Below are 57,854 nucleotides of genomic sequence, written 5' to 3' on the forward strand. Positions count from 1 at the left end.
TGAGAGCCACTGGTCTAGCGTTTTGCTGTATCTTCAGTTTTTCTGTGGAAACCTCTTGTGACTTTCAAGGACAGGGGCAGTGGTGAGGTTCACTTCCCTTAGTAGGTTTTATTTCCTGTCTAATTAATTGTGTGCACTTACGGGCCACTGAGCTCATGCCCTAAGACTTGCTGCATTAAGTACCCGAGGAGCAGTGAGAGGCAGTGTATATCAGTGCCTAGGCACATGGTTGGTTAGGGCCTTGTCATGGCTACTGTGCAACAACACTTGTGTGTCAGCCCTGGGTCCAGTTGGCCCAATCCAGGCTGGTATCAGCCGGGGACAGTTTAGCTAGTGCATCTGTGTCACATTACTCTTCTGGGACCCATAGTGATGGTAAAGTCAGGAATGCAATCTCAGTTGTACCTTTTCCAGCCTTCCCATCATGCCCACTGGCATTCCTGGGGCTGAGGTAAAAGGCATGAGGTGAGGAGCATTTGTTCTGTGGAGGGGATGTGCCTGTGAGGCTGTGAGTAAATGCGCTGACCAGCACTCCAGTGTAGGTGCCCCTCCCCCCATTCCACACCGCTGGACCTTCCATTCATTAACCCACTTTTTCCACTGTCACGTTCCTCACACCTGTCTTCCCTTTTATTCTGCTGAGTTTTATTTTTAAATTTTATTTTGCCCATATGTACAAGTGGACATGCAACTGTGTGTGGGGTGTGTGTGTATATGGTGTGTGTGTGTAGGGGTGTGTGTGTGTGTGTGTGTGTGTGTGCACGCGCGCGCGCTTGTGTGTTCGTGTGGGCTGTGGTGCACATGTGGAGGAGGTCAGGGGACATTGCTCAGGACTTGGTCTTCTTCCCACCACATGGGATCCAGTGATTGAATTTGGGTTTTCAGGCTTGTGGCAAATGCCTGTACCTACAGAGCCACTACAAGTAAAATGAGTTTTAACTTTTTTTTTTTTTTTTTTTAAATCACAAACTGTTCGGCTGTTTCTTGGCTTCTTAGTTCATGAAATGATCAATGGGGAAGAGAGAAAATGGAAGGGTGAAAAATCCTTCCAGAGCCTTGAAAGATATGAAGGAATAAAAATGAATAAATTCTTCGGACAGACTCAGGCCCCACATCTTGGCACACTGACAGTCTGCTGTGGGGGGCTGTATGGACATCCTTATTAGCAAGAGAGCTTTTTCTCTCTTAGCGAACTCATTATTGTCTGTTATTTTGACTTTATTTCTCCTTGGCATTATGTACTTAGAGTAGTGTTTCCCATGATCCTTTTCGTCTTCTGTTCCTGGATGACCTGTACTCTGGGGCTGTATCTTTACATAGGACCCCTGGCTTGAAGAGTATGATGGACTGAATGCTGGAACCCCCAGACGTATATCCTGGAAACTGCTATTGTGACCTTATTAGGCCAAAAGTCTTGCAGCCATCTTTATTGCAAGATAATCCAGGTAGGCACCCCAGGTGTACTGAAGAGCGCAGAGGGGAGGTGGAGCAGGCTCTGTGGAAGGGGCGGGGCCTAGGTCTCTGTAGCCTCTGGCCAAGGTACACAGGCAGTCACCAGGAGCTGCCAGAATGAAGGTAGCTCTGTTCCTAGAGCGGATGGATTCGATGTGGCTGTAGAGGCGCCCCAGCTTCTGGCCTCTAGCCCCCAGCATTGTCACGATGCACTGTGCACTGCTCTTGTTTTAAGCCTCCAACTTGGACAGTTTGTCACGGGCAGCCTGAGAACTGACAGCATGGCTGCTTGGATGGTTTTATAAAATGACAATTTCACAAGCAGCAGGGCGGGGGCGGGGGGTTACTTTGGCCTCTGGGTTGTCTGGTGGCTGCCTCGTGTTGGTGGCGAGGTGTCTCTTAGCCATGCGTTACTCACGTTGGCCTGCTCTGTCCACCTCAGGCCCTTACCCTCTTTCCCTTCTTGGCTCTGCCATGAGTTGTACGAAGTCTGAAAGTTCTCAGTTAGCATGTACACCTTGGGTAATCTCTCTCAGTAGGCTTTGTTTCCGGCCTATAACATGGTGGTTACCTCCAGCGCACAGGCTCCAAATTTCAAATATTGGAAGAGCCAAGAGCCAAAACCAAGGGCAAACATGGCTAATAGCTGACCACCTCATGTCCAGGAGGCAGGAGGAGGTGACCACGTGCTTGCCTCCAAGGTCCAGCTTCAGCTCAGTTTTTGGAAATCAATGCCAAAAGGACTGAGAAACTAGGGTTCAGGTCTTTTTGGCTTTATTTAAAGAATTTTTTTTTTGGTCTGATTTCTAAAGATATTTCTCACCAAGAAATAAAATACAATGTTAAAGAAGCAAAATACAACACAAACACCATGAACTGCAAGCAAAAACGTATTTTGGGGGGTTGGAGAGATGGCTCGATGGTTAAGAGCGCTGGTGTCCCCTTCTCAGTACCCACAAGGTAGCTCAAAACCACCCACAAGTAGGTCTAGGTGATCCACTGCCTGCTGGCCTCCGTGAGCAGCAAGCATGCACTCGGTACACATACATACATTCAGGCAAGACACTCATAGACATTAAATAACAACAAAAAAATAATGTCTTTGTTGGTCATACTGTCCCATGAGCCCAATTTGCTAGTAGAAACGTTTATAATATCAGAAGGTGATGGGCAGAATTTTCCATGTATTTCTTTTTAAAAAATATTTATTCACTTATTATTATTATTATTATTATTATTATTATTATTATTATTATTATTATTATTGTCTATACAGTGCTCTGCCTACATATACACCTACAGGCCAGAAGAGGGCATCAGGGACATTATAGATGGTTGTGAGGCACCATGTGGTTGCTGGGAATTGAACCTCAGGACCTTTGGAAGAGCAGGCAGTACGCTTAACCTTGGAGCCATCTCCTCTCCAGCCCTCCATCTATTTATCAAGGCCCTTTAAAAACCTCCGTTTCCAGCTTCTAGGAAATGAGCCGTCAAAGGTTCCCCGGTGGCCAAATTGAACAACACACAGACATTTGAACATGTTAAATATTTTATTCACATTGTTTATAAACTATATCCACCTGGAAAACACACGATTCCAAAAATAGATTATTTTACAGTAATTCACATTTTTTAAAAACAAGTTACTTTTGAGGTTAAATTCTAAACATGGAGGTCTTCAGCCTGCATTGGTTGCTATTCAGTACCTCATCCTCCACAGTCCCAGCTCTGGGAAAGTTGAGGTTCAGGGCATTCCACCATGTTGCAAGTCATTAACACCTTGCATGGCAATGGCAGATGAGGAAATGTCAGTGCAGACTTTAACCCACAAACATTTATTGATGTAAATTCACTGTTCTTATTTGGTCAAGAGAATATGTTGTAGTGTTTGAGAACTCATCAAGTAAGGAAAGGAGAGAGATGGATGATGTATTCAGCTATCATGGGTTCTTAGGTTTAACGTCTTAGCTCGAGAGAATCAACGAATTCTGATTTGATCACCTTGACAGTTTGAATCATAGAAACAGCAGTGATTTGGAAATTAATGCATATGTCTGTTGACCAGGCCTCTGTCGATCTGACGATAGCCACTGGTGAGGAGAGGGGGGCCGTAACCTCAGTGGCAGTTCCCGGTGTGACTAATGACAAGTATGGAAGCCCAGGAGGGTTGGCCGTGGACCAAGTGGCTGCGGCTAAGTGGTCAAAACTGATTAACTGGTTAAGAAACTTACTATTAACTTGGGCTGCATCCAATTAGGTCCCAGCTTAGCAGCTTGGCTTTTTTCATTTACGAATTCTTTTATGGGATGTGACTGGGATAATTTTAGACCTAAAGCGAGCAAGTCTTGCACCTCACTCACTCCCCAAAACTAATCAGAGGCAAACTGCCTCTGTTGACCACTTGGGACCTCTGGGATGGGAGGATCCTGTGTCCTTAGTGGTACAATGGGGGCCCTTTTTTGAATCAGCACCCACAACCCTGCCTACCTTGGCCCCAGACACCACTTCATTAGGGAAACAATGTCTCACCGAGTTGCCACAAAAGACCATCCCCCCCCCCCTTGGGATGAAGACGATTGCTTAAGGGTTTCTGCCATCACCCCAATAGACAACAACTGAATCCAAACGAAAGCTGAGACGTGCAGAAATTTTATCAGCGTGTTTGTAGGTTTTGAAGAGGAGAAGGGGGAGGAGGAAGAGGAGGAGGAAGAAGACTTTCAAATGTCTTGTTGGAGCTGATTGTTTGGGACGACAGAAATCCATCAAATGAGCTCGGCGTCCAGCATCCATCATAGTTTGTCTTCCTGCCACCCGTGTGCATTTTTTCCAAATTTGTACACTAACCTCCGGTCGACCCGCTCCAAAATTCCTGTTTTATAGTAGTATCTGTGAAAGCGAGCAGAGGACAAATAGCCAGGGAATGGTTTGTACCACAAGAAAACAACAGCACATAAACGCTCCTTGCTCCTCTCGGGTGACAAGGGCAAGCTTTACTTACCCTGGTATTTCCACACCCCGTTATCAGCTTACACTTAAACCCTTCCCAGACACTTTAAAGACTGGACCTCAGCACAGCCAGTTCAGCACGTGTTGGTGTGCATGTGTGCACCATGGCTTGGGTGCAGGGTGATCCCCCGCCAGGGAACGCTGCCAAGACCGAAAAGGATGGTGGGTTGCTTTACAAACTATAATCCCGCCTGAAACTAAGCCGGAGTTTAGCTCATGACCCTTTTATATGGGGGGGGGGGGAGGGAGGGCACCAGTGGAGAGCTGTGAAAACTGTGTAATCTTCTCTGGCAGGCTGTTTTATATAACTCGTCTTTGTAGGCTCATGGTATCTGATGCTGTTCCCTTACCTCAGGGCTCTGCTCAACTTTTCATATGTCATCCTGTCGTTTTTCTTCCGTTGTCCCCACATCTTTGCCAGGGCTTCCGATTTAACCACTCGGAAAATGCCCTGCTCCCTGTCTTCCCATTCCAGGATGCCACAGTTTTCTTCAGGAGATAGAAGCAAGTCTCTGACAAATTCCCACAGGTGAGAACTTTGGAGGCCTTTGGGAAGGAAGCAGAATAAAGTTAGTTTCCACTTAAGCCTTTTTTTTTTTTAAAAGAGAGATTGTGTCTCCTGGTAATGTCCGTTAGAAGGGATACCCATAAAGTCTCACCAGTGTGACCACCCAATCATGAGCTGCACAAGGAAGACACCAGTGAACATGCCAAACTGGACATGGAAAAGCCCTCAAGGCCTCAATCCTATACGGAGAACTACAGGCAACTGAGGAATGCTGGGAGGGGCAGAGGTGACCCTCCTCAGGGAAGAGCACACCTACTGCTTGTTCAGTGCCAAACAGTCAGCCCTGAAAGCATACATACAAATAACATATGGACTGAAGAGGTTATATTTAGGAATATATATGTATATATACATATTAATGCAATAACTATTAGTGAAAAAAAAAAGAGACCACGAATTTGAAGGAGTATATGAGAAGGTTTGGCGGGAGGGAAGGAGACAGAGAGAGAGAGAGAGAGAGAGAGAGAGAGAGAGAGAGAGAGAGAGAGAGAGAGAGAGAGAGAGAGAGAGAGAGAGCACTCTCATTAACCTGTGGGATGGGTTGTGGGCTGGACAGCTCTCAGTAGGTGTGTCCTCTGCTTGGAGCCGCACCAAGCTGGGAAGTGTCTGTTGTCTGATAAGCTATTAGCAAACCCCTATGCAGAGACACCAGATGTAGCCAAAGAGCACCATGACTTGCCATGAGCTCACTCTTCTGATGGGCAGGAGGAACCGACAGCCATCCTGCAGTTTCATTTACTAGGAGCTGGTGTTTCTCCTGTCACTTAGGTGATGGATAAGACTGATCTGGGCTATGACTGCCTGGGTTTGGGTCTGCACCGTGCTCTTTCCTGGCTCTGAAAGTGCAGTCTCTTTAGTTACGGTCGGTGTCAAAGGGGTAATGAGGTACCTGTGCTGTAGTGTGGGCTTGAGGATTTAATGGTTTGACACACACACCTAGCGGCTAGATGCAGGCCTGGCCCAGGATGAGTGCCTCCAGCCAGCGTCATGGGCCTGGAGCTTGACTCAGCCCTGGGCACTCCCCGGGAAGATCTCAGGGCTGGGAAAGGCTGCTGCACTGCCCGATCCCCCACACTGCCTTTATTCTCTTCCCCTGAGTACTTCAACGAGAAGGGCCACAGAGTGGACCAGGAGAAAGAACGCCCTCCAGGAATAGAACCCAGTCAGAACATTTCTTTAATTCCTCGAATGCCATTTCCAAGTGGAAAAAGAATGACTTTTGATCACATGTATAAACACAATCGTTCATTTCTCTACTCCCTCCTTGGGGAAGTGACTGGTCCCACCCACATGCTTAAAGGAAAATGGCGTCTCTGTTCTTACTTGTTCGACTGTGACAGTCTTGACTCTTGATGCCACTTGTTTTCAAGCAACTGGAATCAGCATCTGAAACAGAGGGATGCATGGCAGTGGAGGAGCCTCACACTATTCCCCCCCCCCCCAAAAAAGCGGACGTTAAGCCGCCATCCTTTGTGGTAGCAGACACTGTAGGGTGCTAAGTAGATGGAAGGACGGGCTGTGCTCAGTCCTGGCACCTGTTGTAAGGGCATGGCGGCCTCCGGCTGGAGTACATGAGAGAAGACACAGGCACAGTCCCAGCTTCTGTGACCAGGTGAACTCCAGGTGAACCAGATGCGTCACCTGTTGCTTCGAATGTGAGGACACCTGACACTGTGCGGAGAGTGAGCTGAGGTAGTGGCTGCTTCATGAGGGAGGATCTCACAAGGGGAGACAGCTACATTATGAACCAGTGAGAGGAAGTGGGGGAGGAAGAAAAAAGAAAGGAAGGAGAGGAGGAGAGGGGGAGAAGAGGAGGAAGAGGAAGAAGAAGAGGAGGAAGAGGAAGAAGAAGAGGAGGAGGATTCAGATGTGCACAAAGCCCTTTTCCATCACAAAGAGGACCTAGAAGGTTGCCTATCCTGTGGCTGGAGAGGATGCGAGGTGCTCCTGCACCCATGCAGGTTGCAGACAGTGGCAAGCCATGTTTCTGGAGGCTGGCTTATAGTTTGGAGTTTTATATTAAAGTGAAATCAGAGATTTCCCCCCTCCCCCTCACCACCACTGCCTTCTTTTGAGACAGACTCTGGAGGTGAACTCGCTGTAGTCTAGGATGACCCCCGAACTCCTGACTGTCCTGCCTCCTCTACCTCTGGAATAGGGCTGAAAAAACAAGCACATGCTGCTGTTTCCAGTTTTTGTCGTGCTGGGGGAGGGAGCCCAAGGCTTCGTGCACGCCACACAGACTACTGAACTGAACTACACCTCTAGCCCAAAGACCCACATTTTACAAAGATCCCTCTTGTGATTGTGTGGAGAGCAGACTGAAAGGGACGCAATAAAAAATGAAGACATTAGAATTCATGAAGGAAGCAAGATGTCGACTCAATATTGGATTGAATTACGTATATTGTGCTTTAATCTGAGATACCTACACATACATTATTCCGAAGTACAGGATATGAATTTTTAAAAGAATTTCAGAACCAGACCTATCTCTTTATTCTCCGAGCTCTGTGCTAGCTTTGCTTCAGCTATGCGGGCGGGCTCTTTCTCACCATGCGGGCACACTCACCTGGGGGTCTTTACGTCTCCTCTGCTTTTTCCTTGACTGTCTGGGTATGCACATCCTCATCACAGTCTAGGCTCAAAGTCACCTTCCAACTATGAAAACTGCAACCACACATATGTGCCTCTGGGGTCCCACATCTACTTCCCTTTATTTACTGCCTTTGAGCACCTACTTGACGCCATTTATTTGTGTGGTATGTGGTTTGTGTCCACTAGGGGGCAGGATTTGTCTTTGCCTGTATATTCCCGTAGCACCTAGTGCAGTGCCAGGCATACAGCAAGCATTAAATAAGCGTTATTCTCAGCCGCTACTGTACACAAATCACACTGACTATAGAGTCTAGTATGTGTATTAATTGGACAAAGGAATAGACATGCCGTCTTGGGAGGAAAGGGTGTCCTGTGTACACTGTTGCCCGGGCCCTGTGTTCTGTGCCCAAGTGAACATATTGTGGTACTCCCCTTTTGTCACCAGGACAAAGGCTATCACACTAAGCAAGCCTTTCATAAAGTGGATGCCCCCAGCCCTCAAACCTTATCTCTTTCTGCTCCCCAGCTTTCTCTCATGTCTGAGGTTACATGGTTTCAGTGGGGTGTGGCTTTCCTCTGCCTCAGGATGTTTGTACTTCCCTCACCACATCTACCCAGCTGACTCTCACTCCCACAGATCCTCTTCAGAAGCCTCCCCTGAGCCCACTTCCTGGGTTAGAGCCCCCTCTTGGGGGTCTAAGAGCACCCAGGCCTTTCTTGAATCAGAGCTCTCTGCAAACACCAGCCTTACAACATCTGTATCCATGTGGTGCCTGGTGTGGCATGAGAGGACACATGGCCCCTCTATTGTCTGTGAGGTTTGGGAAGGCCTGGTAGATCTTGAAACTGGAAACTTAAAATATAGCTAGCCAAGGAGCTTATTATCATGTGTTGACTGACATCATGGTCAGATGTCCTTTAGAAGCTAGGATGGAGGCCTGGGGACAGGGTTTCAAAATCTAGCTCATTGCAGCCCACGGCACTGTCAGTCCATCTGGAAAGCTTCACCCTACACTAGCATGCTACAGAGGTGCTCCAAGGTTCAAGAGAAGAAATTGCTAGCCATGCACGCATACACACGCCTTAAAAGTCCTAATAACTGTATAGCTAACCCTCAGTGTTTGTCCCTTTGGATTCATCTTTCAGAGGGGCCTTAGAAAACACCATGTGGTCTGCCTACTCCTTGCAGATGGGTAAGTCCATGGGAAAAGGGCCCTATTGGGGACTACAGTTCTCTTCAGTCTTTGGGCTAGGATCTTTGTATAAGACTTAATAATGAATAGATTTTTTTTTAAATGGAAATTCTCGCTATTAGTAGTTGATGGCTGCTGATGGGGAGAGTCACTTTCCAGGGTGGCCAGCTATGGCCACTGGTAGGTTGCCTGTATTCCAGTGGACGGCACCACACCCCTGCACATGTACTGGTACCACTAACTGGAATCATATATGATTTTTTAAATAAAAAGAAGGGCATGAAGTTAGGAGGGGAACATGTTGGGAAGATATTATGATCAAAACACATCACATATATATATATATATATATATATATATATATATATATATGGAATTCTCAAAGAAAAAATATTTAAAAAATAAAAGCTGCCCCTTCCTCTGACTCCATCTGTAGAAATGAAATGGGACTAGCCACTAGCCACTGGGACCATGGGCCATTTGGGACCCCCTCACCCGCCATTTTCTAACTATCAACAACCATAAGGCCGCTAACAGCTGGCTAGAAGTCATCAGTTTGTTGGGCACTGGCTTTGCATCATCCACACTGCACGCGCCTACAAGGCCCTTTAACAGGCACAAATGCCATTGCTTCTTAAACTCACCACAACCCAGAAGGGTCCTGATATTTTATAGACAGAGAAATGAGGTCTTGGGGAAGACAGGGACTCCATGGGCACCAGCTATCGCCCCCCTCCCAGACCCCTTCCCCCCATCACACTCTTTTAACCCCTTTGTCTCTACTCTCTCTCCAAGTTTGGCCTTGTTTTGGTTCATCAACCTTCTAGTGTGGTTGTTAAACCGGGATCAAATCCAAGTGGATAGCAGTAGCCTGGGCACATCTTTGGGCAGTTTGAGTGTTGTACTTACAATCCTTGATGGTGTTCTTGGTCTCTTCAGCATCATTGAAAAAGGAGTAACCTGGGAAAGGAAGGGAAAGAGAGATTCAAAAACTGTTCCATGCAATCCTGGAGTGTGGCCAGACCACGAGGAGAGGCTGTGGAGGAAGGGAAGTGACTCCCCTCTGAGCTTTTTTTTTCCCCCTGAGGGACAGTTGCAGACTATCTGGCCCTGAAAAAGCCACTATGAAGCCAATCATAATGACATACTTTTTAAGAGGTTACTTAAGGAGAATAACTGATGCTGGGGATTCCAGAAGGCTCCACGGATCTGCTGACTGAGCTCTAGAGAGGCTGTCCGGGCTCTGCACTGAGCTGGGCAGCTGTTGTCATCTGGCTTTGCCAGCCACTGGCTTTCCAGGCTCTCTGGTCAGTCTCAGTGGACTATGAGGTTAAATACTCACCCAACTCTCTTGTGGCCCTGACCTGTGACTTCTGACTTGGGACTATAATCCTCAGAGAGGAGGACGCCTTTGATGTGATTAGCCAAAGGGAAGAGAGGGATAGAAGCCCCAAGGAGCACATAGCTCTACTTGAATGCCCTTGAAGACCATGCTGGTCCCTTGCTCGTAGAGTGGTGAGCTGGGCTGGAGTTTAAGACCGTATTTCCAGGAAGCAGGGCAGGTCAACAGACACCTATTTCCTAACTTGATGTCCAACCTGAAGACTACTTTCTCTTTACTGACACAAGACCAAAGGCCAAAGGGCCAAGTAGAACAGGGTAGGGGAGCAATGAGAGATATTTCTTGTCCTACGCTGTGGAAGCCATTCTGTGACCCCAGGCTCTCCTGTGACCTCTCCTTCCAGGGACCAGTGCCCCCATGCACCTCGGCCTTTAAATCTTACTGCTATACCTACTGACCCAGGTGATGCTCTGGACTCTGGAGGCCCCTTAGCACCTCCCCTGGTTGAAGCATTTTCTTTGTTCTGTGTCCTGTTCTTACAGAGCCCTAGACTGCGGGGCACACAAGGCACAAGCTAGATAGTGTTCCCCAGAGCACAATCTTTGCTCGAATGGAGAAACATCAGAATGAGAGTGCTAATGGTGATTATTCCAGGGTGAGAGGTGAGCCTGTGTGTCCTGGGCAAATTGCTGGAGTGTAAACTCTGGTCACAATGCACATGTACACAGACTTGCCTGAGGGGCCTTAAGGGAGGACTGCAGAATGGGGTAGGTTGCTTGAGGCATACTTTTTAGATCCACTTAAAGTCCCACTGTTGGAGGTGGCGTGGCACCCAGGGAGTCCTTAGTGGTCAGGTTTTAGCTGGGCACAGTGGCGCACGCCTTTAAACCCAGCACTCCTAAGACAGAGGTGGGTGGATCTCTGTGAGTCCCAGGACAGCCAGAGCTACATAGTGAGACCCTGTCTCAAAAGTACCAAAGGAAAAGAAAAAAGAGGGTCAGATTTTATTTAATTTTTAACATGTATGTATATGTGAATGTGTGTAAGTTTGTGTTTATGTGTGTATGTGAGTGTGAATGTACGAGTGTATGTGTGTGTGTGTGTGTGTGTGTGTGTGTGTGTGTGTGTGTGTGTGTGTGTGTGTGTGTCTGTGTCTTTGTCTGTGTAGGTCAGAAGAGAATTTTGGCTGCCCTAGAGTTGGAGTTACAGGAGATTGTGATCAACCCCACGTGGATGCTGAGAATCAAACTCAGGTCCTCCAAAAGAGCAGCATGCACTCTTCGCTGCCATCTTTCCAGCCTCAACAGTCAGCTTCTAGAGACTACTCGTTGTTTCCAGATCCCTGAGTCAACCATGTGTATATAGTAAGTTATCAGGGGAAGGAGACCTTTCCTGATAAATATGTGACCACTAAGGAATCTCTCGGAGCCACTTGGGATCTGGAGACAAACTTGATTAATGTGACATTTGGCCAGTGTAGCAATGCAACAGTGCACCCTCAAACTCTTCCAAGATGGACTACGTCCTTCTCCATAGTCCTGGTATTTGGGAGCAAGATTGTCATCTTGGGAGCTTTTTATTTTTAAAGATAGCCTTACCATGTCACCTTGCTGGCCTGAAAATCACTATATAGATCAGGCTGGCCTTGAACTCACAGAAACCTGTCTGCCTTTGCCTCTGCCTCTGCCTAAGTATTGGGATTAAAGCTGTGTACAACCGCAAATGGGTCTTGGGAAGGTTTTGAATGGAGTTCCAGGCTCCTTCTCCCAGGGTGGCTGGGACACACTTGGACTTGTCCCCATTCCGGAGTACACACCCTGAGCACAGGCTTCTGCTTCTAGTGCAGGGTCATCACTCTCTGCTTTCCTGTCCTTCATGAAAGGAGGAGCAAATGGAAGCAGTAGACTCTAGTCTCCCAGAGCTGGAAGGTGCTCTGAGATTTCCCTGACCAAATGGGAATCTCTGCTTTGCACACAGTGTCACACCAGCAGGCTTCTTTGCACACCAGCAGAACGGCTTGGCGTTATGGTGGCAGGGAGCATCCTGCTTTCTGTGTCTCCTGAAGTCTTTCCAAGAGGATCTGACAACTTTTACAAAAGATTCCTTAAAAACCAAGCATGGATGCGTCTGCTTTGTTTGTTTGTTTCTGTCTCTTGGTTTTATTAATGACAGAAGCTACTGAGTGTATTTATATGCCGTGCCAGGTACATCCTTCACCAAATCGTTTGAAGACTCCCAAAGCGGGTCATCTGTCCTCCTAGCAGACAGAAAAAGCCACTGGGGATTTGGGCAGGGGGCACTTCTTGCAGAACCCTGTGGCTTCCATGTATATGAGCCGGGATATATCAATGACGCGTTGGGCCCTTCTGATTTCCTAACTCCCACTGTACCCTGACTGCCTGAGAAGCACGGCCTGTGTGCTGTCTGGCCAGAGTGAAGGCACACAGCTCTCAGGACACCAGCTGCTTTATCACTGGGACACAGAATTAGATAGTCTCTGAAGAGCTTGCTGCTTTTCAAAGCGGCGCATGTCATGGTGTTCCCATGCCACTGGTGCCACAGGGTCCTTGACCAAGGATGGCAGCTCTTTGGACTCCTCTGGAAATTGGAAGGGGAAAGGTCTATGCCAATGTCTTCCTTTCTACCTAGTCAGGGATGAAGCAGAAAGCTCCTTTGCTCTCCTTTCATGGTTGAATTATTTTTGAATTTTTTTTGAGGCTTTCAGTGTGATTTTGGAATTCCTTACATGTGCTTTGTGTTTTATCTGTCTTAAAACAACAACAACAACAACAACAACAACAACAACAACAACCCCCCCAAAACCTACCCATCTTGCTGTCTTGGCTCTTGCTTTCCTTTTGACTAAGCTCTCAATACTGGGGCAGTAGAATTTTCTGGGTACTAAGAGGTTTTGACTGAACACTGATACCATTTGGTTATGAGAGTCAAGGGGAAGGGAAGCACACATCGGGGCATCTGGTCCCAGTCCCGGGCGCCCACCCTCACCCCCACCCCCAGCCCCAGGCTTGCTGACACTGACCTTGTGAGCGAATGTTCTGGAGGATGAAGTACAGGTACTCCCCACAGATTCCAGCTGCCTCGACGAACTCCTCCTGTGTCATACTGCACAGTTGCAGGCCGCTGACATTGAAGTGGCAGAAAGAGATGCAGTTGGCGTCAAGCTTGTACTGATCACAGCAGAACTGGAGCCATTCCCAGACATGATGCTTGGTCCAGTATTCGGGGTGCACCGATGTCCAGTAGGAGTCACAGGCTGCACCAGAGCACAGAGAAGTAAGGGGTGGTAGTCTTCAGGGGGCCCCCAAAGAATACTCCAGTTATGTTAGCACCCTCTTTCCTTATCCAGTGAGCAGAAAGGGTCTGGCAAGCGCTTGCAAGGGTCCAGTCACTTTCTCTACAGAGACGACCAGAGAGATGGGGTTCTGTAGTGGTTGTCAGGGCCAGAGAGAGATGACAGGGCTATTTCATAAAGATAGAAACTGTTTCCCTCTAAAGCTCAGAAGCTTCCAGAAATCTCATTTCCCACTGAAGAATCTCTTGGTAAGCCCAAACCCTAGACTTTTTTTTTTAACTTTAAAATTTTAACCAGTTATTATTATTATTATTATTATTATTATTATTATTATTATTATTATTATTATTATTATTAGGCCTGGATATTGAGCTGAGGGCCTCATATGTGTGTTAACAAAGTATCTATTTTTATCACCAGCCCCTTAACCAGAATTTTACATTCACGTACTTGAAGGAGCCTGTATTTTGCCAGGCTGGTGAGTGTTGCTGTCAGAGCCTCTGCCGGGTAGTTGAAAACATGGAGGAAACGGTTTGAGCCAACTACCCTTTCCTTGATCCCCCATTGCTGGCTGGAGCTGGCTGATCGGACTTCTGGCTGGTTCCTGGGAGAGGGCAGGGTCTCCTGAGAAAACAGACCCTTCCTGAGTTCTCTCTGTGCTTTTTCATTTACTGATTTCGGGCTTGAGTAAACCCAAGAGGCTTTTAGCCGTCCCTGGTATTCTGATGAGAGGTGTTTATGACCCTTGACATTCTTTGGCTGCTGGTCCTGCACTGGGGCCTGACTGAGATGGTTATCAGTGCGCTGCTGTGTAGCACAGTTTCTCTCCATGGAAAGGTTTTGCCCTTTCCATTTCTACTGCGCGGTTATTTTGTTTGGCATTAGAAGGAAGAGCACACTGTTTCTGGAAGCCAAGAGAGCCTTAAGGATCTAAAGAAGCCGTAGGTGGAAGGTCCGTCCTGACACTGGGAAGTTGTTGCTGGCCTGGTGCCCCGCTCTCAGCTCCTTGGTGGAACTCACTCACAGAGTGGGCTTGGTAGGCAGCAGGGCCTAAGGCCCAGCTACACATGGGAGCCCGCTTTCCTGTCAGCAAAAGCCCTTTTCACAGTCTCCAGAGCTGAGAGGAAATGGCTGTTCTCAGTGATATGGAGGCAGGGCCAGGGGAGCCAGCATCCACAGAGACATTTTGGTGGGGAACTGTTTTCCTGGTCTCAGTCTTGAGGTGGGAGGTTTCAGTGGTAACCACTGTGGAAGGCAGGAGTCCTGCTCCAGGGCCTCTATTATCTGCTCCTGTGTCACTCCCTGCTCTCTGCCAGAAGGTGCTTCTTTTCCATTCTTCTGACTCTGGAGTAGTTCCTGCTCCCCCTGAACCACAGTGGCTTACTCACTCTCTCAAAGAATCTTCCCCCGAGGCACCCTTCTCAGAAATTTCCAGAAGGACTCACAGCACCTCCCTCTCCGTGAACCAGGAGTGCTAAGTGCTCTTTCCCACCCCACCCGTCTTAGCCTACAGGGCCTCAGTAAGTGTTACCAGATCACCAGAGGTTATGATCTTTACCTTAAGGTAAGGAAACAGGTTCTGGGAGGTTATATGGCTCCCTTTCCCGGGTCACAGTGGCCATTGGTAAGGTAGTTAGATACCATGTGGACATCTTGCATCATGCCACATTTTCTGGTACTGGGGGACCAAGTTGGGTACACATGTAAAAATAAGATTTGGATGAAGGCCGGCAGATGGATGCACCACACAATTATAAGCAGTAAGTAAGTAAGTAAGTAAGTAAGTAAGTAAGTAAGTAAGTCTGCCTGTCTATTTATCTATCCATCTCTTTCTCTATAACTTAGGTCTGAAAAAATCAGAAAGGAGATGGAGAGGAGGTGATGCCAGTGCCTCCACTCCCCGGAAACACATGAAAAAGAACCTTCTAGTATTTGGAAGAAATGAACATAGGGAAAATAAAAGAAGGGATTATTTATATAGGAGTATACTCTCTTACTGGGTCCTACTGTCTGGAAAGGTACACTGTTTTCCTTGATGAGTCTCTCATTTACAAAACACACTGACCTTTTGGGAGAAGCTTGCTATGAGGCCTCTTTGCCTAGGTTACTAATCAAGGCCAGCTAGCATCCTGTGCCCAGAAAGCTTGATGCAGAAGTCCCAAGGCCACTATTAAGCAGCAGGCTTGGCCAGCTCGTTTGAAGTCTGAAGTGGGTCAGGGCTCTTGAAGGCCAGCTGCCTTGGGAAGAAAAGCTGAGGAGCTAGAGAGAGCTGTCCTTGATTCTGGGGGAGTTCTCTCAAATGAAGCTACCAAGTTGGATATATTTAAGTTTACTGGGACTTCAGCTTTCAAAGTTAGAGTGATGTCTTCCAGGGTCCCCATGGCAGAGAGGTGACACCCATGCCTGAAGTAGACCCAAGCAGGGATATGGGGATTAGGAAGTTCTTACCACCGTGGACAGTAGCTGCCCAACTCTCATAGCAAAGTCTATATTCTTTCTCAGGGAAAGGAGCAACCAGAAGAAAGCAAATTCAGGGCTGGTGAAGGGGAGGCTGACAGCCTGCTTTAGGAGGAGGCCTGATTTGGACAACTTGGGACCATAATTAGCATAATTAGCACAGGGAGTTGGGAAAGTTTTTTTTTTTTTTTTTTTGCCCAGGGCGACACTGAAGAGTGGCAGTGAGTGAACCAGGCAGCGCAGGCCACCCTCATTTGCGGCTTTGTCACAGAAAGGAAAGGCTTCATGAGGGAAGTTCTGTGCTGATAAATCGCTTCCAGGTTCCCTCTCGGACCTGGGCGGGCCCCATCCTGTAACCTCTCTTGGCTTTTCATCCTAACGTTGAAATGACTTAGACCAAGAAACTGGATGGAGAAGAGAGGAGGGCTGGGGTGTCAGCAAAGAGCTACAGGGAGGCCAAGAAAGCCAGGCCCTGAGTCATGCTGGGCAAGGCTGCTCTGAAGACCTCAGTGGGGAGACAGGGCAGAGGTAGCCCGTAGTGGCTTCTCTAGGATGAGACTACTGCTCCTGGACTTGACTTAGGCTTTTGAATGATTTTGTGTTTGTCTTCTGGTTTTGATTTAGAAATTCTTAGGCCTGTAGCCATAGCTGTGCTCTTGAGTTTCTGGACGGAGCATGTGAATCTTATGTAGAAAAGCCCAGGTGTGACCGAAGTGCTTTCCTCCTTGATTTTAATACTTAACATGGTTTTGTACTATTCTTTTAAAAAGCTTTTCTTTTCTTTATTTTAAATGCTTTTCTTGAAGTAAAATCCCATATGGATAATCACAGCTATTATATTTCTTTTCTTTCTTTTTCCTTCCTTCCTTTTTTTTTTTTTTAAAGACAGAGTCTCACTATGTATCTCTGGCTTTCATGGTCACCCTGCTAAATACTGTGCGCTTTCCTGCTATCTTCAACACATTCTGTGAGGTCCTAGGTCATGATGCCCATTTTACATATAGAGAAAGGAAGGCCCCAGAAGACAACCCTTTTTAGAGCCACACAATGGGTAAGGGACAGAACGCGAATCAGGCGATATGGGTGTCACCTTACTCCTGCAGCCGAACCTTAATAGCAGCTATGCAGAATGAAAGTGGAGGCACCAGCCTGAGAGTGGGGACGCAGAGGGGAGAGCCTGAGAGTGGGGACGCAGAGGGGGAGAGCCTGAGAGTGGGGACACAGGGGGGAGAGCCTGAGAGTGGGGACGCAGAGGGGGAGAGCCTGAGAGTGGGGACACAGGGGGGAGAGCCTGAGAGTGGGGACGCAGGGGGGAGAGCCTGAGAGTGGGGACGCAGAGGGGGAGAGCCTGAGAGTGGGGACACAGGGGGGAGAGCCTGAGAGTGGGGACGCAGAGGGGAGAGCCTGAGAGTGGGGACGCAGGGGGGAGAGCCTGAGAGTGGGGACGCAGAGGGGGAGAGCCTGAGAGTGGGGACACAGGGGGGAGAGCCTGAGAGTGGGGACGCAGAGGGGGGGAGCCTGAGAGTGGGGACGCAGAGGGGAGAGCCTGAGAGTGGGGACGCAGAGGGGGAGAGCCTGAGAGTGGGGACACAGGGGGGAGAGCCTGAGAGTGGGGACGCAGAGGGGGAGAGCCTGAGAGTGGGGACACAGGGGGGAGAGCCTGAGAGTGGGGACGCAGGGGGGAGAGCCTGAGAGTGGGGACGCAGAGGGGGAGAGCCTGAGAGTGGGGACACAGGGGGGAGAGCCTGAGAGTGGGGACGCAGAGGGGAGAGCCTGAGAGTGGGGACGCAGGGGGGAGAGCCTGAGAGTGGGGACGCAGAGGGGGAGAGCCTGAGAGTGGGGACAGAGAGGGGAGAGCCTGAGAGTGGGGACGCAGGGGGGAGAGCCTGAGAGTGGGGACGCAGAGGGGGAGAGCCTGAGAGTGGGGACACAGGGGGGAGAGCCTGAGAGTGGGGACGCAGAGGGGAGAGCCTGAGAGTGGGGACGCAGGGGGGAGAGCCTGAGAGTGGGGACGCAGGGGGGAGAGCCTGAGAGTGGGGACGCAGGGGGGAGAGCCTGAGAGTGGGGACACAGGGGGGAGAGCCTGAGAGTGGGGACGCAGGGGGGAGAGCCTGAGAGTGGGGACGCAGAGGGGAGAGCCTGAGAGTGGGGACGCAGAGGGGAGAGCCTGAGAGTGGGGACACAGGGGGGAGAGCCTGAGAGTGGGGACGCAGGGGGGAGAGCCTGAGAGTGGGGACACAGAGGGGAGAGCCTGAGAGTGGGGACGCAGGGGGGAGAGCCTGAGAGTGGGGACACAGGGGGGAGAGCCTGAGAGTGGGGACGCAGGGGGGAGAGCCTGAGAGTGGGGACAGAGAGGGGAGAGCCTGAGAGTGGGGACACAGAGGGGAGAGCCTGAGAGTGGGAACACAGAGGGGAGAGCCTGAGAGTGGGGACAGAGAGGGGAGAGCCTGAGAGTGGGGACGCAGGGGGGAGAGCCTGAGAGTGGGGACACAGGGGGGAGAGCCTGAGAGTGGGGACAGAGAGGGGAGAGCCTGAGAGTGGGGACGCAGGGGGGAGAGCCTGAGAGTGGGGACGCAGAGGGGAGAGCCTGAGAGTGGGGACACAGGGGGGAGAGCCTGAGAGTGGGGACACAGGGGGGAGAGCCTGAGAGTGGGGACGCAGGGGGGAGAGCCTGAGAGTGGGGACGCAGGGGGGAGAGCCTGAGAGTGGGGACAGAGAGGGGAGAGCCTGAGAGTGGGGACACAGAGGGGAGAGCCTGAGAGTGGGAACACAGAGGGGAGAGCCTGAGAGTGGGGACGCAGGGGGGAGAGCCTGAGAGTGGGGACACAGAGGGGAGAGCCTGAGAGTGGGGACACAGGGGGGAGAGCCTGAGAGTGGGGACACAGAGGGGAGAGCCTGAGAGTGGGGACACAGGGGGGAGAGCCTGAGAGTGGGGACGCAGGGGGGAGAGCCTGAGAGTGGGAACACAGAGGGGAGAGCCTGAGAGTGGGGACACAGAGGGGAGAGCCTGAGAGTGGGGACACAGGGGGGAGAGCCTGAGAGTGGGAACACAGAGGGGAGAGCCTGAGAGTGGGGACACAGGGGGGAGAGCCTGAGAGTGGGGACAGAGAGGGGAGAGCCTGAGAGTGGGGACGCAGGGGGGAGAGCCTGAGAGTGGGGACACAGAGGGGAGAGCCTGAGAGTGGGGACGCAGAGGGGAGAGCCTGAGAGTGGGGACACAGGGGGGAGAGCCTGAGAGTGGGGACGCAGGGGGGAGAGCCTGAGAGTGGGGACACAGAGGGGAGAGCCTGAGAGTGGGGACGCAGGGGGGAGAGCCTGAGAGTGGGGACACAGGGGGGAGAGCCTGAGAGTGGGGACAGAGAGGGGAGAGCCTGAGAGTGGGCACGCAGGGGGGAGAGCCTGAGAGTGGGGACACAGGGGGGAGAGCCTGAGAGTGGGGACAGAGAGGGGAGAGCCTGAGAGTGGGGACACAGGGGGGAGAGCCTGAGAGTGGGGACGCAGAGGGGAGAGCCTGAGAGTGGGGACGCAGAGGGGAGAGCCTGAGAGTGGGGACGCAGAGGGGAGAGCCTGAGAGTGGGGACACAGGGGGGAGAGCCTGAGAGTGGGGACACAGAGGGGAGAGCCTGAGAGTGGGGACACAGGGGGGAGAGCCTGAGAGTGGGGACGCAGTGGGGAGAGCCTGAGAGTGGGGACGCAGAGGGGAGAGCCTGAGAGTGGGGACGCAGGGGGGAGAGCCTGAGAGTGGGGACACAGGGGGGAGAGCCTGAGAGTGGGGACAGAGAGGGGAGAGCCTGAGAGTGGGGACGCAGAGGGGAGAGCCTGAGAGTGGGGACGCAGAGGGGAGAGCCTGAGAGTGGGGACACAGGGGGGAGAGCCTGAGAGTGGGGACAGAGAGGGGAGAGCCTGAGAGTGGGGACACAGGGGGGAGAGCCTGAGAGTGGGGACAGAGAGGGGAGAGCCTGAGAGTGGGGACACAGGGGGGAGAGCCTGAGAGTGGGGACACAGGGGGGAGAGCCTGAGAGTGGGGACACAGGGGGGAGAGCCTGAGAGTGGGGACACAGAGGGGAGAGCCTGAGAGTGGGGACGCAGAGGGGAGAGCCTGAGAGTGGGGACACAGGGGGGAGAGCCTGAGAGTGGGGACACAGGGGGGAGAGCCTGAGAGTGGGGACACAGAGGGGAGAGCCTGAGAGTGGGGACACAGGGGGGAGAGCCTGAGAGTGGGGACACAGAGGGGAGAGCCTGAGAGTGGGGACGCAGAGGGGAGAGCCTGAGAGTGGGGACACAGGGGGGAGAGCCTGAGAGTGGGGACACAGGGGGGAGAGCCTGAGAGTGGGGACACAGAGGGGAGAGCCTGAGAGTGGGGACGCAGAGGGGAGAGCCTGAGAGTGGGGACACAGAGGGGAGAGCCTGAGAGTGGGGACGCAGAGGGGAGAGCCTGAGAGTGGGGACACAGGGGGGAGAGCCTGAGAGTGGGGACACAGGGGGGAGAGCCTGAGAGTGGGGACACAGAGGGGAGAGCCTGAGAGTGGGGACACAGGGGGGAGAGCCTGAGAGTGGGGACACAGAGGGGAGAGCCTGAGAGTGGGGACGCAGAGGGGAGAGCCTGAGAGTGGGGACACAGGGGGGAGAGCCTGAGAGTGGGGACACAGGGGGGAGAGCCTGAGAGTGGGGACACAGGGGGGAGAGCCTGAGAGTGGGGACGCAGGGGGGAGAGCCTGAGAGTGGGGACACAGAGGGGAGAGCCTGAGAGTGGGGACGCAGAGGGGAGAGCCTGAGAGTGGGGACGCAGGGGGGAGAGCCTGAGAGTGGGGACGCAGGGGGGAGAGCCTGAGAGTGGGGACGCAGAGGGGAGAGCCTGAGAGTGGGGACGCAGAGGGGAGAGCCTGAGAGTGGGGACGCAGGGGGGAGAGCCTGAGAGTGGGGACGCAGGGGGGAGAGCCTGAGAGTGGGGACGCAGAGGGGAGAGCCTGAGAGTGGGGACGCAGAGGGGAGAGCCTGAGAGTGGGGACGCAGGGGGGAGAGCCTGAGAGTGGGGACGCAGGGGGGAGAGCCTGAGAGTGGGGACGCAGGGGGGAGAGCCTGAGAGTGGGGAAGCAGGGGGGAGAGCCTGAGAGTGGGGACACAGGGGGGAGAGCCTGAGAGTGGGGACACAGGGGGGAGAGCCTGAGAGTGGGGACACAGGGGGGAGAGCCTGAGAGTGGGGACACAGAGGGGAGAGCCTGAGAGTGGGGACGCAGAGGGGAGAGCCTGAGAGTGGGGACACAGGGGGGAGAGCCTGAGAGTGGGGACACAGGGGGGAGAGCCTGAGAGTGGGGACACAGAGGGGAGAGCCTGAGAGTGGGGACACAGGGGGGAGAGCCTGAGAGTGGGGACACAGAGGGGAGAGCCTGAGAGTGGGGACGCAGAGGGGAGAGCCTGAGAGTGGGGACACAGGGGGGAGAGCCTGAGAGTGGGGACACAGGGGGGAGAGCCTGAGAGTGGGGACACAGAGGGGAGAGCCTGAGAGTGGGGACGCAGAGGGGAGAGCCTGAGAGTGGGGACGCAGAGGGGAGAGCCTGAGAGTGGGGACGCAGAGGGGAGAGCCTGAGAGTGGGGACACAGGGGGGAGAGCCTGAGAGTGGGGACACAGGGGGGAGAGCCTGAGAGTGGGGACACAGAGGGGAGAGCCTGAGAGTGGGGACACAGGGGGGAGAGCCTGAGAGTGGGGACACAGAGGGGAGAGCCTGAGAGTGGGGACGCAGAGGGGAGAGCCTGAGAGTGGGGACACAGGGGGGAGAGCCTGAGAGTGGGGACACAGGGGGGAGAGCCTGAGAGTGGGGACACAGGGGGGAGAGCCTGAGAGTGGGGACGCAGGGGGGAGAGCCTGAGAGTGGGGACACAGAGGGGAGAGCCTGAGAGTGGGGACGCAGAGGGGAGAGCCTGAGAGTGGGGACGCAGGGGGGAGAGCCTGAGAGTGGGGACGCAGGGGGAGAGCCTGAGAGTGGGGACGCAGAGGGGAGAGCCTGAGAGTGGGGACGCAGAGGGGAGAGCCTGAGAGTGGGGACGCAGGGGGGAGAGCCTGAGAGTGGGGACGCAGGGGGGAGAGCCTGAGAGTGGGGACGCAGAGGGGAGAGCCTGAGAGTGGGGACGCAGAGGGGAGAGCCTGAGAGTGGGGACGCAGGGGGGAGAGCCTGAGAGTGGGGACGCAGGGGGGAGAGCCTGAGAGTGGGGACGCAGGGGGGAGAGCCTGAGAGTGGGGAAGCAGGGGGGAGAGCCTGAGAGTGGGGACGCAGGGGGGAGAGCCTGAGAGTGGGGAAGCAGGGGGGAGAGCCTGAGAGTGGGGAAGCAGGGGGGAGAGCCTGAGAGTGGGGACGCAGGGGGCAGAGCCTGAGAGTGGGGACGCAGAGGGGAGAGCCTGAGAGTGGGGACGCAGGGGGGAGAGCCTGAGAGTGGGGACACAGGGGGGAGAGCCTGAGAGTGGGGACGCAGGGGGGAGAGCCTGAGAGTGGGGACACAGAGGGGAGAGCCTGAGAGTGGGGACAGAGAGGGGAGAGCCTGAGAGTGGGGACACAGAGGGGAGAGCCTGAGAGTGGGGACGCAGAGGGGAGAGCCTGAGAGTGGGGACACAGAGGGGAGAGCCTGAGAGTGGGGACAGAGAGGGGAGAGCCTGAGAGTGGGGACAGAGAGGGGAGAGCCGGGACCTAGTTTTCTCCACTGTCAGACCAGGCTCTGCACTATGGCAGGCTTGAGGCGTCCCCTGCAACTAATTCTCTAGGGCTTCCCCAGTCTAGAAAGCTTGCTGTGGGGGGGGGGAAAAAAAAGCATAAATAAAATCCGAAAGTGCAGGAGGTGCCACATGTTGTCATGGCTGTTTTGAAAGGCAGAGAAGAGGTGTGTGTGGAGGAGGGCATCTAGGGTGGAGCTCCACGAAGTAGGAGTGAGGCCAGAACTTTTTAGAAAGTAGACTATTGGAACTTAATTGGATATATAATCTTTAAAGAATATATGCATGGGAAACCTGTTATGGTGGCATGTGCTTTTAATCCCACCACTGGGAAGACAGAGGCAGGTAGCTGGAGTTGAAGGCCAGCCTGGTCTACAAAATGAGACCCTGTCTCAAAAAAAAAAAAAAATATATATATATATATAACATATATACATATATGTTATATGTTAATGGATTATATTTTACTATGGCAAAATATACATATACATATATATGTACATTTATATATGATATATATATGTACTTATATATATTGTAACACACACATATATGCATGTAAAGTACAGACTTTCTACTTGAATACATTGTCTAACTGACAATTCTCTATTTTGAAAAAGCTGTAATCAAGGCCAAGGTAAATGAACGAAGTTCTAGAGTATTTTGCACTCTGTGACTGTGCCTTTTCCAATTTAGTGCAGTCAAGTGAAGACTCTGCTTCAGAGAGCAGGGCAGAACCCATTGTGGTGAGAACACAGGTTCAGCTGCTCTCTGCTGAAGTCATTTGCAAAGTCTGAAAACAGCTGAGCCGACCCTCACCTAGACTGCACTTGTCAGAGGGCGCATCACTTCTCTCCCTGTCCTCTGCCTTTGGTCTCAGTCCAAGACTCAGGAGGATCACTACTGAGATCCGGGTTGAAGAACGGAGACTGGAAGGCAATGGATGTTTTCTACCTGTCTAGGGGTTGTGAGGTGCCTCTGGCTGAGACCATCACCTGACAAATGCCAGGCGCCTGTCCAAATGCCCGATCATATATTCCTCTTATTTTACACTCCCAGGGTTAGGTATTGGATCCTATTTTGGAGAAGAAAAATGTGTCAAACAGCTTGTTGGCTGTCACTTGGCTGGTTGAGTGGCAGAGCCCACACTTGAGGCCAGATACCCACAGGAAGCTCTCATTAGGACCTGCTCCCTAGACACAGACTCGAATGGAGATCTTTGAGGCAGCAAGGAGACATGCTTTAAGGGGAAGTAAGTGGTCAGGCTATCCTGACTACCCCGCGTCTACTCCTGGTAGAGGAGGCTTTTATAGACTCAGACCCATGTGTCACTTCTCTGTTGTTGATGTTCTTGTTGGGAAAGGAAATGATATTTTATTTTCATTGGTCTTGTATCTTGATGGAGATATTTCAATTTTTAAAAATGGTGGTGAGAAAAGTTTGTTTATGATGTCTCTTGATGCAGGATTCATAGACACTTCTGGAATAATCCTAGCAATGACATTGTCTCACCTTTCATCACACTAATAGAAATGCCAAATCTGTGGAGGGCTGCCCTGGGAATCCAAGGGTGTACAGAAGTAAGTTACATGGTCAATTCCATTGATAATAACTTCTGTTAATGGACTATATTTTTTATTGTGGTAAAATATGCCAAACATAATACTATTTTTATCTTTTTAAAGTGTACACTTAGTGACATGTAGTATGGTCACATGGTCATGCAAACTTCAGCACAACCATCAGCTCTAGAACTTTCTCTTTACCCACAGCTGGAAGTAGCCTTGCATTTTGTTGTTGCCAGCCTATAGCATAATTATTATCCCCATCAAAGAGGAGACTAGACGTGAGAGGTTAAGCTGGAGCAGGTCGTGTCAAAGCCACTCTTCGCTTTAAGGTCGTGTGGAACCACAGCCTAGACTCTTGTCAACTACAGAAGCTACTGTTCCTGTACTCAGGGTGTGTGTGGGCAGTGGTAAGGCCATTTCCCTACTGCCACCCCAATGTCATCTGGGGAGAACAGGTACTACCCCCAAAGACTTCATTTTCTTCTTTTCAAGTTAACTTCTTATCCAAACCTTTTGAGAGAAAGAGGTGAACTACAGTTCTCACCATCTTTCAGGGAACCCAGGTACTTCTTGGGATGTTCCCGCCCACTGACTATATATATATATACATCAGATTGTGTTGAGTCACGTTCACTGCCTGTGGACTGCAGACCATGGGTTGGCAGATGTGATAGGCCTTTCATCTGAGAGTGAGAGATTTGTGTGTGCATGTATGTTTGTATGTATGTGTATGGGGGTAGGAATGGGTATGTTACTGTGTAAGTTAGGAATCACTTCAATTCTGGGTATGCACCAGCACCTCTACAGGCATGGTCTTCCTTCTGGTAGTGGCTATGTGCAGCACGCCATAGGCTGGGCCCCTTCTGATCACTTCTAGATGCTAGGCTCAGACCTGGCTAGGCTGGTGTGCTCAGAGTTTAAGTCTCCATGAGGATCGACAGCTTCATTGGTGCTCGCATCACCCAGTGGGTCTGCACCTGCCATGCCAGCAGCCAGCAGGGTTTTCTGGGACATGCAGTCACCCAAGCACTTACTCAGACATATAGGCCTTAGAGGGTTTCTGGGGCAAAGCTCAGTTGGCCTCCATCTGCAATAAGATTCACTTAGGACCTCAAGCTTCCCTTTTAGGTACTGAGCTGGGGGTTTGGGAAGGAGAAGGAGAAAGTGGGGAGGAGGCCTTAGGACGGGCAGGGGGTTCATGCTTACTGAGCATTACTTTGAAGCAGGCTGTGTAGTTTATGGAGGACTAGGAAGAAGTAGGATTGAGGATTCTAATGTTTTCTTTCTGTACAAGGCTGTGCTTCCTTCCCCCTGGCTTTCCACCAGCATCTGCTTTGAGTACTGGCATTTCCCGGCTACCTTAGATCCATACATCCTGCCAGAGCCCAGCCCTTGAATGGGAACCCCCAGATGTAACGCACCTGTCTGATGCTCAAAGGCAGGGTAATACTCTTCATTGCTGTACAAATCGGTCCAAGACATCAGGGGGTCACAGTAGGATGTGTTGGGCAGGAAGGCGCTATGGGTTACGGAGTCCAACATCACCCTGGAATATCAGAGAGGCAGTGAGGATGCATGGAACACAGGTGTCCAGAAGCCACGTGGTAGGGAAACTCCCAATAGAATGGCCCTTGTTTTTTTTGATAAGGCACTCCCATGGTGTGCTTTACATAGACAGCGCTCTTTAGTCCCATGGTGTGCTTTACATAGACAGCGCTCTTTAGTCCTCACCACATCCTGCCTATTCTCATTGCAGCTATGAGAAAACTGAGCCAAAGGAGTTGAGACAGTTGCCCAAGTAACATGACAAGAAAGCTGGAGAGCTGGGATTTGAGGACAGACACTTGAATTGTGCAATCCTTCCTCTTTATGGAGTTTTTCTCTTTGTTCATGCCTGACATATGATATTTAAAAGTGCACCTTGAAAAATGCACCAAGCATTACCCTGCGTGATTCCATCCAGAATGCTGAAATCAGACGGCTCTGAAAGTTTCTGTTAGCATGTGCATGTGTTTGCCACATTCTTATTTCCCAACAAAAATGTCGTAAAGATTTGTATGCATTAGACATGTGCATGTGAACACACACACACACACACACACACACACACACATGCACACACACACTCCACTATGTTACAGTTCTAGTTAATTTATTCTAGTTAGTGAATATTTACGTGATACCTTGACGCGATATCACTATGCTGGGGCAAATCCCAGGCCCTCCCAAGAGCTCTGTTTCTGCAGGAGGTATGCCATATTGCATTCCCGACACTGGGAGAATTCTGCATGGTCCAGTACATCCTCCTCCAGGAGTATGGCGAGGAGAGCACTGTACTACATCCTCTAGTACTTTCCTCAGAGCAAACACTCTGATAGGTGCTGGGAAAGGTTCTGTTTGATGAATGAAGGATGGGGGCTCTGGGAGTCCGGGTAGCAAGACAACCCAGCTGACAGGAGATGGGATTTGAGTGACAGCTCAGGTGGAGCCACGTGGAAAGTCACTGATCCTAACTGCTGCACTCTGCTCCCCGGGCGAATTATGGTGGTAGGAGGGGAGCTCAAGCAAAGGCCGAGACTGCACAGAAGACAGCGGGTTCTTGCACTGCCAACCTCCTCTTTGCTGCTTCCCATAGGCTCAAATGCTACTCTTGTGCTGCAGTCTATATTCCCTCAATTCAGGGTGAAAAGTCATGTTTGGAAGATTTTATTTTATTTTTTGGTTTTTCGAGACAGGGTTTCTCTGTGTAGCCTTGGCTGTCTTGGACTCACTTTGTAGACCAGGCTGGCCTCAAACTTAGAGATCCGCCTGCCTTTACTGGGATTAAGGGCGTGTGTCACCTCAGGGTTTGTATTTTTTTTTTTTTTAATTCTTGAAATAAAGTTAATAAGATAAACTGGTTCAAACTCAATTCACAGGGAGGACACAGCAGCTCAAAATCATAGCACAGGCAAACACCTGGGCAAAAGATTCCAGGTCAAGGGACATTGTCAGATACAATTGTAAGGTATGAATGTTTCTCCGTCATTTAGTGTTCTCTAAGCTGCAGTTATTTGCTTGTTACCAAGGTAATATTTACTGAACCCACTTGCTTCTCTAAATACAATAAATAAACAATTTTGGAAAGCCACTTTTTCTTTTTTCTTTCTTTCAATCAAGTGAACGTGTCTTTAAAAGGAAAACTTTATATTGTCATTATAAAGGGAAAGCTAGTATTCTTTTAATGTACATAAAAATGAATGTCTATTCCCAAATAGAAATGGCTCATCCATGCACCCCTAACTCAAGCGTTAGTTAGTTACCTACAACCTGAAGCCAGTCCAGCCCACAGCTCCTTTCTTTACTTATCTTGATGCCAGAAATCCTTTTAGCTTTTGAAATACATGTTTACTTAGCATTCTCGATTTTTGTCTTTTGGCCAGAGAATCATAAACTATTTACTGCCCGGCCCTTTGAGGGATTTACCAACCTCTGTAAAATGACCTCCTGCTTCACTGGTGCTGTAGTACCAGGGCTGGAAAATACACTCTGCCATTTGACAGGGAGCCTTTGACACTTGCTCAAGGTCACACCATAATGGACAGCTGGGTTAAGCTGGAGGGAGGCCCTGGGTTTCCCAGGTGGCCTGCTATCTTCCCGATCTGAAGGCACAGCATCATGCCAGGCACGCTTATATAATGATACTAAGAGTCACAGTGATCTTTTGAGATGCTCCCAGATCTCCCATCACGATCACCATTCAGCGTGCAGAAGATCTGTATGCTAGGTATAAAGAAAAGATAGAGTGTGGGTTCTTAATTGTGTATACCCTTTCTGGGCCAGCGCCTGTACATTGCCCACGCCCCAACTAGGAAGCCTTTTTCTTGATACTTGGACAGGGTTAATGGGCCCAGCAGTTATCACAGACATGGATCTCAGCTGGGGGTCTATCAAACAGAAGTCAAAGCTTCGTGAGTTTGGGCTTGGATTTTCCCATGGACTGGCCAGCTTTATGCCTTGCATCTGTACAGGGACGGGGGTTGGGGGTGTCAGGGAGCAGGGTTAAAACTGAATATATCTTTCTTAGTCAGAGCTCGACTTCTGAAAAGTAGTCTCAATGTGAGCAAAGGATTAGGAAGAGCCTCACCCCTTTTGAGCTGGATGCCCAGAACACCTTTGACATGACCTTCGCTGCATTTGGAGAAAGGAGAGGTAGGCCCCAAATGGAAGACAACAGAGCACAGTCTCTGGTCCTCAAAGTCCATAGAGCATCTTCCAAAGATTAACTCAACCATGACTTTGCCCTTCCTCATCCATGCCTAACATATAGAAGACATTTCATATTTAACAAGAACGTTATTTGGCAAATTAAACTGGATCTTATAAAGCTTAGGACTATTTTTGATCAGTAGGGTGTTTACCTCCTTTAAGGATCGCCCCCCACCCCCACCACTGCCCCCTGATGCCAGCCCACCTCCTTAATCCGTAATCTCTCCAGCTCTGAACACAATAATGGATTCAGCTCCCCTTGATAATTACTTTTATGGCAAATTATACCCATTACGTTTTCATAGAGGCCTCCCTCTGCTAAATGCCATGCTGTTTTCCATCCGCAGTTATTTCTTGCTTCTTTGGGGTGGAGGTGATCTTTTATGAAAGCAGTGAACATTTCTTTCTTTCTGTTTTGTTTTGCTATTGTAGTAAGAGGAGGCATTAAGTCTAAGCTCCACCGCAAAAGGCCATGGCTACTTAGCCAGCATGCACTAGGTGTGCGAGTTCGGGAATAAAGGCTGCTTTGTGTTCGGCGGCACCTTCTCTTTAGGCCCTGGGAGGTGCTTGCAGTAATTGTGAATTTTGGCTGTGTGGGGCCCTCGTCTCAGTGAGACTCTCTGAACAAGCAATATACAAGACCAGGTCTGGGTTTGCCCAGCCATTCTTAGTGGGTATGGAGGTGACAAAAGACTCCGAGGGGAGGGTGATAATGAAAACAAGGCAGAAAGGAAGTGGGTTAGATAGGCCTACCATTGCGCCGGCCAAAAAAGGGGATATAAGGAGGTTGCTGGGTCTACTGGTCTAGCCGTGCTCTGGCTTGTTGTTATGGAAAGCGCTCCGAACCTGGAGAAATTATCTTTCCTGCCTCTTGCACCTCTCCAGACCTCAGTTCTTCACCTCGGACGGGAAGACACTAAGAGACGGACTCAATCAAGGTCAGCCCGCCTTTGTGATTTTCTATAGGTACTCATCCGATCAGCCCCTACGCTTCCAAACCTGGACACGTGTACACACGTGCGGCCATGTTGATAACATTTGCACTTTGGTCAGGTGAAGTCCCCAAATAAGCACAACACAGCCAGTGCCACCCCAGATGGAAGCCGCAGCCCCAGAAAGCCCACAGGGTCCCTCCTCACTCCCTCTTAAGCCGGGTTGGACAACTAGCCAGGTACCTTAGATGTTCCGGACCCTCACGCCCTGACTTTCAGCAGACCAACAACAGAAGGAAGCAGTTTCTCCCAGATTAATTACCACTCCGGTTGCCTCATAAGTAAGGTATGAACGGCACCAAAAAGATCGGTCTGATCACCCCAGGGTGGTAGAATCAGGCGAGCAATCTTCTACAGGTGAGAATGCTGATTATAGGTACCTTTGCAGTGAGTCAGGGCTGGTCTGGAGCTTGAGAGCCTCCAGCGACTTTCTATCCCTTTTCGGAGCAAGCTCACGCACCACGCGTACGCACAGGTCCACCCAGCCACAGAGCCAGGCCTATGGGCTTCTGTTTCACTTACAAACTAATGGAGAAATAATAGGTACAGGGCTCATGGCCTGAACCACCGGAGGAGAGAGGCAAAGGCGCAAACCACCCAGTCTTGACCAATTTGCCAGAGGAGGAAAATTCCTCCTTGCCCCTGGCCGAGATCAGCAAGCTCATTTTGGCCATGTGACCAAAAACCTACCCAATTAAGCAGCTACACTTAGGCTATCTCTCTCCTTTCCTTTCCATTTCTTTTCTCCCTTCCCCCTCCCTGTTCCTCAAACTTGAGGCAATCCTCTTGCTTCTACCTCCTGAATGTCAGGGGGACAGGCACTGGCTATTTCTTTGCCAAAACGTCTTTGAACAAAGCCACACCAGTGTAAAATAAAGAAGAGGGGACAGAGAAAGCCCTTCCAAAATTCTACCATCTGGGCAGTGCCAACGAGTAGAGAAATGCTTTTTCTTTTCTAAAGCTCCACGACACCTGAGTGTTCCCTGGGTCCAGAGTCTTACAGACAAGGAGTGTTCCTTTCCCACCCTTTGGGTTCTTTTAGAAGGGCGGGCTGCCGAGGCCTCAGTAAGGGGATTTCAACACTTGCAAGCAAAGGGAGGCTTGTGGGCTGGGTTCTTGAGTATTTGTTCTGGAAGCAACCACAGCATTGTGGGAACCAACTTGTTGATGGCTTATCCGAGTAATTCTTCAGTTTTTCTTTAGCTTATTTAGGACTTCCTTTGTTTGTTCTTAGCTATTTTTCTGGAAGCCCATAGACGGAAGCTGTGGGCTTTAATGCAAAGATCATTACGTTTTAGGTTAAGGACATGGGGAATAAATGTTGCTTGTGGTACTCACAACGCAAGTGATGGGGGGTGGGGGAACAGCCTCTAACTACTTAGCCTGCTGCAATTTCTGATGTAGCATGCATGCTACAAGGTTTTTTTTTTTTTCATTCCGGTCTGCTACTCTGTAAGCGCTCATGACTGTCTAAGAACCTACTTCCTCATCTTTAGGACGGACATTTTTAACACACAGACCTCCGAACATCCTGAGGATTTAATAAAACCATTCAATATCGATAGAGTAGCTAAATAGTTTCACTCCGGAGGCTTTTGAGAAGAGGCAACCAGACTGTAAAAGCTGCTGTCCCAAATATGTTGAGTCATGGAAAAACCCTTGCAGAGAGCAAGAAGGCAGAAGAATTAAACTTTCACATGGATGAGCGGACAACAGGCTGGGTCGAGGTCTTTGGATTACAACACAGAGCCGGCTCCATAAATTACTGGGCCTTCTTGTACCTCAGTTGTCCCGTCTGTAAAATGGATACGAAGTGCGTAATGGATCTAGGACATTTTTTTTGTCTTAAATTCTCAGCACGAAACGCATATGAAGGGAGAGCATGTGTTTCCAGTTGTTGCCAGTAGGGGGGGCGAACGCACAAAAACCCCTGAAAACACGCAGAGATTGATATGGTTTGAAAACACAGTGGAAAAAAACCCCAACCAATGTTTTTCAGGAAGTATTCTGTTGTAAGGGCCTGGGAGAGGGCCACACGGAATTCCTTTAAACGATTTTGTACGAACTCTTGAAAAATGCCCCAAACTGTAATAATACCATTCTCTGTATCAAGAAGGGTAGCATGGTGAGCAGGCCCCCTTCCCCCCCCTGCCCCCCTCCCCCCCCCCCCCCCCCCCCCCGCGCGCCCGGGTTCTGAGGCGGTGAGGTAAGAGCTGGGGAAGGTGGTGGGTTCTCCGTGAGCAGAATCCGGCTCCTTCCCAAAGGCAGCTGAAGGATGGGCAGAAATTTAAGCGCCTGAAACACATTTCCTCAACTGCCTTTGCTGTAGTGGATCCAGGGGAAGTGGGAGTCGGTGAAGAGGGTGGGTGGCCACCTTGCCTGAGGAGACAAAAATCTCTCCGGCAAGCAGTCAATCCTGAGTTAAACACCCCCGGAAGAGGCACTCTGACTGCCTCCTGGAGGGGCTGGTGTGGGAGCTGGAGACAGAAACTCAGTCCCAGGCCGCAGCTTAGTCTCCGAGCCCTGCCACCCCGTTCAATTCATTCAAAAGAGCAAAGAAAAGCTGCTTACGTGAGGGCAAGTGGTGGCTAGGTCCAGACAGAAGGCTTTCAAGGCAAGAGAAGGCAGGCACGCTCCCAGCACCAGCGGACGGTAGAAATAAAGGCACCTGTAGCCTTGTGATATAAGTGACACCTACAGACAGGTCCGTTTGGTTTTTCAGGTTTATGCACAGCCCCTTTGATGACGGTGACATACAGTGTGACACGGCTCCTTGGGGGTGGGGGGTGGTGGTGGTGGTGGTTCTCACATGCAGGAAGTTCACCTTTCTCCTGCTTTTGTGCCCAGCTCCCACCACCCACCACCCGGTGAAGGGACCCAGGAAGCAAGCTGAGAATTCTTGGCCCCGGGGAGATAAGTGGAGTGCTTGCTGGAGCATTCATTCTCCTTTGAGCAAGTTGGAGGGAAATTCAGGCCTGATGTCTGTCCATTGCAGCCTTTGCCTGGGCTGGCCAAGTCCTGAACCTTTCTCTGTGTGTGTGTGTGTTAAGAAAAAAGAGCTGTGTAGGATAGTGGTAAAACAAACAAACAAACAAATGTGCTGCAGGGATCAAGGTCTGGGTCCATCATTTTCTGGCTGTGTTACTGTGCATAAGTTAATGAGCGTATCCGGCATTCATCAGATTACTGCAATAATGGAAGCCGTGCCTGGGCTGCTGGGAAGGCTATATTTGGGAACGGCAGCAAATCACCTGGAAGCCTGTCCTCAGGCGCACATAAAGCATGTTAGAATTCCCCTTCCTTCCACAGATCCTGGTGGGGACCTTCCCCTCAAGGGGCAGGAAGAGTCAGTGGCAGCGCCATTGTTGGATTATTTTCACTCTAAGCACCCAAAGGGCATCGTGTTTGACTACAGGAGCCATGTCATAGGTTTCTCCTTTTCCCAGTATCCCTTGTTTTACAGATGGAGATATGGAGGGACCTTGGAGCTCCAGTGTCCAGAACCAGGGGTCCTGACTTCGCCAGCAAACTTGTCTCACTGAGGACTGCCTACTTCTTAGGAGATCTCTCTGATCTAAATGATGGCGCACGGAGTCCTCCGGGATGTGTGTTTGTAACCCTCTGCCATGTGTACCACTCTTCTCTCAATGTTAGGCAGCTGGGATGCTGACATGCCCAAACTGCAGACTCGGAGCTTGAAGGCCAAAGCAGAGACTGGTTGGTTAGGTTTTCTTGGGAACACCCGGCATGGGCACCAACACTCAAATGCAAACACATGAATGGTGTCAAGAAACAAAAGGCACTTCAGTTGAGGAGTCATGTGTCATGGAAAAATAGTCGGAGAAAGATAAGTGGACTGCTGAGGACACTAACTTGGCTGTGTGACCTTAGGCGGGAGAGCCAGCTTTTCTGAGTGGGAATTCTCCCAATAGTAAAAAGAGAAAATAGGATTAAGTTAGTTATTAAAAAGAAATCATTTTACCAGGCGGTGGTGGTACACGCCTTTAATCCCAGTACTTGGGAGGCAGATTGCTGTGAGTTCGAGGCCAGCCTGGTCTACAAAGTGAGTCCAGGACAGCCAGGGCTACACAGAAAAACCCTGTCTCGAAAAACAAAACAAAACAAAACAAAACCAACAAAATCATTTTGCTGGGTGTAACAGTGCTTTTAATCCCAGCACTCAGGAGTTCAAGGCCAGGCTGGTCTAAATACTGAGTTTAAGACCAGCCAGGGTGATACACACAGTGAGACTCTATTATCAAAAAGCATTTTAAATTTTTGTGTGTTTTTATGTATCTGTACATTTGCCTGTCTGTGTGTGCCTATGTAGGCCAGAGGTCAACACTGGGTATCATTTTCTACCACCCTCAACCCTGCTTTATTTTACAACCTTTAAATCTTATTTTGTATTTTATATGTATGCATGCTTTTTCTGCCTGCTTGTATGTATGTGTTACCTCATGTGTGTCTGGTACCCGTGGAAGCTAGAAGAAAGTGTCAGATCTCTGGGACCTGGAGTTACAGACATTGTGGACTGCCTGGTGGGTGGGTGCTGGGAATCAAACCCAGGCCCTCTGCAAGAGCAGCAGATACTTTTAACTTTTTTTTTTTTTTTAAAGATTTATTTATTTATTATTTATACAGTGCTCTGCCTCCATGACAGAGGAGGGCATTAGATCACGTTATAGATGGTTGAGAGCCACCATGTGGGTGCTGGGAATTGAACTCAGGACCTCTGAAAGAGCAGTCAGTGCTCTTAACCTCTGAGCCATCTCTCCAGCCCGATACTTTTAACTTTGAGCTCTCTGCAGCCTCCCCACTTTGTTTTTGACACAGTCTATCACTGAACCTGGACGTCACTGACTTAGCCACACTAGCTGGGCCACAAGCTCCCAGGATCCTCCTGTCTTGGCCTCCCATCTCCAAGTGCTGGGGTGCTGGCAGGCGCTGCTACACCTGGCCTTTTTTTTTTTTTTTTTTTTTTTTTTAAAGTATAGGTTTTGGGATCGAGGCTTGAACTTAAGTTCTCCTGCTTGGGAGGCAGGTACTTTATCCACAGCACCATCTCTCTAGCCCCTAGGGCAGGAGTTTAGAAACTACTGTGTTTGAAGGGCAAGAGCTTGGAAGAGGGGTTAGTGTAATGCTTCCTCCTGGGACTCAAGAAGACCCTCAAAGCTTTCCTCTAAATCTTCTGCATAAGATTTCATCTGAAAAAAAAAAAAAGCATCTGCACAGGACCAGGATTTGCAAATAACTGAATTCAGATGCCCTTGGGGATTCCTTCAAGTTTTAACACCTGCCCTGTCTGAGTCTGGTTTTTGGGGGGACTCCTATCATCCTGCACCCTATTTTCTCCACTGCTGAGCTTTGTCCCATCTTGTTACAGGTTTCTGGTCCACATATACACAGTCTCCCCAAGGAAAAGTTTCGAAGCAAAATATGCTAGTCTGCTATTGTTTTCAGAAAAGAATCTTCTGGAGAAATTTGCAATTTTTTCCTATGACCTCCATTGCCTGAGATGGAAACTAGTCTCGCAGCAGATGGGTATGGCAGTGACCCTGCTCTGTCTCGTGGCCCTGAGTGTATAATGAAGCCTCTCTGGGTGACTGTGTGGGAAATTAGAGGCTTCTGGACCATCAGATAAAAGGGATGATTAATAGAAAACAAAAACAAGAGAGAAATTGCACTCAACTAAATATAAACAGCGCATTTTACCTTAATTTGATTAGAGTGGATATTTGGATGACCTTAGTCACTGAGCATCTGAAAGCTGCAAGATGAATGTTGGGGAAGACGAGATGTGAAAGTGGGAAAGGCAAGAGGCTAGGGACGGGGACCAGGTGGCAGAGGAAAAGCTGAAGGTATTTGGATCCCTCACTATTCTCCTTCTAGGTCCTCAGAGTGACATTCACAGAGCTAGTCACTGGATTTTTGCAGCAGAGGAGATAAGCCAGGTGGCTCTGGAGACAGACCTCTCAGACTGTAATTCCTGCTCCGCCATTTGCTGGCTGGGGGAGCCTGAGACGCTCCCCCCTGAACCAACTCTGTGTTCCAGCGAGCTCGATTGGTTGTTACATTTCATTAGTTAACCTGTGGGCAGCCTTTCAACCCCACTTATCTCCCGTTTTCGGATGACGCAGATGGAGCTAGTGAGAAGACAGCAGTAGCCGAGGGACCACTGTGCAGTCCTCGCTGTTTGGCTCCAGAGTCCAGCTTTTTAGGTTCTGGCAGTTCTGGGTGTTCTTGGTGTAGGCTTTTTGGGCAGAGGAGGAAGGAGTCCCATTCACTTACAGCATCGTTCATATGCCAAGCGCTGTACTGGGATGGCTTGCCTGTCTTACCTTGCCTGTCCTTCACAGTAACCCTAGGAGATGGTCACCACTGTATTAGTTTTATGATATGGAAACAGGTGTTGGTGCTTGCTGCAGGTCACCCTGCTGGGCTCGGGGCAGGCTCTGGCTCGGACTGCAGCCTATCCAATGTGAAAGCCACACTGTAGAAACAGGCCTCCTTCTCTTGATCCGGCTTCAGCCCTGGCCTCTTCGGATGTCTCTCTCACTACGGCTCAGACTTCCTCTTCTTGTCTCCTGGTCACTTGCAGCACTACCCTCCCCCTCTTTACCTTTTTTCTGAAAATGATAGGTTTATATATTTTTTAATTAATTTATTCAGATTACAACTCAATTGCTATCCCATCACTTGTATCTTCCCATTCCTCCCTCCCTCCCGCTTTCACCCTATTCCCCTCCCCTAGGTCTATGATCCCCTACTGTATGGTCACAGGCTATCAAGTTTCATCTCGGTAGCCTGCTTGATCTTTCTTTGAGCGCCATCAGGCCTCCCCACCAAGAGGAGGTGGTCAAATACGGAGCACCAGAGTTCATGTCAGAGTCAGTCCCCGCTCTCCACATAACTGTGGAGAATGTCCTGTCCATTGGCTAGATCAGAGTAGGGGTTCAATGTTTACTACTTGCATTGTCCTTGGTTAGTGCAATAGTTTGAGCAGACCCCGCCTGGGCCCTTATCCATCCGTTACGATGTTCTTCTTTTAGGTTTCTAGGACCCTCTGGACCCTTCTATTTCCCCATCTCCTATATTCGTCTTACCTAGAGTCCCAGTAAGATGTCCTCACATCTGTCCCAATCTCTTGGTAAGTGAAGACTTACATGGGACATGCCTTTTGGGCTAGTGCCCAATTATAAGTGAGTATATACCATGTGAGTCTTTCTGCTTCTGGGTTAACTCACTCAGTATGGTCATATCTAGTTCCATTCATTTGTCCACAAATTTTGGGATTTCCTTGTTTTTAATAGCTGAGTAATATTCCATAGTGTAAATGTACCACAGTTTTTTTTTTTTAAATCCATTCTTCAACTGAGGGACATTCAGGCTGTTTGCAGGTTCTGGCTATTATGAATAAGGCTTCTGTGAACATGGTTGAGCGTATGTCCTTGTTGTGTGGTGGAGCATTTTCTGGGTATATTCCAAGGAGTGGAATAGCTGGGTCTTGAGGAAGCCCTATTCCCAGTTTTCTGAGAAAGCGCCAGATAGATTTCCAAAGTGGTTGTACAAGTTTGCATTCCCACCAGCAATGAAAAAGTGTTCCTCTTTCTCCACATCCTCACCAGCATGTGGTGTCCCTTGATTTTTTGATCTTAGCCATTCTGATGGGTGTAAGATGGAATCTCAGAGTTGTTTTGATTTGCACTTCTCTGATGACTAAAGAAGTTGAGCATTTCTTTAAGTGTTTTTCAGTCATTTGATATTCCTCTGTTGAGAATTCTCTGTTTAGTTCTGAGCCCCATTTTTCAATTGGGTTATTTGGTTTGGTGGTGTTTAATTTCTTGAGTTCTTTATATATTTTGGATATTAGATCTTTGTCAGATGTAGGGTTGGTGAAGATCTTTTCCCAGTCTGAAGGCTGTCTCTTTGTTCTGTTGATAGTGTCTCCTGCCTTACAGAAGCTTCTCAGCCTCATGAGGTTCCATTTATTAATTGTTGACTTTAAGGCCTGGGCTGTTGGTGTTCTGTTCAAGCAGTTGTCTCCTGTGCCAATGTGTTCCAGGCTTTTCCCCATTTTTTCTTCTAACTGATTTAGTGTCTCTGGTTTTATGTTGAGGTCTTTAATCCACTTGGACTTGAGTTTTGTGCATGGTGACAAATATGAGTCTAACTGCATTTTTCTACATGTAGACATCCAGTTAGACCAGCACTATTTGCTGAAGATGCTATCCTTTTTCCATTGAATAGATTTGGCTTCTTTGTCAAAAAACAAGTAACTATATGTGTGTGGATTCACTTCTGGGTCTTCAATTCAATTCCATTGGCAACCAGCCTATTGCTGTGCCAGTACCATGCTGTTTTAATTACTGTTGCTCTATAGTACAGCTTGAGATTGACTACCTCCTCTCTTAATTAGAGTAGAAATCCTTTTGAGTATTTCACTGCATATAGAGCCCTGGGGGTGAGTCTTGGAGCAAAGAAGACAGCTAACACACACACACACACACACACACACACACACACACACACACACACACACCTCACACAGAATCAAGTGAGTTAAAGAACATGTTGTTTGACATGAGGCAGAAGGGTCCCATCCAAGCCTTCACTGGAACTAATTAGGCTTGTGTCTGCCGCTTTTCCTGGAAGTGCTCTCTAGATCACCTCCCTGGCCCGCCCTAACTTGCCACCTTCACTGCCCTCCCCCTGCTGCTCCCCACCCCCCACTAGTCAGGCAGCATAGGCTGAAAACAAAAGTGAACAGATAAGAAACAGCTGTGGCAGATCGCAGACTACTAGGAGAGACCTCTAGTAGGCAGGTGAGTGCCAAGCCTATGGAGACAGTCCCTGTGATTCTGGCTTTATTTTCAGGATAGACTGTGTGGCGAGTGTTTGTTTTCCTGTGTTTTATTGCTTCAACTAGTTAATGTCAGAATGTGTTTTGGTGGATATTTTTGGGCTGGGGGGTCAGTAGCTGGCTATGACAACAAATGCCTGGCACCTGGCACCTGACACCTGGGAGCCATTGGATGAGGTATCATGAATCTATTTCTTCATCTGTGAGGCATCCACTATGATTACTGATACACAGTAGTTTTCATTAGGCTGGGGAGAAATACAGCTGCTGATTGAGACCCTCCCCATTTTTGTGAGTCTGCTAAACCAAGAAGCGTACTGAATAACCCTAACAGCTACCCTATGCTGGGTGCATTTCCTAGGTGCTAGGAACAGACTAACTAAGCAGGCTGTGTGCATTAAGCCATTTGGTGATTACGTCATCCCTCTGAGAGATGTGTCATTATCAACACCTAAAATTTACTGATGAGGAAACAGGTATAGAGAGTTCAAGTAGCTTGCCTAATACCACACAGCTGGTGAAACACTTCGCAGGTACTGAACTCAGGAAAGCACGCAGCCACAGTTCCCAGGCTTATGCTGTCCGGGGGAGATGACTCTGAGTTGAGATGAACCAACTTTCTGATATGATGTTTGAAAGCAAGTGTAAAGACTGTACGACCTCTAAATTCACAGCATGGACGTAAACATGCAATTTGTGTGTTGATTGTGTAGTCTGAGATTTCTTTTTTCTCTTTATTTCCTCTTTGAGTATCTTATCCCATCCTTAGCCATTCAATTGTTCTTCCTGACCAAGAATCCCAATTCAGTCGAGATGGCCAACAAGGCGGCTCTCCCCTACCTCCTCTTTCTTGCCAGTGCTTTGAAAGCGATGCGCCTTTGTATATTTTCAGCACAGAATGCTTCATGGAATTCAAACACTGGAAAAAAGTCCAGCGCTTGGCCACAGAATTTGGTTTTTGTTTTCAGACAGGATTTTGCTCTACAGTACGGACTGTCCTGGAACTTTCTATGTAGACCAGGCTGGCTTTGAACTCACAGAGACCTATACCTACCTGTATTTGACCCCCGCCCCCCAAGAATTGAGATTAAAAGTGTGTGTTACCACGCTTGAATTTGATTTTTTTTCTTTTGTTTTTGGAAAAGGATCTCAGGAAGCCAAGGGTGGTTTCAAACTCAGTCTGTAAAGACAAACATGGACACAAGATCCTCTACCAGCCAAGTGATGGAATTATAGGATCAGGCCACTCTGACTTACCCAGGGCTTCATGTGGGCCAGATGGGTTATATCCACAATAGAGTCAGATTCTGCTAAAACCATTAAACGCCATGGAACATACTAATTTCCTCTTTACAAGGGGTTAATCACATCTATGTTTGTGAAATAGCTACTACTCTGAAAGACTATCTGTCTCCTTCTCTCAGTAGAGGTACTAGAAGCCAACTCATTGCAGATTTTTTGTTCAGGATCAGGCTGGTAAATCTGAAGTCACAATGGCCACACAAAGGTACAGATCTGAGAGGCTCTCCAAGGAAGGACTCTTGGAGACAGATTTTTCCCCCAGTTCTTTTCTTATTAAACATCATCATCCTAGCAGGGCATGGTGGTACATGCCTTTAATCCCAGCACCTGGGAGGCAAAGACAGGTGGATCGCTGTAAGTTTGAAGCCATCCTGGTCTACAAAGTGAGTCCAGGACAGCCAGGCTAACACAGAGAAACCCTGCCTCAAAAAACCAAAACCAAAACCAAAACAACAATTAACAACAAAAATCATCCTGGTAGGCATGAGGCTTGCTTTCTGAAAGTGTTTTAGAGCCTGTGCTGGTCCATGCTGTTGTCAGTTGGTCTCTTGGTGGGGAGCGGGCCTGTCCCTCCAGCCATAGCCATGAGCTCAATTTATCTGCTCAACAGATAATCACATTCCTTAAAGAGTCATCTTCCAACAGGAACCCTGACACTTGGCCTCCTGCAAGAACTTCACCTTTTGAACCTATTTCCTCACAGGTCAAGGGGGAAGGACCACACATGTAGTCTGGTGATGTGTGTGACCATAGTGGCTTCTAGACTCTCTACTCCTGCAGGCATCATGAAAAAGTGTGCCTGTGGTCAAGAGAAGAGGCAGGAAGTGTGTGGGCATAGGGGAGGTGAGTACTAGGGGAAATTAGTAGCTGGATCTGTGTAGATCTATCTTTATCAGTTAGTCTTTTTTTTTTTTTTTTTTTCTTCAAGATGCTGCTGAGGAGGAAATGGTATCAGCCTAGGAGGTAACGCAGGATCAGAAAGACAAATACTGTATCTGTATTCCCTCTCATATGTGGATCTTAGCCTTTAATGAAAAGGTTTTAATTTACTTATCAACTTTGTATACATGGGTATTCTGCCTGTGTGTTTGTCCGTGTATGTATGTCACGTGCATGCCGTCCTTGTACCCTGAGAGGCTAGAGGAGGATGTTGGAACCCTTGGGATTGCAGTCACAGATGGTCAGGAGCCACAGCGTGGGTGCTGGGGATTGATCCTAGGTCCTTGTGAGTAGTATCCAGGGTTCTTAACTGCTGAGCCAGCTCTTTGGCCGCTTAGCTTTTAATTTTTATATGTATGTATGTGTGCATGAGTAAGTGTAGATAGAGGGCGTGAAACAGAACAACAGGTCCATGCGGGGGGGGGGGGGGGGAGGGGGGGGAGGGAAGGAGGCTTTAAAGGTGGAGGGAAGGGGAAGAGTAGTTGGTATGAAAGTGGAAGAGGGAATGCTGGGAATGGGACTGGGGAAATGGCAGAGAGCAAGGAAGTTAGGACTGGATCAACTAAATCTGAATACAGACGAAAGTGCCACAAGGAAACCTGCTAAATCTTGTACGCTAATTAAAAGATAAAATAACACCTTTTAAAAAAATGTTACTGAGTATGTGTTTTATCGTGCCTATCCATTTAAAGAACAAGCTCAGGGTTTGAACACTTTGTTAAATATGCAGCTAAGTTATGAAGTTTATCTGGATTTCAGAATCATTAGTGCCTGAGTTTGGTAGTTACAGTAATGTATAAAGCTCAACAAATATTACAAATCAGCATATGTTATTTATAAAAAGTGAATATAAAAATGAGTAAGACCAGCAGAGCATCTTGGCACATGCCTGTAATCCCAGCACTCTGGGAGGCAGAGGCAGGCTCATCTCTGTGAGTTCGAGGCTAGCCTGCTCTACAAAGCAAGTCCAGGACAGCCAAGGCTACACAGAGAAACCCTGTCTCGAAAAACCAAACCAAACCAACAAACCAACCAACAAATTGAACAAACAACTAAAAAACAGTTAAGATCTAGTTATGGCTTGGGGATGGGGGTACAGTTGGGGGTACAGTTGAGGGCAATATATAATTCCACCCTTAATTTTGAATTAGGGGTTTGTAGGATGTGAGCGAAGGGTGGCGGGGGCTCAGTGGGTTTTGAAATTCAGACTGGACAATGAAGGATTGTGATGACCTGCTAAAAACGGATTGTTATTATTGCCCAGGCTTAACCATCGTAGGAGTGGGGGCTGTTATTATACCCATTTTATTGAAGAGGAAACCGAGGCTCTCAGAGCTTCTGTGATTTGTGCAAGGTCACCACCTAAGTTGCAGAGCCTGAATTTCCTCCAAAAGATCCCCTTAACTGAGAGCCCAGGCTGCTGACCACAGTACACTGGTGGGGAGTCGGGCTGGGGTGGATGGTGTGCACAGCAGCGCGCGAGTGTGTGTGTGTGTGTGTGTGTGTGTGTGTGTGTGTGTGTGTGTGTGTGTGTGTGTGTGTGTTTTAACTGGGGCTCTTGTTTGCACCAGCAGGAAGTTGGAAGCATAAAGGAGGGAAGGGGTGTGGCTAACTCCAGCACTCCCTAGTCACAGAGGATTGGCTTTAGATCATTATCACAGGAAGCTCCCGGTGAGCAAAATGCACCTCTATGGTCTTGCTGGGTCGAGAAGCCCTCAGTATTGAAGAGCCTCAGATTTTGTCACTCTTTGGGGACAAACAGCAGCAAACTGACAGTGGGTCAGTGTCCCAGAATGCCAGGTTCTGTTTTTATTTCCATAGCTTTTCTGTGCACTAACTGGTGCTCACTATGGGGGGGGGGGGAGGTCATTTATTCCATTGTTTCTTCTCCTAATTTTAAAATAATATTTTTTCTCACCAATCACTTATTGTCTTCCATGGTTGCATATATTTACCGAGGTCTGGTCAGGCATGATGGCACAAGCAATCTCAAGGGGGCTGTCCAGAGGATCACCAGTGTAAGGTCAGCCTGGGCTACATAGTGAGACCCTGTCTCAAATAATGAATAAATAACTAAAGTTCAAAGATCTGAATTATACCCTGAACTCTTCTGAGGTTGGCTCTGTGTAGGGGCTGAGTGGCGAGCATTGACTTGTCCAGGAAAGCAGGCATTGTGTCATTTTACAAAACTATTCTGAAGTCTCCTGGCATCCTGTTATCACAGAGTTTGTCATTACGTCCTAAGTGGAGACTGAGGGTTCCTGCTGCTGATAAGTCTGGAGGGCCCTTAACTTCGAGAGGCCGACTGGCCTCACCAGACAAGTTCCCATTAACATGGACACATTTGTATTTTGAACTAATAAACCAAGGAGACCTTGCTAGGAGTGTGGCTAGCCCCAAATAAGGTGCCCAGGGTCCACATCTTTGCATGGCCTCTTGAAGACAGGTGTCCCCAGAGTCCCACACGTCACTGTCACCTACATCCCTCCTTAAGAACTACGTTTTAATTTCTTCTCAATGAAGGAAAGCAAGTGGCTAGGCTTTGCTTCCATTTTGAGGGACAGTTATGTCTCTGGCTCCTGGGAACCAGTGAGATATGGGCTGGGCTGATCATTTTCAGGAGATGTGCCTGTTAGACAGGGAGCCATGTCCTTGCTAAGGGCAGAAGCCAGATGCGAAGGCAGCTGAGGAAAGGTCATGAATATAGAAAAAACCCTAGACCTTGGGGTGAAGAGATGTGGGCTCAGATCTCAGCTTTAACAACTTGGCAGCTGAATTTTTGTATCTCTTTGAACCTCAGTTCCCTCATTTGAATAGGAATGTTATTTCATAGAGTTCTGAGGACAACTGAATGAAATGGGGGCTGGGGACATGGCTCAGCAGTTAAAAGCACTGGCTGCTCTTGCAGAGGACCTGGGCTCAGTTCCCAGCACCCACATAATGGCTCACAGCTGTGTGTAACTCCAGTCCCAGAGGACCTGATACCCTCTTCTGACTTGCATGGCACCAGGCAGACATGTGGTATACATACATACAAGCAGGACAAAACACTCCTATAGATAAAATAAATCTAAAGCTTTACAACTGAATGGACTACTGTAATGTAAGATGTACTTAGGCCAGCACGGGACACATACTAAACATCCAATAACTTATGATGATGATGATGATGATGATGATTATGATTATGATATTATTCAGCTTAGCTAGCCCAGGGTTTCTAATCAGCATGATTAGAACAGTATTGCCTGTCCACTAGACCAGCTGGAACAGTACAAATATATGCTTTTGGAATGTGGGTAGACATTCCCCCACCATGTGGTCGTTGTTAGGAGAAGGTCACTGCATTTGGTCAGTGGTCCTTATTTAACTTAACCAAGAACAGGAATTTCTGTTTCCCCACCTACACTTTTTTTCCCCTTCTGGTCACCGTATGTGCCCTTTGGGGAACACAGAAATTCCTTTCACCTCAACAAGTTACTACAGAGAATCTACAAGATGTGCCGTTTGGCCACACCAATCCCAGCTGTCACCACTTAAAACCCATGGGTGGGGACTTCTGCGAGCTCACCTTCCCGCATCTGCCCATGGGAGATGGGAGCCACCTGTCTCTACAGGAAATAGTCGTTTGGCGGTTCTGGTTCTCCGGCTGTGTTCACTCCAGGTTGCAGCTGTCACTCTGGGCAATGTGTAAGCCAGAGGGCAGGTTTTGCACAAGAACCTCTGAGATGGGTGGGGTGGGGGATAATTGAGGTCAAGAATTCCAGCCAAATTGAGTGGGGGAATTGTACGATTGACCAGAAGATACTGGCTGTGTGTGGAGAAAACTGGTCCAGGTACCCAGTGTTTTGAGTAGACAGGGAAGGAAGGGCAGAGGTGACCAGGTGTCCATATTTCAGAGTCTCTGGGCAGTTGCTTAGCCCTTGGTCTTACTGTTGGCAGAACCTAGCCTGGGAGTGTTACCCAGCCGAGCCTCCCAGTGAGGTTTAGCCAAGTGAAAGGCAGATTGGCAGACTCTCTGAGGCCACGTCTTCCCTCCTTTCGCTCATAGCCCAGTGGGGTGGACTTAAGTCTAGCCAATCAATGCTCAGGAGGAGCTCAGGAGGAGCGCTGACCTTTTGGGTTCCTTCACAACTGGCAAAGTGCTTTAAGATGACGGACACTTAACAAGGCAAGGTAGGTCTGGAGATAACATTTGCAAAATTGGCTGACAGTTTGTGGCCAAAGAGGCTACCTGTAGGTGCAATTTACAAATTGGTGGCCCTGTGACTCTAGCTACATATAAGTATGGACATCTTCTTTGCTTGGGAGGGAGAAAGTGTCCTGAGCACTGCAAGGCATAATGGAAAACCAGGTACAATCTCATGTACAGCTGTACTGGTCTGAGAAAACACATACATTTCACCTTTATGCTGCTGAATATACCCCGGTTCCTCTCACCTAGGCCCACGTGCACCCACACTCTCTCCTGTATCTGTTGCCCCAGACACCTTGCATTCTCCACATACACAACCATTCTGCCATAGAGTCCTCCCTGCTCCCTGCACCCACATTACACTCACCAGCCATCAGATAAACGCAGTCCCCTTAGGAAGCTGATTAATAAAATATTTTATCTGTAATTACACTTGAGTGATAATAATGTCCTCAGAGCCTGCATGGTTAGATCGGCTCAGATGGCCGCATCCAGATTACAGCTGAACTCCCTTTGAACTCTGGCCATGCTGTTGGTGCTCTGGCTCAGAGACTACAAATGACTCCAGGTGGATTCGCACCATTGGAACCAAGGGGGCAAGTAGGATCTCAGCTTTTCTTTTTCTTCCCAGAGCTGGGCAGTTAAGGCCCCTTCCTGAAGAGATCACGGGCCCCACCAAAAGGAAGGACAGCCCAGTTACTTCCTCCAGCCCATCGCCCCCCTAGGCCAGTGACAACCTCATGGAAGCTGTGATTGGAGGAGGCCTCCCTCGCATGTTGATTTGTGGACTGACATCTGAAAATAAACAGTATAATGTCTGGGTCTTGGGATCTTGGGGATAGACTCTAGTGAGCCATAATTAACTCTTTCAAGTCTTCTTGGTATCCTCTGAACAGTAAAGTATCTTATTCTTTATGATGTAACGCTGAATGGAGGCAGTGAGGAGGCCTTTTGGGCTAATTACATGTTGGAACGAGGTTAACGACATGCCGGAGATTCTTCACATGGCTCCTCTGACAGTGACAAGTCACTTGGTAGCACGCTAGGGCCAAAGACAGCCACTGGTTTTAAACAAGGCCTGTGTCCCTCTCTCGTGGAGTCCCTTCCCTGCCCCTAAAGTTTCCAGAAATGAAGAGATCTTGGTTTTAAAATGCCATCCAATAGCAAGGGCGTGGAAGGTTGAATTGATACCCTTTTAGGTCTCAGCTCTAGCATGTGCATTTCACAGCGACGGCTTAGGCAAGGAAGGAAGCAAGCTCACTCTCTAAGCGGATGCTCTGGGGCCAGGCACGAGGCATGTCTGTGCAAAGAAACAAGGTCTGTGTCCATGGACGCCCTGGATCACAGCGAAAAGCCAGACATGTGGGAATGAGCGATGCTCCCTGCCCATGGCAGAGCGCAGCACTAGAATCCATCCCATATTCTGCACCTGAGCATGTTCACATTTCAACATTTTGAAAGTCTCAGCAGAGCTTCTTTTTACATCCTTCCATTTTTGAACCTCTTGCAGAACTGTCTCCAAGGGATGCCAGCCCAATCATAGGCATGCCCTATACTGTACATCCTTGCTAACTCCATGATGGTCCCCATCCTGGTCAAGTCAGTAAAGGAAAGTTAGTCACCAGAAAAGAGCACCATACATGCTCTCCGAGGAGGGGCCAAGCCTTTAGGGGTGACCATGGATCAATGGACTCAGTTGTATGAGTAAGAGCCACTGAGTTCCTTAAGATTTGCTTGGGGGGGGGCACCCTTCCTTTCCTCCCTAGGGAAGGAATGGGACAAATTTAGTTGTGCTCACTGAGTGACAGTCCCTCAAGGTCCCCTCTTCTCTCAGCACATTCAGACATATACAGATAGCACTTACCTCAGTTCGTTTGTCCCGCCAGGCTGGACTGGGCTCAGGTGCTCTGATGTCATCTCTTTGCCCTGTGAAGGTCCTGGCTGGATGGGCATGGGCCCCTCCTCCTCAGTTAGAAGGACACTGCATGGCTGCTTCCAGGCAGGTGGCACCTCCTCTGGGTGTCCCGGCCCTAAGCAGCCTCCCAGGTGTAGCAGGGGCCTGGAATGGCAGCCTCCAGCTGGTTCCTTCACCTCCACAGTGGCCAGCTGTCAGCAAGAGGGTTAAGCAAGACTCTAGCTCTCACTGGAGTGTCATAAGAGAGGGAGAGAGGGAGAGACAGAGCGTCCTGGACAGACGCCTGCTCCCTGGTGCACGTTGCTATGGCCTACCCAGGACAGGCCTGTGGTCTCCTAGGGAGGAGAGGCTCCGCGTCTGGAGGAACAGAAGAGAAATGTGTCAGTCAGAGCTTGTCAGCACCTCAGCACCCTGCCAAATAGTAATTATCCGGCCTCGTGCCACCTGGAGAGGGAGGGCAATATTTTCCTCCCCATTTTTATAGAAGGGTAAGTGGAGGCTTAGGGAGGTCAGACAACCACTTTAGCCAGACAGTCAGGCCTAAACTTGGCCCTGAGGGAGGCTGACTCATAGGTTAGCACTGGAGCTTGGGTGAAGCCGGGCCTTTGGGGGTGACCATAGGCAGGCTTGCTCTATGGCAGGTGGGGCTTGGGCAGCTGTGGATCTCTGCTTTCCTGTGGGACACTCCACGTGGCTCTTTCTCAGGCAGCCTTGCCCCCTTCACAGTGTTTTAAGTCTGTGCATTCTGTTCTGGCTGTTTGGGCATCTGCCTACACTACTTACTCACTCTCCACTCAGGGAGCAACAGCCCCAGCTACTGTTCAAAGAAAACTTTCCTGGGCACTTGGCGAGTAGAAACTGCCACCCATATCTTCTACGTGGCACTCACAATGCATACTCGCCTGTTAAAGCTTCTGAGAAGTCTTCCAGAAAAGGAATCGATTTTATTTTGTTCAGCCCAGTATTTCCTGCATTTCTCTGGGCAGCTTTTTCTAGTGGCCCACCCAGCTAGGGTTTCTACCAGTTCCACAATGGGAAACCCCTCGAGGGGCGTCACCGTCATCTATTCTTTCTTTTTTTCTTTCACAGGGTGGCCTTTCCTTGACAAGGTGACCGTGTTGCTCATTCCTTTATCCTCAGCATCCCTGTTTTACTTTAGTCCTCTCACTGTGTTTCCCACCACTGGACTCTTATCTATTTATATGTTTCTTTGCATAGTGATCACCTCTAGGCTATTGGTAAATTCATGTATGGCTATTCCCTGCTGGAAAGGCCTAGGCCAGGCATGAACCCCTGTCTGTTTGGTTAATGCCTGGAACTACACCTGGGCTGCAAAATCTCTAGTCACAGGTAAGAGTATAGATAGAACTCTAACCTGGGCTCTGCTTTTCCAAGCTGAGTATCTTAGAAAGAGTATTGAGGTGCTGCCTTTATTCAGTGTACACAGGGAGTTATTGACTTGTTCAGCTCAGTACTTGTGGGTTATGTCCACCCACAAGAAACCCTGTGTCTAATTTGAACAAGATGCCCCCATAGGCTAGCTCCACAGACTCATCCATAGAGGGTGAGCATCAGGAACTGGGTGACCAATCAGTGCACTGACTGCATCACTATTTGGAGCCATTACCTGGGCTGTCTGGCTTTGTCTTGTGCTTTTCTTTCACAGTTCTTGAATCTATGCCTGGATTGTAACCTGATGCGTATATTAGGAACTCCATGCATTTCAGGGCTGATGGATGGCCCCCACCGTGGGCTGAATGAAGGATGGCAAAAGGCTACCCTCTCACAGGCTCAATTGGACTGAACACCATTGATACCCGCCACAGTCGGTCAGCAATATTTCTGTGCATGTGTTTACATGTGTGTGCATGAATCAGATAAGGTAACTGTTCTCAACTGGCCACTGGGGAGGTTCAGTGTTGTTAACTCAAATCGGATTAAGTGGTGTGTTTTGTTCAAGGACTTTTAAGTAGGAATCTAGGGAATGCAGTTCATCCTTGGATGCCCAGCTTCTTGGTGTGTTTTATCTATGTTTCACATGCCAGAAGAGAGAGGATAAAATCACACACACACACACACACACACACACACACACACACACACAGAGAGAGAGAGAGAGAGAGATAGATAGATAGATAGATAGATAGAGAGAGAGAGAGAGAGAGGGAGAGACCTTCTCAAAGTTGTGAGTTTAACATTGCTTTAGGGGTGAACATAGGGGCTGCAGAGCAAAGTGTTGAGGCCTGCTCCTTTTGGGTAGGGTAACTATAGACATTTTCATCTCAAGCCTATCAGCTACATCACCTACCTCATTGCTGACATAAAAGAATCTCTATACAAAGTCCAGTTCACCACAAACTATGTTTATGATCAGTATACCCTATGGCCATATTAATCAGCAAAAATTCCCCAACCACAAGCCCAGCTGCCCCCAACTGCCAGGCACACTTTCAAGGTTAACTAGAACTTCTTGCTAGCAAAATAGCTTGAGTCAGAGCTGACCACCCTGCTCCACCATCTGCTCCCCCCCCCCCAAATGAGCTAATTGTGGTTTTCACCTTTAAATATGCAATACAACTTCCCCTCAGGGAAGCAGTTCAGATCTTGAGCTGGCTGCCTCCCTGAGCTCAGAAAATCAAGCTTTCATTGGAAGCTTCTGTGTCTGAAGTGAGTTTTCTCGGCTTCCATCCCAAACCCAACAAAAGCAGAAGGCAGGAGAGGGAAATCTTCACCCATTCAGCCTCAGGATGGACAGACAGCATGCTACCAGGAACTGTTTCCACTCTCTACCATTGCTCTGTGGGAGGGTTTTCAGCTTCCTAGCTTTGTGGGGGTGACTATTTGATTAGGGGTAGGAAAAAGACAAGAAGGAAATGCCTTTTAATAACACCTGAGACTAGTAACAAAACCAGCAATTTAAAAATAAAAAGGAAGAGAAGTTACCATAGTTTCCTAACATGAACATGGGGCTTTTTTTCTGGGGAGTTTATCTCTCCAACAAATATTTACTTTGGGTCTGATGGGAGCCGGGCACTGGGCATTGGAGCTAAAGCAATGCACAGGGCTGTGAGTAATGAGAAGGAAAACATAAGATTTCTGTTGACTACTACATGCAGTAGCCTAGAAGCCACTCCCCTAAAGAGATGTTTGAGTTCTAATTCTCCAAAGCCTATGATCATTGGATGTTCCGTAAGGCCTTTGAAAGGATCTTGAGAAGGCGGAGCTCATCCTGAGTTACCCAGGAAGTAGGGGAGGGGTAGGCACCCAATCAGTGGCAGGAGTCCCATACGAGAAGGAGTTTAGAGATGCACAAAAGAGAAGGTGAAGTGAGAATGCCAGTGCAGAGGCCACCACTGTCTCTAGTCACCAATAAAAAGAGGCCACGAATGAATAGAATTTCCCTCAGGTCTTCCGAGAGGGTGTGGCCACACAGAGATTTTGGTTCGGAATCCCTGGCATCCAGACTATGAGGCAATAAATATTTATTGTTGTAAAGCAACAAATCTGCGATAATTGTTATGGCACTGTTAAAAATGTAATGTATAAATAGTTTCTCAGTGTGGACAATGCAGACCAAAAGCTAGCTGAAGCTACTCAGATGTGCAACCCCAAAGTATGTTTGTTTTTATTTGTTTGGTTTTTGAGACAGGATCTCTCTAGATAGCCCTGGCTGTCTCACTATGAAGACCGGGCTGCCCTTGGATTTACAAAGAAACACCTTCCTCTGCCTCTGAAGTGCTAGGACTAAAGGCATGCACCACCGCACCCAGCCAAGAATGTATTTGTGATCCCAGCACCAGAGAGGAGGAGACAGGAGGCTGGGGTTTATTGGCCAGCCAGCCTAACTAAATTAGTGAACTCCAGGTTCAGTTAAAAAAAAAAAGTGGAGACAGCTGGGCATAGTGCTACATGCCTTTAATCCCAGCACTAGGAAGGCAGTGGCAGGCTGACCTCTGTGAGTTCAAGGTCAGCCCATATCTCTATAGCAAGTTCCAAGCCAGCCAGGGTCACACAGTGATTCTTGTTGGAAATAAAGTGAGGAGGAACTGAAGAAGACACTTGACATCAAGCTCTGACCACTACATGCACACACATGTATGTGTTTCCGTGCATACATATACGAACACATATACATGCCACACATACACTCATGCTTGCACGAACTCATGTGTGCGTGCGCGCACACACACACACACTGAACATCTTTTGGTGTCTTTTGGCTTTCACCCTGATTTTAATACCTTCCATCCTGTCTTGTTTATGCATGTGCTGCCATTTATTTGAGTACTTTCTTTGTATTAGATGCTTTGGTTGTTTCTGGTTTTCTGCTATCATGAACATTGTTCCATGGTGTTTTTAATAGGAACTCCTGGGCACAGCAGGATAGGGCACCTCATCACTGCGCAGAGTACAGAGTGAGCTTCAGAAACTGAGCCAGCTCCCAAGTGATGGGCAAGAGTCTCTGATGGGTGTGGGGAGGCCGGGCCAAGCTTATTGGCTTGAGGGAGTGGCTTTAAAACCCACACTTTTTCTTTTTTGAATGAATAGGATTAAAGAAAGATTTATGTTCCAAATGAGACATCAGTAGGGTGTTTTAAACTTTGGATCCAGAGAAAAATAGAAGACAATGGGCAATGTAGATTTATGGCTATTCTGGGAGTACACATTGGTTAGAAATTCCCTATTGTCTCAGCCCTGCCCTTTCCCATGGGCTGAAGCATCAGCAAAGTCATTTCCTGTATGAAACGCGTCCTTTCCCAGGAGCCTGGGCTAGCCATGTGGGACTTCAGAGGGATTTTGAGATGTTACCAAATGCCCCATAAAAAAGAAAGAATATGCATTAGTTTTTTGCAACCAGGAACACAGTCTGTGTTCCCTTTCTAGACAGTCAGTGGCTATTCTGTTATCGTGTCTTCATATTTTCATTTGTGGGAAGGCGACCTGTAAAGGAGGAAAGAAGGAAGAACAGGCCGGAATGTAGAAAAGACAGTCAGAGAATGAACTTCTAAGATGCCTGCTATCACATGAATAAACCTGAGGACATTGTGCTAAGTGAAAAACACCAGCCATGAAAACGCAAACAGGGTGCACTTCCTGAAGATTCATAGAAACCGAAGGCAGAACGGTAGGTAATCAGTGGGTTGGGCAGTAGGAGTTATTTCATAGGTGCAGGCTTTCATTCTGGAAAGTTGGAAATGTCTTTTTTAAAAAAAATATGTTTTATTAATTTATTCATATTACATCTCAATTCTTATCCCATCCCTTATATCCTCCCATTCCTCCCTCTCATTTTCCTCTTACTTTCTTCCCCTATGACTGTGACTGAGGGGGACCTCTTCCCCCTGTCTTCACTTATCAGGAAAGTGGGACAAAGGGGAGGACATCCTATTGGGACTCTAGGTGAGAGAAGCATGGGAGAATAGGGAAATAGAAGGATCCAGAGGGTCCTAGAAACCTACAAGAAGAACATTATGATGGGTGGATCTGGGCCCAGGGGTCCTGCTCAAACTATGGCACCAGCCAAGGACAATACATGCAGTAAATGTCAAACCCCCACCCAGATCTACCCAATGGATAGGACATTCTTTACAGTTGAGTGGAGAGTGGGGTCTGACTTTCACCTGAACTCTGGTGCCCCAGATTTGACCACGTCCCCTGGATGAGGAGGCCTGGTGGCACTCAGAGGAAGGAAAGCAGGCTACCAAGAAGAGACTTGGAAATGTCTTATAGGCAGATGGTGGCGATGGATTGCAGTATTGTGAATACAACTTCATGTCACTGAGTTGCACACCTACAATCTGTAAATTTTATTTCGTGTGTGTATTACTCTAGTCAGCAGACAGAGAAATGGTCAGAGCTAATCTAGGAATTCTAAGCAAGAAGATGGGTGGGGGAACAGAGTGGCAGGGAGAATCAAAAGCTCACGTAGACAGGAGTAATAGAGCAAATATTCAGATCCATATGCCAGGGCCTGGGTCAGGTGATTGAGAATCTGTCCTGTCTCTTCCCCATGGGCAAGGAGAAAGCCGAGGTGTAGTGATATGTGGGATTTTCCCAAGAGGGTTGTAAAGTAGAGCTGGAATTCAGACTCAGGTCCGACATGTCTATGATTTCCCTTAGTGACATTTCCTGGTCACCGTCTTCTTCAGTGTTTCTTTTGCTTTCTTGTAGCTCTTGAACCACTTATCAGCTGGTTCAATGGTCATTATCCCACCTGTCAGAAAGGGAGCCTAAGACTCAAGGCTGGGACATTTACCTAACTTCATGCAGCTAGTAAGTGGCACAGGCTATAGCAAGCCTAAGTCTGCCTGGACTTAATATCCATTGAGGTTTCATGGCTTATCCTAAGCTCTATGGACAGTTTCTCAAACACAAACACAAATATACACCCATGCATACACGATGCACACACCAGAGGGTAGTGTATCATATGGGGCAGTTGCGACTTCAGGATGTACCCTGCAACATCTCTTTGCCTTAAGAGGTCATGCGAATCTTAGAATGCCCCATTTCACTATTTTCCTAAGGACTCTTGACACGAGAACAAGTTTACCTGATAAATAAGTGCACCCCACAATGCTGTATTACAATGATTTATTGACTCATTTGTGTTGTCGACCAGGCTGAAAGCACTCAGAGGGGAGGGTGTGGGCTCTGTTTGAGTTCTCTCTGCAAGCTTACTGCTTAGTGCTGTGCCCCACTCCTAAGAAGGACCCATTAACATATAGAGAAAGAATGTATGAATAACCAGAGAAGCAAAAGAAATGTTTCTATCTCTTCAGGATGAGCCTTTTCAGGTTCACAAATGATGTTATCTATGGAGAACAGTGGTCAGCTTTGGCCTGACTTTGATTCCTCTTTATACACCTGAGAACTATGCATACCCAGAACCTCCACTGGGTGGTCTGGGAAACAGGAGTGAGTATCCTCTATATCTATTCTTAAGGATGCTGTAATCTAGACCAATGATGAAAAATTATATACAAACTCCAAGAACACAAGGAATCGTGTTTAGTGTCCTAAGAGAGTTGAGTTTCCCAAACGACAATAAGAAAAGCAGAGAAGTTGTTAAGAGCCCAGGGCATCTAGGCTGCTTGTTGGCTGTGTGACTCTGACAGGTTACAGAAATTCCTTGAGACTCACTTCTGCTATTGTGAGAAAATAAAGGGAGATGTTCTAGGTTGAGTGTATCCCTTAGAAGATGTTGTAAGTTTGGCCTTCAATGCCTACAAGTGTGACTTTATTTGGAAATGGGGCCTGTTGTGATTTGAATGTGAAATGTCCCCTATAGGCACATGATTTTAGACACTTGGTCTCCACTTGGTGGTGCAGGTTTGGAATATTGTGGAACCTTTAGGAGGAGGAACCTTGCTGGAGGAAGTGAGGCACTGGGAGTGAGCTTTGATGTCTAGTTACCATGCTCCACTTCCTGTCTCTATTCTGTTCTCTGACTATGGGCAATGTGAATATGTGTCTCATACTCCTACTAGCTAGGACTTTCTCTCCATGACAGACTGTAGTCCCTTGAAGTGTAAGCCAGAACAAACCATCGAAAGTTGTTTCCTGATAGGTATTTGGTCATGGCAACAAGAAAAGTAACAAATATAGGGTCTTTGACCAAGTTAAGATTAAAACAGAAAGTCTCAAGCCAAAATGACTTGTGTCTTTATAAAACAGAAAAAAAAAAATGGACGTAGAGTACACTGACAGAGGACAGATGATGTGATGACATGGGAGACGAGCCACAGATGCCTGGAGCTCCACAAGTTCTTCATCATAAGCCTCAGAAGGAACCAAGCAGCTGACACTGTTTAAACTTCAGACTATGGAAGAATAAGTTATTACAATTTAAGACACCATTTTGTGGTTCTTGGTTATGGCAGCCTTACCAAGTTAGTGTAAGAGATAATAATAGTACTCATTTTTTCAAGACATGAGGGTGAGATGAGACAGTATAAGCAGAGTATCACGTGGTAAGTGTTTAATAGTGGCGGCCAGTATGACTGCTTCTGACCTGGGCAGGCAGGCAGGACTCACAGTGTAGCACAGAATCAGTACTGAAACTTGAAAGCTGGGGAGTATGTGGGTTTTGTAGGGAACGGGAATAATAAGAACTTGAGCCTTGCTCCTAAGACCTGTCCTTTGACCTAGACACAAGTAGTCCTTGGTAAAGAGGAGGAGTCCAGCACTTCTTTTTTCTTCCTCGGATAAGAACCATTTATTTTCCCTTTATAAAAGTCACCACTGAGGCAGGCAAGATGGCTCAACAGGTAAATCCATAAGCTTCCAAGCTTGACTGCTCCCTAGGATCCACATGGTAAAAGAGAGAACTATCATTGACTGCTATATACACACTGATCTCCACATATGTGCTTGCACACACACACACACACACACACACACACACACACACACACACACACACACCCCTACACACAGACAATATATACATTAGAAAGATACTCCTGACCTAGTTACCTTTCTGCCCTTCCTTAGAACTGGTGTTCCCTAGCCTATAGATTGGAGACATCCTGGTGGGGGGGGGGCTGTAATATGTCAAATAAAGACCACATGAGTTTTCACTGGGCATACACATGGATTCTGAGATGGGAAGGACATCTCTTTCTCTGAGATAATGTCCAGGATTGGCCCTGGAGATTCTTGGGGATATTTTCTCTGAGGACAGACGTAGGAGGCTAATGTGCAACCAGAGGTAAGTTGGAGGGCAGCAAAGTGATGAGGATGAATGGAGGGAGGAGTAAGGGATGTAGGGATGGAGAATAGTTTCTGATCTCTGTTTATAAGGGCACTGATCCTATTGTGAGGGCCCCATCTTTATGACTTCACATACATATCTAAATATCATCACTCTGGCAGTTAGGGCTTCAGCACAGTTTTCTTTTGGGGGGTTAGAAGGATGTGCACAGTTTCGTTCACAGCAGGTATATATTAACTATAAGCTTACAAAAATAACTGGGATAATTATGTACTTACAAATTGGCTCTGACCACATTTTTATATGCAGTAGTTATGGATTGAAGACTACTGATGCATTGGGACCTTTGACTGAGTTCTAGGTGTGCTTTATGCCCAGAATGGTGCCTGACAGTGAATTATGAAGTTGGGGGAATGAATGGTTCCATTCTTTCCTCCCTCTGTGATCCAGTATCACTGGGCTTCTTTTCATTCCTGGATTCTTCATGCTTTATCCCCCATTCAAAAGTATTATTTTGGGCGCCAATTGTGTTAGACACTTGCCTTGTGACATACGCCGAACAAATGATACACGTTTCTGCTCTCATGGACTAACATTATGACAGGGCAAATAAACAAGGAGGGAACATAAGTTCATAAAACATGCTATCGCAAATGAAGAAAAGATCTACGGAGAAAAATAAGGCCAGGGAGTGGGGTAAGATATGTGGGTAGACAGGATCTGCTGCTGACAATTTTAATAAGGTGGCAGTGGGTCTTTTGACTTCCACCTCTCTTTCAGGACTTTCCCAAGCTGCTGGGCTTGGCAAATGGACTCTGCTTAGGTCTTGTGGCTTCTTTACCTCCTTTGCTGTTGCACTCATAGACACAATTGCTCCGTCAAAGTGTTCTACTACGTTGGACTGAGGCTTCTGCAAACTGAGTCCATGTCTTCTGTTTTATTCTTCTCTCCCTATCTTGGGGACTGTGCCTTTTCTATTCGTGTGCTACCCTTCAAGCAGTGACCAGGTGACATGTGAAAGAAATAGGACAGCACGTTAGAAGACAGCTTTGTCTTTTATACTTGCTATGTGTCGACAGAGGAGGCATTCTTAATGCAAGTGCTATATAGCATGTGTCTTTAGTCTATGCAGTGGGAGCTTTGAGAAGCAAGTAATCAAACAAGCCAAAAATGGTGGCACTGCAGTGCGTCTTAGCCTGGAATATGGTTGCCAGTCACTGGAGGCTGGACTTCTCCCAAAACATAGCCAACAGATGTGTCACTCTTGAACATGCTCGTCTTACAGTATAAGAAGATGTCCTACTGAGATTTGGGGGGCTATTTTCCCTCCCCTAAAGTCCAGGCACCTCCAGTGACTCATGAGGTGGCAGAAGACTCCTCGGAAGCGAGACCACATTTAGTAAAGCAGAACTGGTGACAGATCCTAGACCCAGCTGTGCCTGGATCCCCTTACAGTCTTCAGTGAGTTGAGCCCATAATCCCCTACACACAGTTTTTCACAGTTCATTTGAACTGGATCTCTGTTACCGTGCCAGAAGAGCCATGACCAAGACAATAAAGAGCAATCTTGACAGTCTAGTGTTCATGAGTCTATTTGAAACTGTTCAGGACTATGAGGAAACAGGGCCATTGTTAATCCTACCTCCTTAAGAATATCCTTGAGGAGACTTGTCTGCCGATCACTATTAAGGCCTCTAAAGCTCCGTCCTTCCGTGCTCCAGGCACTCTCAGCGGTTATTTCTACTCTCTTCTCTCTCTGATCCCTTCAGTTCCTTAGCTTGTTTTAGGTGCAGGACACTCACCCTGTACCTGCTCTCCACGTTCCTGGCTGAGAACAGGCCTGACCCAACCCAAAGGAGCTCCTTGGAGTGTCTGAGTGACTCATCTTGAAGAGGGCCTAGGGTTTGTCTAGAGATTTCTGAGGAGGCGCTCTCGTGGGAGAAATTCTAGAATTCGAATGAATAAGTGGGTTTGAGTGCCAGCTTGGAGCGATTAAAGGATCCTGTGTAAGCCGAACCCCTAGAGAGCTACGTACATTTCTATTGTATAACACTGTAGATTCAAAGGTGCAGAGGGCTAGCTTCTTTTGATCCGAGCACCTGTGCACATCTACCCCGGCCCCTTGGGTTCCTGGCCTGAGCCAAATACTTTACACCATGGTGGTCATCCCTGGCTCATTTCCTATCATCTTGGCTATTAATGCCTACAGAAGAACTCCTTCAGAGATTCGGTGTGGAGCTGCACTGGTCAGTCTTAAATGTTGAGATCTGGCTTGTAGGTCTTAGGAGTAGGTGCAAGGAGGCGGGCCCTTTCCTCCCTTTCTTTAAAGCAAGAAGTGGTGGTGTGGGAGGCTGGGCTTGTGAGCATTCAATTTCCTGTTTACAACGTTCTTCCCTGTGTTTATCTCCCTTTCTCCAAAATCCATGCTCCTTCCCCAGCTGTCAGTGGCCTCTCCTCCGTTCTCATCAGTTCTCCCCACTTTGA

The 57,854-nt window shown here is 48.5% G+C and overlaps 1 protein-coding gene across 7 annotated transcripts; it reads right to left on the minus strand.

Moving 5' to 3' along the window:
* Positions 1–4,085: 4,085 nt before the first annotated feature.
* On the minus strand, positions 4,086–47,024 carry ELF5 (E74 like ETS transcription factor 5). Of its 7 annotated transcripts, none has more exons than XM_084777139.1 (8): positions 46,604–47,024; positions 25,622–25,746; positions 13,923–14,096; positions 13,200–13,433; positions 9,727–9,777; positions 6,350–6,412; positions 4,809–5,004; positions 4,086–4,338 (listed from the first exon to the last, which is right to left on the minus strand). In XM_084777139.1, the coding sequence occupies exons 1-8, from the start codon at positions 46,690–46,692 to the stop codon at positions 4,242–4,244; spliced, it is 1,029 nt and encodes a 342-aa protein (XP_084633265.1). In that variant the 5' UTR covers positions 46,693–47,024; the 3' UTR covers positions 4,086–4,241. The 7 variants fall into 7 exon arrangements, with proteins under 7 accessions (XP_084633265.1, XP_084633267.1, XP_084633266.1 ...); XM_084777141.1 differs by lacking the exon at positions 46,604–47,024 and adding an exon at positions 32,012–32,149; XM_084777140.1 differs by lacking the exon at positions 46,604–47,024 and adding an exon at positions 29,821–30,069.
* Between the last annotated feature and the right edge of the window lie 10,830 nt (positions 47,025–57,854).

This window comes from Acomys minous (assembly GCF_964271855.1).
Source record: "Acomys minous genome assembly, chromosome: 3".
Lineage (NCBI taxonomy): Eukaryota > Metazoa > Chordata > Mammalia > Rodentia > Muridae > Acomys > Acomys minous.

Bases quoted from the DNA above. Each gene is read 5' to 3' on its own strand.
- ELF5 (XM_084777139.1), bottom strand. From the start codon at position 46,692: ATGCCCATCCAGCCAGGACCTTCACAGGGCAAAGAGATGACATCAGAG. The intron at 25,747-46,603 runs GTAAGTGCTATC...CTGATATTCCAG, and splicing joins GGCGGGACAAACGAACTGAG to GGTGATGTTGGACTCCGTAA. The intron at 6,413-9,726 runs GTAAGTACAACA...CCTCTGTTTCAG, and splicing joins CAAGAACACCATCAAGGATT to ATGCTGATTCCAGTTGCTTG.